General features: G+C 35.9%; 10 protein-coding genes across 16 annotated transcripts; 5 read left to right on the forward strand and 5 right to left on the reverse strand.

Annotated features, from left to right (window-relative positions):
- Positions 1-14,192: 14,192 nt before the first annotated feature.
- On the forward strand, positions 14,193-17,103 carry LOC132179811 (uncharacterized). The gene is made up of 4 exons (XM_059592593.1): positions 14,193-14,295; positions 14,435-14,877; positions 15,570-16,173; positions 16,554-17,103. Exons 1-4 carry the CDS (start codon positions 14,212-14,214, stop codon positions 17,010-17,012), a joined length of 1,590 nt encoding a protein of 529 aa, XP_059448576.1. The 5' UTR covers positions 14,193-14,211; the 3' UTR covers positions 17,013-17,103.
- Positions 17,104-17,538: 435 nt separating this feature from the next.
- LOC132179296 (pentatricopeptide repeat-containing protein At1g07590, mitochondrial) lies at positions 17,539-20,492 on the forward strand. Its single transcript, XM_059592002.1, has 2 exons — positions 17,539-18,213; positions 19,027-20,492. Exons 1-2 carry the CDS (start codon positions 17,539-17,541, stop codon positions 20,275-20,277), a joined length of 1,926 nt encoding a protein of 641 aa, XP_059447985.1. The 3' UTR covers positions 20,278-20,492.
- Positions 20,493-21,328: 836 nt separating this feature from the next.
- LOC132178511 (outer envelope pore protein 16, chloroplastic) lies at positions 21,329-23,372 on the reverse strand. Its single transcript, XM_059590942.1, has 6 exons — positions 23,045-23,372; positions 22,866-22,917; positions 22,682-22,713; positions 22,379-22,412; positions 22,186-22,253; positions 21,329-21,630 (listed from the first exon to the last, which is right to left on the reverse strand). Exons 1-6 carry the CDS (start codon positions 23,156-23,158, stop codon positions 21,490-21,492), a joined length of 441 nt encoding a protein of 146 aa, XP_059446925.1. The 5' UTR covers positions 23,159-23,372; the 3' UTR covers positions 21,329-21,489.
- A 659-nt stretch (positions 23,373-24,031) lies between these two features.
- LOC132180038 (CAX-interacting protein 4-like) lies at positions 24,032-28,485 on the reverse strand. 3 transcript variants are annotated; one of them, XR_009440009.1, is made up of 4 exons: positions 28,256-28,387; positions 26,797-27,795; positions 25,479-25,564; positions 24,032-25,085 (listed from the first exon to the last, which is right to left on the reverse strand). XR_009440009.1 is itself a non-coding variant. In XM_059592885.1 (3 exons), exon 2 carries the CDS (start codon positions 27,771-27,773, stop codon positions 26,814-26,816), a length of 960 nt encoding a protein of 319 aa, XP_059448868.1. In that variant the 5' UTR covers positions 27,774-27,795; positions 28,399-28,485; the 3' UTR covers positions 25,231-25,564; positions 26,797-26,813. The 3 variants fall into 3 exon arrangements, 2 of the variants coding, with proteins under 2 accessions (XP_059448868.1, XP_059448867.1); XM_059592885.1 differs by lacking the exons at positions 24,032-25,085; positions 28,256-28,387 and adding an exon at positions 28,399-28,485 and having other exon boundaries at positions 25,231-25,564; XM_059592884.1 differs by lacking the exon at positions 24,032-25,085 and having other exon boundaries at positions 25,231-25,564.
- Positions 28,486-31,176: 2,691 nt separating this feature from the next.
- On the forward strand, positions 31,177-36,551 carry LOC132179901 (methyl-CpG-binding domain-containing protein 5-like). 3 transcript variants are annotated; one of them, XM_059592694.1, is made up of 4 exons: positions 31,177-31,741; positions 35,047-35,202; positions 35,293-35,559; positions 35,933-36,551. In XM_059592694.1, exons 1-3 carry the CDS (start codon positions 31,367-31,369, stop codon positions 35,521-35,523), a joined length of 762 nt encoding a protein of 253 aa, XP_059448677.1. In that variant the 5' UTR covers positions 31,177-31,366; the 3' UTR covers positions 35,524-35,559; positions 35,933-36,551. The 3 variants fall into 3 exon arrangements, 1 of the variants encoding a protein (XP_059448677.1); XR_009439983.1 differs by having other exon boundaries at positions 31,178-31,741; positions 35,293-35,585; XR_009439984.1 differs by having other exon boundaries at positions 31,181-31,741; positions 35,047-35,187; positions 35,293-35,585.
- A 2,493-nt stretch (positions 36,552-39,044) lies between these two features.
- On the forward strand, positions 39,045-42,786 carry LOC132179076 (probable LRR receptor-like serine/threonine-protein kinase At1g14390). Of its 2 annotated transcripts, none has more exons than XM_059591704.1 (7): positions 39,045-40,682; positions 41,178-41,311; positions 41,425-41,668; positions 41,747-41,940; positions 42,037-42,083; positions 42,165-42,276; positions 42,380-42,786. In XM_059591704.1, the coding sequence occupies exons 1-7, from the start codon at positions 39,431-39,433 to the stop codon at positions 42,611-42,613; spliced, it is 2,217 nt and encodes a 738-aa protein (XP_059447687.1). In that variant the 5' UTR covers positions 39,045-39,430; the 3' UTR covers positions 42,614-42,786. The 2 variants fall into 2 exon arrangements, with proteins under 2 accessions (XP_059447687.1, XP_059447688.1); XM_059591705.1 differs by having other exon boundaries at positions 42,168-42,276.
- Positions 42,787-42,967: 181 nt separating this feature from the next.
- On the reverse strand, positions 42,968-47,022 carry LOC132179079 (ubiquitin-conjugating enzyme E2 2-like). Its single transcript, XM_059591710.1, has 6 exons — positions 46,760-47,022; positions 46,050-46,183; positions 45,875-45,900; positions 44,904-44,993; positions 44,225-44,313; positions 42,968-43,322 (listed from the first exon to the last, which is right to left on the reverse strand). The coding sequence occupies exons 2-6, from the start codon at positions 46,172-46,174 to the stop codon at positions 43,194-43,196; spliced, it is 459 nt and encodes a 152-aa protein (XP_059447693.1). The 5' UTR covers positions 46,175-46,183; positions 46,760-47,022; the 3' UTR covers positions 42,968-43,193.
- A 2,660-nt stretch (positions 47,023-49,682) lies between these two features.
- Positions 49,683-51,722, forward strand: LOC132179077 (pentatricopeptide repeat-containing protein At2g02750-like). Its single transcript, XM_059591707.1, has one exon. The coding sequence runs from the start codon at positions 49,842-49,844 to the stop codon at positions 51,720-51,722; it is 1,881 nt and encodes a 626-aa protein (XP_059447690.1). The 5' UTR covers positions 49,683-49,841.
- On the reverse strand, positions 51,681-54,648 carry LOC132179078 (SNF1-related protein kinase regulatory subunit gamma-1-like). 2 transcript variants are annotated; one of them, XM_059591709.1, is made up of 6 exons: positions 54,422-54,648; positions 53,886-54,056; positions 53,343-53,788; positions 52,738-53,004; positions 52,485-52,657; positions 51,681-52,107 (listed from the first exon to the last, which is right to left on the reverse strand). In XM_059591709.1, exons 2-6 carry the CDS (start codon positions 54,052-54,054, stop codon positions 51,834-51,836), a joined length of 1,329 nt encoding a protein of 442 aa, XP_059447692.1. In that variant the 5' UTR covers positions 54,055-54,056; positions 54,422-54,648; the 3' UTR covers positions 51,681-51,833. The 2 variants fall into 2 exon arrangements, with proteins under 2 accessions (XP_059447692.1, XP_059447691.1); XM_059591708.1 differs by having other exon boundaries at positions 53,886-54,074; positions 54,422-54,647.
- A 1,542-nt stretch (positions 54,649-56,190) lies between these two features.
- LOC132178433 (WRKY transcription factor 72A-like) lies at positions 56,191-58,934 on the reverse strand. The gene is made up of 3 exons (XM_059590872.1): positions 58,386-58,934; positions 58,158-58,271; positions 56,191-57,156 (listed from the first exon to the last, which is right to left on the reverse strand). Exons 1-3 carry the CDS (start codon positions 58,905-58,907, stop codon positions 56,191-56,193), a joined length of 1,602 nt encoding a protein of 533 aa, XP_059446855.1. The 5' UTR covers positions 58,908-58,934.
- Positions 58,935-67,987: the final 9,053 nt, after the last annotated feature.

Raw genomic sequence — 67,987 nt, forward strand, 5'->3', positions numbered from 1 at the left:
GGTTGGCCGGCTAGCTAACAATAACTAGTGAAGGCGATTGCCCCTCACGGGATGAGGGGTGGCTGTCCCTCTACTGTACATGAGCGGAAACATCCCCTCATATATAGAGGGGTTGACGCAGGGTGGTTTCAACTAGACATGTTTTAATAAAAGAAAGTCATATATCGAGTTTTTAACATCGGATGTAGGCATGCTTGGTGGCTTAGGAAAGCTAATTCAAAGGTTTACAAAATCATGTTTCATGAAGCTTTGCTAATTTCAATGTTTCTAGGTCAAAAACGGGTTGTAAAGATGAGACTGAAAAACTAGACAGAAGCCAATGTCCTAAGTTGCAGTTCAAACTTCACTTGAAACACCAGGAAAAAAGAGGGCATCCTAATTAAGTTGCTGTTCGAATTGCACTTGGAGTGCTAGGAAAGACAGGATGCAGTATTGGGCATCCCAAGTTGCAATTTGAACCGCACTAAAGGTGATTTTTACTAGTTCGAATTGCAAATTGGCTCAGTTAATTTGTAGTACTGCAACAAATTTTTGTAACAACTTATTTCAATATTCTATCCTAGGTTTAGGGTTTTGTTTACTATAAATACATATTATGGGTACTTGCCTAAGAACATAACTTTGATGTTATTTTGAATGATTCTCGATGGGAAACAATTTAGGATCAAGTGGTTTTCTTTCTATCTAATTACATTGAATCCTTGATAGAATCTTAGTTTTGAGAAAATCTAGAGTTATGATTCTATTGTTGTTTGTCTTTGCAATCTCACTACTTCACGATGCATCAAGGATTTTGTTAGAGAATAGCTAATCAATAAGGTATTGGGATCAAATATTTCTAATTTTCTTTAGGGTTGTCTTTCTTTTTGTAGTTGATTTAATAAGGCTTCCCCCTTCTTGCTTATCATAGATCACATGTAATACGGTATTATAAATGCTAGAATATAATTTAAATGATTAAATATATTATTTTCTATAAGCTTAAGTTTTTATAACAACTAGTGATTTAATATTGAAAAACTTAAAAACGACTTCAAAAGACACCTATTCAAATGTCTAGGTGTTTCACAAAGATTATGTGGAATAAGATCTAACCTAACAGTTAATATTCAACCAAACACAATATGTAATGAACATTCAAGAACACAGATATTTGGTTACGAAGAGGAAACCATTTAAAAAACTCTATAAATGTAAAACCTTTCTGGGGCAGCCAAACTCAGGAAATCAATCCACTATAAGAAGAATAAGGAATACAAGAAGAATTACAAAACATTTGCAATTGACTCTTCCTTGCATATGATAAGTGACCCACTTGACTTCTACCGCAGTAGCCCTTTCCAGAACATCTGGCACAATTCTTCTATGAGATTTTCTTTCACCGAAACTCCGATTGGCTTCACGTATTTAATCTTTACTCATAAAAACTAAAACAATATCTCTCTCTAAGCTCTCTGTATTTGCTCTCAAAATACGTACATATAATAGGCAAAACAATTTGCTTAAATAGAAAATAAAACACCATTCAGTAGTCATGTCCGGACAGGAATAAGTGGGTGTCCAGACACAGCTAGGGTTACATATGCGTAACCACGTGGTGTCCGGACATCCAAGTCTTGTGTCCGGACAGGCCATATAAAATGGACTTGCTGGAAATTGGGTCCCGACCCAGCTTCTGACGGTCCGGACCTGACTCTCAATTGCAGCTTTCTGGAACTTGGGTCCCGACCCAGCTTCTGGCGGTCCGGACATGCACATCAAAATCAGCTTGCTGGATTTTGTGTCCGAACCCGACTTCTGGCGGTCCGAACAGGGCCTTCTAGAATCAGCTTTCTGGACATGCTGAGATGCTTCATTTTCAACAACTTACATGTAAACCGAATGTGCCAAAACATAACCTAACAAATATAATACTAGAACTAAAGGCCATAAATTTAAACCATGGCTCCATAATTCACCCCTCATTTTAGAATGTTTGAAATCTACAATCCGCCAAGAAATCTAACAAGGTTTAGAATACAATTTAAATAATTAAATCTACAATTTCCTAAATTTAACATACACGTGTATTGAACTTTCCAACAAGAGAAAAAAATAAATATTTAAATGCCACCAAGATAGGAAAAAAAAAAAAACGGTACGTGTGCAGTAGTAATTGCAAGTAGAATTTATTGAATTAGAAGAAAGCATCATAAGCTAACACTTACGTTTAAACCAATTGTATTTACTTTGATTCACGCAAATGCAGAAGAATCTTTCAGAAATACTTGCAACAAAAACCTGACAAGTTGTTAACCTTTGAAAAGTCCATGTTCAAAACATATATCGTCAACAGCCTCAAAGATTATCTCCTTAATAGTCTTTTCCCGAAGACGAGGATCGATTTGATTTGTAATGGAGGTAACATGTCTGAAATCTTTGAGTACGCTGCAATATTGTCTCTTGATGATCGATAAGTCGTCCTCCGCTGGGACTTGAATTTGCGTTTAGCAGACTTATAGATTTTCGGCTTTCCAAAGCCCTAATTAATATTCCAATTTGATTTCGGTTTTAGGTGAAAAGAAAATTGACTAATTCATATTTCTTATTTCCCTTCATTATTTTTTATTTTTTGTTACTAATTTATCTCCAATCACATATTAACACTTGATTTTTTATTGTTTTTATAACATTTCTCCTTTTTCATTCATTTCATAAAAAGATAAGCATGTCACTTTAACAAAACAATATCATAAATACAATGAGAAATTTCTTTCATACAAACCTGATATATGCTTTGTTTAACAACTTTTTTTGCTAGATCCCTCATCACGGGTCATACAAGTTAAGAGAAGATAACGGAATTAGACTCAATCATATCTAAGTACATGAGGAATAAGTTCATATCCAATTCTCTGAATGTCACTGCATGTCCCAATTAGTTTCCAGATCAGTAACATGTTTCAGCAAATCACATTCATGTTCATTTTCCGATCCATCATAACTTTTCCAACTAGACAATGATTTTCATTTCTTTTTCATCTCCGTTGCAAAGCGCATTCACAATCGCAATCACTTTCACTTCCTCTACCATCAATGAAAAATCCTTTCACATGTCTGGATGATAATTCCTCCGCCATCTAATAATTATTTGCTCCAAAAAAGAACCAAAGAAAAAAAATGACAAACATATTAGAGATTTAAGACCGTTACTCTAAGGGTTTTGTGTAAATAAAACCTTATAAACTGTCTAAAGGTAATTGAAACCCCAAATAGCAGAAAAAATTTTGCCCTATAGATTGCTGCAAAAAGCAAATATAGAGAAAAGACAAATAGTAACCGCCATAATAACCTATACTTCACTAGACTCACCACTGTTTTTCAGAAGAAGAAAAGAGTTGATTATCCTTATTTTCTCTTTCTGGTGGCTAGAGAGAACAAACCCTAGCTCCTCAGAAACTAATAACACTTGATTATGTAGGCAACAATGGGCGTAAAATAAATTAATATTTGATTCATCTTTTGGGCCTACATATTTCTTGATACACACATTTTCTTTTACGCCCATTAATTAAGAAACTCTATTTGATCAAATCTTTGGAACCCACATGTGTGGTGTCATTCTCCTACATATTTCTTGTCTACATATTCAATGATCTATTTGTCCATCTCTTGCACTAAGATAGACAAGAGATGTACAAAAGATAAAAATCAACCATTTCTTTGTCAAAACATTTATCATATATAATTGAAAAAAGAATAAAGAAAAAGAAAAAGAAAAAAGAAAGAAGGAGATCGAGGGAGAAAGAGACATATCACTTACCATTATATACTGACTTCAATATAACAAAAGAAAAATGAAAATTAAGAAAGAAAAGAAAAAGATAAAAGAAAGGCATAGCCTCATTAATTAATTAGAGCATTGCATTTGTAAAATGAATGTAAAACCGCTACTAGCTAATTAAGGCTACCAATACGATTAGATCTGGAAAGATGTTCATCAAAGAGGCTGATCAACCTAAAATAATTCATAGCAATATCAAGTGACACCCGGGGTTCCCCCAAACGCTTCAGTGGGGCGGAAGATCTTTTTGTTTAAACAGATCATTCCCCAGTGAAGTGTTTCGGGGAACACCAGGGGGCACCCGATGAGCACTCAATATACTTTGCTTTAGTTGCCTGCTTGAGACAATGTGGCTACTAAACCCTTCTATTTATAGTCACTTCCTTTCTTCGCATCGAGCTGCATATAAATCACATATATTAATGTTTCTGTTCAAAAAGAGACGAAGCCTGAGAGGTGTAGCCAGTGAACCTAGACGCAACTATTGACTAGATGCACATGGTAGAGAGAATATTACCTAGACTGTGGACTTCGAGAGGCCACATGCAATTCTGTGTTTTTCAGTATCCTCTCTGTCCAGCCAATCCCTTTCAGCTTTTCTAGTACACACAAAGGCAACTCCTTTTTGGAATCTAGTTAGCACCCACTCAAAATTCTTTTGCGACAAAGATACTACTAGAAAGTTTGGTCAAGTGGAGAACAGAAGCTTGGCGAAGCTCTAGATGTCTACTCACCTCATCATTATTCTCTGCCCTTCATCTTACTTAAAATTCCTACCAGGTTCAGTTTCGTTGGATATTTTTCATCTCTAACAACCAATAGCTAGCCACCTTCAAGTATCTTCCGCCAAAAAACAAAAAAAAAAAAACTCAATAAATTGGAAAGTTGCGGTGCATTCCCTTACCAAGCTAGAAACCAAACACAAAGAAGGAAGAGAGTCAGCTGTCTCCTAGAGTTCCCTTGAACACTTCACTAGGGATCTTGTTGGAGCCGTTATGAAAGAGGCCAAATGGCCAGTGCTATCCTACTGAAGTGTTTGGGGGAACTCTGGGTGCCATCTGACAAAATATTAGCATTAAAACGAAGTTGGGTTGTTTATCTTATTGGTACTTGTGTTTTTGGATGAAGTAAGAACTTTTTGGTACTTGTGTTTCTTTTGTCACATATATTCTACCTGCTTCTCCTTTTGGTTCCCCATACCAAACTTTCAGTACTTGCTTTCACGCACAAACACAAGCGTTGCTTCAGCCCCCCCCCTCACCCCCCTTCCTCGGAAAAGGATCCTCTCCATTTCAAAATTTTTTCATTTTTTCTATTTAGTGCATCTTGAAGAGTAGTGTTGTCCAAAAATTTTAATGATGGTAGTGCAATAAATGCACTACCATCATTAAACCCGTGCAATTATACGTCTTGTTTTTCTTTTATTCTTTTTTTAATTTTGCCATTACTATATTGGCCTTTTAAAAGGAGAACTTGACAAACTTAATTATCTTAGGTTTTACTCTAGAAATATTGGGTTTTTTTTTTTTTTGCAGGCAATATTTGTGGTGTTTAATTATCTTAAGTGTTGGTTTAAACCATATATATACAGTTCCAAGGAAGGCTGAGTACCCAAGAGAAATTTGTGGCTCATGACATTACCCATGAAGTCTTGAAGATAGCTATGTACGGTGTACGTGATCTTTGCAGGGCAGAGGATCGGACAACCTTTATCGATCATCTATTTTTCTCTTATGATCTTATCCTTTCTCGTACGAATTATGGCATATTCTTTATGACGAATGTAAATTTTCATTTTCGTGGGTCCAAAAAAGTTGGAAGGATATGCAATGTACTATGTTAAAATATTAATTCATTATTTTTTATCAATTTAATCTTTTTGAATAAAGAGTGATTTAACGGTATTAAACCCAAGATCCTCCGCATCTGTGTATATACTTCATTTTGATCTGGAGAGTACATTTATATACATATGAACATTCTAAATCACGACAATATATATATAGGACTTGTCCCGTGGCATATATGCAACTCACTCGGGTGGTCGGGATCATCGGCTACACAGCCTACACCTTCAATGGCCACCATTTTTCTCTCTCCTCTACAATCACGATTTGGGTCAGATTAATTAAAGCTATTGCATTGGATCCAAATCCCTATATGAAGTATATAAATACAGACTGAGAAATGTGAACATATTAAACAGAAGAAGGACATAATAGCAAAGTGTGAAAGAAGAGAAAAAAAGGAAAAAATATATAAAAGTTAAGAGTGAGAAGCACTCTTAACGGATTCTCTAGACCCTAAATGCTAAACTTGATCAACCAACGACGTATTCTTGGTGTTGGAAAAACACTTCTATCTATCTATTTTTGCAAATGCTGCAATTATATCATGTTCTCACAAAACTGTTGAACACCTTTTGTCCTGACTACCATTGATGACCACGACTAATTAATAAATAGCCTCTTCTTGATTCATAAAGCATAATCGCGTGAGCAAACTTGTCTCTGAAAAGTAGATGAGCCTAATTGTATGGGCATAAGAAGGATACAAAGAATTGAAATGGTAAAAGAAAGAAAACATTACAAAATCTTTTAGCTGTTTCTTCAAATTTTGCATTTTAGATATGAGTTTTCAATTTAGTCAATTATTTGATACCAGAGTTTACAACGATTTTGAATCTAAAATTTCTAGCCATTTTTTTCTTAAATAAATAATAAAAATAATGTGAAAACGCTATTATATCATTCTTATTAAAAACTTTACATTTTATTTTTTCTATAAACAAAAGAACCAAATGAATGTTTTTTTTCTTTTTTTCTTTTTCTTTTTTCTTTTTTTCTAATTGAATAAGGAAAGTACTACAAGGTGGGTCCTTGCCATTTTTGATCTTAATGGAAGAGAAAATAGGAGAGCCAGTGGAAATGCTACCAAACACAAGGTAGGTAGCGACTCATTTTGCTAAAGCGTGTGCGTAATAATTGGCACATTTAGAAACTTTCATAACATTCCAACTAGGAAAAGACGAGAGATCTAGTCTAATGTCATAAACAAAAGAAGAAAACTGCCTAAAAGAAAAAAGGAGGGGCTAATTCACTACTAGGATAACCAAAAGAGCATCCCCTTCAAGAAGAAAATGCCCAACACCTATAGAGGCTGCCAACCAAGTAGAGAGGAGAGTTGCAGCAGCTTCACCCATAAGAACATCAGTGGAGGAAAGCCTTTGATTAGTATCAGCTATAATAACTTCACCAGAAGAGTCATTGATTACCGTGGCTGCCGCAACAAAATTATCATGAATGGCAACATCAAAGTTCCCTTTAAAACTCCCAGAGCCAAGGGGAAGCCAAAGAGAGGGAAGGACAGAAGCCTTCCAAGCCAAGCAGTGATGTTCCAAAGTGACTTTGAGTTGTTAAATGTGACATCCCACATCGCCTGGGTATGAAGATGGGAATGTGCTTAAATGTATATTTCATCCTTAATGACAACAACACATTTTAAAGTCGTGATGGTTATGATCCCATCAGAACTCCGCAGTTAAGCGTGCTTCTGCTGAAGTAGTACCAGGATGGGTGACCTCCTGGGAAGTTTGGTTTGAGGGAGCCAAAAGTGGACAATATTATTTGTCATTGAGGTGCAGTGTTACATTGGATGGCCTTCACTGGATTAGGCTGAGAGGCTTCGTGAATCAGCTTGTTGTGAGTCAGCCAAATGGAGTCCATAACAAGGGCGGTAAAAAGTTGAAATTTCCTAGAATTTGCATTAGATATGTCAAGCTTAGTAGAAGGATGAATCATGGCCATAATCCAATCAGAAATAGGACCAGACGAGAAAAGGTTTATGTTGAGGGACCAAGGAGAAGAACTCCACATAGCCTTAGCCAATAGACATTCCAAAAAGATGTGGGACAAGGTCCCGAGAGGACCTCCACAAAAAGGACAGCCCCAAGCATGCATTGACAACCTCATAGACCACTAATATGCCAATGTTAGTTCTAGAAGGCAGAATATCCCACCAAAGGGATGCATGGTTGGTCATGAGCTACACCGGCAACTAAGGCGGTGGCCGGTGGCTGCCTAGATTTTTTATTTATTAATTAAAAAGGTTATAATAATCTTTACATGTCATATTTGTTATTTATTTGAGAAAAAAATAGCCAAAGATCCTAGATTTAAAATCTTTATAATATTAAATTAACCAAATTGAAAACTTAATTCTAAAAGGCAAAACTCGAAAAAGTACAATAAGATTCTAAAATATTTTCCATAAAAAACTACAACGGTGATTAGATCAAGATGCAAATAACAAATTAACATAGATTATGACATTCATAGCATCAATTAATCAATTAAGAGAATTGTAACATCAACTCGATCCTACTACTTTGAAATGCAGTAGTTAATTGAAATCATGTCAACAATGGGCGCCCCGTAACCCTCCAAGGAGAGTTGTGGCCACTGGCCACCACTCTTCTCTGAGGAAAAGAGTGGCCGCCCCTTACAAAAATGGGCAGCAATCCATTTTGTGAGTAACTGCTTCTCTCATAGGAATTGTACGTAAGTAGAAGTTGCCCCTTCAAGGAAAGGAATTGCCTGTCATAAAGTGGGGTGACAACCCCTACTTAATTGAGAGGAGGCCGCCCCTCAAAGAGAGGTACAACCACACCCTATGAGGGGATGGATGTTACTCCTCACACATAATAAGGATGGCCTCTCACCTAGATGGATTGGCAGCCCTGATGATGACAGCCCCTCATGATCTTTGAGTTTCGGCATTAAAATTAATTTAATTGTCTATGGTAGCATACGGACTAAATTTAATTTTTTCAAAAAAAAAAAAACAACGGGATGACCTTTTACTTGGGGGAAGTGGTAGGGAGGTCTTTAGCTTTAGGGGACGACGTCACTGGATGTTATGGCAATTCATAGTTTAACAGTTTAACCAGGTAGGGTAATTATTACTAACTTCTATTTACAGTAAGGCCTATCTTGGTCTTCTACCAAAGAATCTATACTTGAGCTAGAAAGGAGAGAAATCTGAAAACATAAAGCTGTACGTAATAGTGAACCTAGACGACATAATGGGATAGTTGGCTAGATTTTTGAAAGGTAGAGAATAATATCAAATTAAAGGTGTGTGGCCCTATGGACCAGCGATCGATAAGGTGCAGGCCCATACATATATTTTCTGACCATGCATATCGGTGTATATCATGCGTATTTCGCGGTTGAATATATGTAATGTTAATGTACGCATTACGGTATCTATACGTACGTGCGAATTCCCGCATGAACGCTTTTGTACCCAAATGTTGTAAACGTACGACGTACAGAACAATAGAGAAGCACAAGTTTGGGTAAGCCGTAATAAGCTTTTGGCCACTCATCATCACAATGTTAATATTCTCTACCCCTTCATCTAACCCATTATTCTGACCAGGTTCAGATTTATTTGTCAGCATCATGTGCGTAGATTTTTCTTATCTGATCTAGTGGTCCATTACTGAACATGTGAAGGAAGATAGACAGCGCCTAGCTAGGGAACCTTTTCTATAAATAGTAGGTTTTCTGTACATTGGATTGCCAAGAAGGCAAGAAACCAAAACAACAAAAACGGAATTGGTCAGCTGTCCCCTAGATCGAGTTCCCTCGACCACTTCTATGAAATTGTAAATAACCCTCAATTAAGTGAGGGCAATTTTACCCCACTGAAGTGTTTGGGGGAACTCTGGTTGTCATCTGACGTTGATTAATTGGCAATTATGAAGAGGGTTGCTGTTTACCTGTATATATATAGTAAGGAATCTTGAATCTCTGAGGTATGTAAGCTTCGATCTTTCTCTGCATTTCATGTCTAACAATTCCTTCCTTAATTAGCCTTAGAAGTTATTTTGCATGCATTGAAATTCGTTAAAATGTTAAAAAGCCTACAGCTGACAATTTTTCTTTGTTATTTGGGAACTGATTAAGTGCATGTTTAATTAGAAAAATAGTTATTTTAAAGATTTTTAGGTCTTCGTTTGTCCTTTATAATTAAGTCTCGCTAATTGATATGACTGAATACAAATTATAAAGTTGATCCTAATGCTATCAGTTCACCTAAAATAAAGGCTTGTAAATTAAAGGAGCGCTAAAACTAAAAAGGTCCCAAAATCCTATAGCTTAAAAAACCTAAAGCAAAGTAAAAAAAAAAAATTAAACCTACAGCCTAGGGGTGCAAAGGCGGGCGGTTTTTAACCGCCCGCTAACCGCTAACCGCTATAACCGCCAACCGCCTAACCGCATTAACCGCTAACCGCCTAACCGCCATAACCGCCTAGCGGTTAGCGGTTAGCGGTTATTGGGTTTACTAACCGTAACCGCTAACCGCTAACCGCCTTTTTATATAATATATTTTTATAATTATACATATAACATAATCACTTGATCATTAAATCACAATTTTTTTAAAAAATAATTAAATCACAATTTGAGTATTAATATATTATCACTATAATTTATATGATTATATCATATAATCACTTGATCATTAAATCACAATTTTTTTTAAAAAATAATTAAATCACAATTTGAGTATTAATATATTATCACTATAATTTATATGATTATATCACATGAGATTGATTATTAAATCATTTGATTATATAATAACAAATTATACATATATAATATGACATAACTCATAAGTATACTAATTCATACTAATACAACAATTAAATATCTAGAGACTTATTTCCAATGTATGTTATAAACCTATAAGTCTATATAAGTCTACATATGTATATGAATAATATAAATGTATAATATCAATAGTTAATCATATGATTCAATGACAATTCAAATACTTTATTCAAGACTTCAAGTGAATCATATTATTAATGTACAATGATGATATGATTCGTATAATATCAAATTAAGTAATTGACATTGGATTAAACAATGACCAATGTGTTACTTATAAACATAATTTAAGTATTAATGTATTATCATTATAATTTTAGTAATTTATATATTATCACTATAATTGATATGATTATATCACATGATGACTTGATCATTAAATCATATGATTATATAATAATAAATAATACATATATAATATGACATAACTCATAAGTCATAAGTCTACAAGTTAATCATATGATTCATGTACAATGATAATCACAATTGATTCAATTGAATTAAACAATATGTTACTTATAATTACAAGTCTACAATTTAATTAAAGCATTATTAGATACTTTAGGAATTTAGGATTTAGGAGTTTGAACATTACCATTTACCATTAGATATTAAGTTCAATTCAAAGAAAAAAGATTATAAGTAAATATGATAAGAATTTAAATAATTAATCATATGAATCATATGATATAATTTAATGAGACTATATGATTATATAATATCAAATTAAGTAATTGACATTAGATTCAACAATGTGTTACTTATAATCACAATTGAAGTATTAATGTATTTTTTGAACATTTTTTAGAAAAAGAAATTTAACCATTTTTTGAAAGAAAAAAAAAAAAGAAAATTAACAATTTTGAACAATTTTGATATATATATATATATATATATAATTGCTTATAGTTATATTATATGCATATTGAATAATATAAATGTATAAGATAAATATTTAACTATATGATCCAATTACAATTCCAATACTTAATCAATTATTCATGTACAATGACAATGACAATGTGATTCATATAATATCAAATTAAGTAATTGACATTGGATTAAACAATGTGTTACTTATAACTACAATTGAAGTATTTTTGTTTGTTTGTAAGTTTATAAGATCAACACTTAATCATATGATCCAATGACAATTCAAATATTTATAGCAATTGGGCCCAAGAAGATATTAAAAATACAAGAAAAAAAAATGAGGGTAAAAAAAAGCCCAAAAAAAAAGCCCAAAAAGCCCAAAAAAAAAAGCCCAATTTTAAAAAAGCGGTTAGCGGGCGGTTATCTATTTCACTAACCGCTAACCGGCCACTAACCGCTAACCGTTAACCGCTAGGCGGTTAGCGGTTGCGGTTAGTGAAATTTACTAACCGCTAGGGCGGTTACGGTTAGCGATTATTGCCACTAACCGCTAACCGTAACCGCCTTTGCACCCCTACTAGTACAGCCTAAACTCCATTCCCAAAACAAAAGGTTGAATTAACAAATCAATAATAACCCTGCATTAAAAGATTATATTCTGATTATTTCTGGTTCCTGTACGTGTGCCTAGCTATGAGCATAAAATTAATCTTAGTTATCTAAAAGGGAAGAGTTTTTGGCAAAAATTCCTCAAGCTTGCTCATGGAGCTTGAGGAAATTTTTGAAATTAAGGGATATAGCCAGGACATTCATTCAGTTCCAGGTTGGAAATGGGAAACACATTTTAATGTGACTTGATCTTTAATTGGCACCCGGATGGAATATTCCTTGTTGACAAATATGGGCCTAGAGCAATATATGATGCCGGAAGTTGGATTAATGCAAAACTTTCTAGTTTCATTTGTGATCAAAACTGGAGTACTGGCCCCTTGCTAGGTCAGATTCTCTTGTTTATGATTCAAAGTCAGCTGCCTTTGGTTCATATTGGAGGCCATGATCAACCCACTTGAAGTATTTCTAAAAACAGGTACGATTCATATTCTCTAGTTATAATTCAAAGTCAGACCATGTTTTGAGACATGGGAGTACTATATTAGAGATAAAAAGTCCTATACCAGTGTTGAAACCCTAACTCTAAACCCTATTCACCATAATTAGATAAACATAAATATTTTGCTTAAAATTGAACTTCACAACAAATATCAATTCTTAAAGCTGAAAAAGAAGAAGAAGAAAAAAAAAAAAAAAACCCTAATTTTTTAATTAGTTTCTTTTTCAATTCCCTGTATTTATGTGTCAGTTCAGCCCATCTTCAGCGGTTTTTAGGAAAGCAAATAGAGACAATGAACCCAATATGCATGAACTGGAGAACTCTAGACCATATGCACTTCAAGGGATAGTGTGGAGCAGACATGTGAAATACGACACCATTGAATGACGATCCTTCTGGAAGACTTTTGAGCAAATTTCTCAATTATATGTAACTGCTCTTATTGATAATATATTACAAGCAGAGTGAGTCGAAGCTCTCAGTTACTTTCTGTTCAACAATTCCCGCTCTAAAGTTGATAAAGTTAACTTTGCAAACATCACACGCTATATTTGTAGTAGCAACCCAAATTTCCAAATATAGCAAAGCTAAAATAGGGAAAATATCAGAATTAATCGGTGCCAAAATAACTAGCACACTCAATGCACTACCATAACATGTAAAAGGCTGCACTAGGTTAAGAAAGGTGGAATGGAAGGTCACAATAATGGACTATATAATATACATGCATGGCTGTGGCTTGTACCACACAAAAATCAAGTCATATCTCAATAAATCTCCAATTTGGCTTGAATTCCGTGAAGAAAATTGTAATAAATTAGGGGGACATAAAAATTGAAACATTAAAGAGATCAGGACATTGAAGAAAAACATAGTAATTATTAGAAGAGATGAAATGTAATTTTTCCAAAATCTTAATAAAATAGCTCGCAATAATTAATCTGTTGGCATTTCCCAACCCAGGGAAGAAAAAAAAAACGGAACACTTAATTTACTCCCATGAACTTACGCGACTTTTGCAAACACTCTCAATATGTAAAGTTTCTCACTTTGGTGTATCGAACTTTGATTTACTTCCACTTTCTCCCTTCTGTTAGGATTTTCTGTTAAATCCTAATGGATGAGTGTGAAATTACTAAAATACCATTTTTTATTAAAGAATAATATTTTTTAAAAATTATAAATAAAGGCAAATTTGAAATTTTAAAAAAATTTAGGAGTATAAAGGTCGTTTACTCATTCTACATTTTAATTTAACTGCAATATTTAACAGTAAGAAGTATTTGAAATGAAACGAAAGTTCATTACACTCAAATAAAAAACTTGAATATTTAAGAGTATTTGCAAAAAGTGTTAAGTATGGGGTTAAGTGAAGTTTTTTTTAAAAAAAAAGATTTGGTCCTCAAAGAAGCGTAACGTACCGCAAGGCGCACGCTTCCCCCATAAGAAAAGTCCGCGGTCAGCGCGTTTAATGCTGTTTGATACGAAAGCCTACAAACATGTGTCAGTGAGAGTTGGCAACAAGCGTTTTTAAGAAGTAGTGCCAACATGGCTGGCGCATTTAGTGTGGTTCTAACATGTAGAAGGCTACGCGGCTGTGGCTTTTCCCGCAGAAAATCTAATCAGTATATCTCAAAGAGTTTGCTGAACTATATAAACAAGTCTAGCGAGCGAGTCACATTACTTGTCATCCTTGATAGATTAACACCATTTCACTTGTCATGGCACATAATTCTCATGGCACCATCAGCAGCCTTGTCATGGCACTTTGTTTGTTTACACTAGTGAATAACACGGCTGCACTTGTAAGCAATCGTTACTCTTTTTGCAACCAAAAAAAGAAAAAACAAATTGTTTACAATCTTTTCTTTCTTTCACATTTTCCCATGATTTCTATTTTGATCATATATATATATATGTGTGTGTGTGTGTGTGTGATTTCAGTGGCTCAGTCACGGGAGAGATATCAGTAACCGAAGGTACGAGCCTGCCGAAGTGGTAATCAGCCCAACGACGGTGTCAAAAATGCGGCTGAGATGGAAATTCTTTGCTGGTAAAGATATAACTGCGACGCCGGCAGTAGCCAACGGAGTGGTCTATTTCCCATCATGGAATGGATATTTGTATGCTGTGAATGCTTTCAATGGTGCATTAATATGGAGGCAGAATCTTGGTGACTTAACCGGACTAAATGGCACTGGGATCGTTGTGAACGTCACCGTCTCAAGATCCACCCCAACAGTGTACGGAAACCTCTTGCTTGTTGGAATTTATGGGCCAGCTGTTGTAATTTCTGTGGATCGATCACATGGCAGGCTCGTTTGGTTAACTCAACTTGACCCACGTCCTCGAGTATTGATCACCATGTCTGGAACAGCATACATGGGGTTAGTCAAGCAATATTCCAATTTCTACCTTCATATTTATTATACGTATAATAGCAAGCCAGTCTTGGATATAAATAATTTGGGAAATTTCACTTACACTTAGCCTCCAAATTATAAAGAAGCTCTTAGAATCTCAATTATCATTCCCTTTTAATGTTTCTCTCCAATTAGGACTTTTTGTGACAACGCCAAAATCTTCAAAGTCCCCCGTTTTAAATTTCTTATTAAATTTTTTAAAAAAATAAACTACAACCCTCGGCCGGCCAACCATGGGTCTGGTGACCAGACTCACCACCCCTTTTTTAAAAAATAAAAAAAAATAAATAAAAATCTTGAGAAAAAAATTTTGTATTTTTATAAATTATACAGCGTTATAAAAGATATTAGAAACTTGATAATTAGGAACTTTAACGTAAAACTATAAATTAGTTGAACTGAGAATTTTAAAAGGGGTTGATAATTAGGAACTTGATATTGAGAAGTTTGATAATTCGATATTACGATTGTAAAACTTTTGATAACTCTAAGAAAAGTAAGTGAAGTTTTGCCAAGTAATTTTTACTCAAACATTATATTGGTCTTGTGGACTGAACTGAATATTTTACAAGTGCATTCCTGATTTGATTCTTTTTCAATTAAAAGGGAGCTAGAAGCTATAACGTAGTTTATACCCCATTAATTCATTTGTATAGGGCATTATATGTTGGGGTGTCATCACTAGAAGAAGCATTACCGGCCGGCCAATGTTGCACATTCCGGGGCAGCTTGGCCAAGCTTGATGTTCTAACGGGTAGAATCCTTTGGCGGACCTATATGCTTCCTGATAATGGTGGAAAATTAGGAGGCTACTCGGGAGCTGCTATATGGGGAAGCAGCCCTTCCATTGACATTAACAGGAGACATGTTTATGTGGCAACGGGGAACCTCTACACAGCTCCGTCTGAGGTGCAAAAGTGTCAAGAAAAGCAAAACAATGAGACAACAAAACCTATTCATCCCGACCAGTGCATTGGGCCAGATATCAACTTCAATTCGATTTTGGCTTTGGATATGGATTCTGGGAGGATCAAATGGTCGAGGCAATTGGGAGGCTATGACGTGTTCTATTTTGCATGTTTAATACCTAATAACCCTGATTGTCCGACAGGGCCTAACATGGATGCAGACTTTGGCGAGGCTCCCCTGCTGGTTACAACATTTGCCAAGGGAACCAAACGTGATGTCATGGTGGCCGTACAAAAAAGTGGGTTTGCTTGGGCTTTAGACCGCGATAATGGCAGCATAGTTTGGTTTAAAGTAAGGGTCTCATTTTTTTTTTTTTTTTAATCAAAGCAGGAGAGGGGAAAAAAATGGGAATTAAGGGTCTCATTAAAGTTGAATTAATAAGCTTTTATATACGAGTAATACTATTTAGTAGACTGTTATATAATTATCATATAACTGAATTATGTGATAATAGAAATAATCCATATAACTGGGATGTTGTGACAATGAAAATCAGCTATTAATATGACATTTTCTCAAGTTATATGATAATTGTAGATCAATATACTAAATAGCACTATTCAAAAGAAACTTAAATAATCGATGGCTAATTTTCATGTCATGTTTTACTGATAATTGTTTAATTAGCAATTTACTATATTGCTCTTTACTAAAATTGAAGAATTGTGTAGTTGGCAGGACCGGGTGGAGAAGAGGGAGGAGGGATATGGGGTGCAGCCTCATATGGAAGAAGGGTGTACACAAACATTGCCAATGGCAACCAAGAGAGCTTCACACTGAAACCATCTAGCCTGAATACAACAGCCGGGGCATGGGTGGCTCTTGATGCTAATTCTGGGGAAATTGTGTGGTCCACAGCAAACCCCAGTAATGAAACTTCCCAGGGACCTGTCACGGTAGCCAATGGTGTGGTTTTTGCTGGGTCCGTAGCTTCCAACGGTCTAATATATGCCATTGATGCCAGAACAGGGAATATCCTCTGGTCATATAATACCGGTGCTACTGTGTACGGCGGTACAGCAGTGAGTTATGGATGCATTTACATAGGGAGCGGATATACAGTTGGGCTCGCAAAGTTCCACCCCACCTGGACTCCCGGAACTTCACTTTATGCCTTATGTATTAGATAAGAGCTGTGTACTCATCAGTCATCCTCATTGTCAACAAATAACATTTCATGTGTTGAGATATATACATGGACCTACTTCAAATAAAATTACAGCAGCATTTTATCCTCAAAATAAGTTTCAAAAAGAAAAAAATTTCTTCAAATTTGTTGATTCAATCGATCAGAATATCATATTTGTTCATTAAGAATGCCAAGAATTGGGAAGGATGCAGATAATTCTCTCCAAGATTGTATTTTTATAATTGATGAACTTTGCCTAAACTTCACATGTTACAGAAAACGTTGGGAAAAATGTCCTTAATTTTGAAAAGCCCGTGTACTGTGGGCCAAGTTTGTATTATGTGTAATGGGCTTTTAAGGGGGCCATACGGGCTAGGTGTCGCTCTAACCAAATTTTTTAAAGAAGATATTCTCCAATGGCCCAATTAAGATTAATCAGTTTATCAAAACATGGGCTGGGCTCATGTGGGCTGAGTAGTGAGTACTAAGGCGCCTTCACTCTTCCATTGCTGTTTCTTAAACGAAGCATGCTAACGGTAACCATTCTCATACATCGCAGGCTCACTCAGGCAATACGTCAAACACTTTCAATTCCCTCCTCACCCGTCAATCAAATCCCTTCCAGTTTCTACTTTCTTTGCACCCAAACACCTGAAATTTTTCCCGATAAAATTTTAGACTCAAAAGAAGAAAACCCCAGTTGCTTATCTTCTAGGATTGAGAAGCCGCCAAAGGGGGAGTCTGCTGGCTGTGCCTTTCAGAGCTGGAAATTTTCCGAGAAAATGTTAGAGTCAAAAGAAGAAGAAAACCCCACCAGTTGCTTATCTTATATGATTGAGAAGCTGCCAAAGGATGAGTCTGCTGGGTCTGCCTTTCATAGCTGGAAATTTCCCGAGAAAATGTTAGAGTCAAAAGAAGAAAAAAACCCCAGTTGCTCATCTTATATGATTGAGAAGCTGCCAAAGGGTGAGTCTGATGGGTCTGCCTTTCAGAGCTGGAAATTTCCCGAGAAAATGTCAGAGTCAAAAGAAGAAGAAAACCCCAGTTGCTTATCTTATATGATTGAGAAGCTGCCAAAGGGTGAGTCTGTTGGGTCTGCCTTCCAGAGCTGGATGGGTCATGGGTTTCCTATTCACAGAGGCGAGATTTTCCACGCCATTAACCGTCTCAGGAAGCTCAAGAGGAACAAACGAGCGCTTGAGGTCTCTCTCTCTCTCTCTCTCTCTGGGTTGTGTGTGTGTGAAGTTAGAGAGATGGATTTCAGTCATAAACCAAACTTTGGATTAATTTATTTTCTTTTTAAATGTGTAAATTTTGAAAAGCGACGTATATGCTTGTTTAAATGTTTAAGGTGTTTGTTCTAGTTGCGTATATAGGCGAATTTGGAGGCACTATCCCCATCAAAAGCTCTGCTGGTTTTTTAATTTGTATAATTCTTGTTTGGTTGCTGAGAAAATTTTGAGGAAGGGGCGAAAATAAAATAATGAATTTTATGATTTATGTTGTTATGTTTCCTGAATAAATGAAAGGATCACCTCAACATGGCCAGATAGTTTAGTTAGAGGAGGTTTTGTTTTCTTAGCTTTCAAATGGCGTGAATTATTGGAATAGTGATTTTGATTTCTACTGTTTTCTCATATTTTCCTTATAAATCTAAAATGATAAGCATGTAAATATACAGATGGAAATTCTAATGCTAATGCAATATAAATAATTTAAAAAAGCACATTACTATTGAGGATTGTTCAGAAAGCAAATATGAAACAAATTCAGTAGACAGTTGTGATTAGTTATTGGCTCCGGGTCATCTTCCAAATTATTTTACCAAAGATATTGTAATCACATCTACTGATAGAACCATCGTATTTTCACTGGCACTTCTACTATTTCTTTCAAATAGAACGCATCATCTGCATTCCCCTTGCATACTTACTCCCCTTCTCAACAGAATCTGTAATCCCAAAAAGCATAACCACTGAGAGATTTAACACTGAGCTATTTGTTTGTTTTGACAGGTAATGGAATGGGTGATCAGGGAAAAGCCCTATAGGCCTAAGGAACTAGACTACTCTTATCTATTGGAATTTACAACTAAAATTCATGGGATATCGCAGGGTGAAAGACTCTTCTGTTGTGTCCCTTCCGAGTTCCAGAATGATCTGCTCTATAACAACCTTGTGATATCATGCTTGGATAAAGGTTCAATAAGGCTTTCACTTGCGTACATGAAGAAAATGAGGGAATTGGGTCATCCCATCTCACACTTGGTCTTCAACCGCCTCATAATCCTCCATTCCTCCCCGAGTCGTAAGAAAATGATCCCCAAAATTCTCACTCAGATGAAGGCTGATAAGGTGGTTCCACATGTCTCAACCTACAACATTCTTATGAAAATGGAAGCTAACGAACACAATATTGAAGGGCTGATGAAGGTATACAGTGACATGAAACGAGCAACGGTTGAGCCAAATGAAATATCTTATTGCATAATAGCTACTGCACATGCAGTGGCAAGGTTGTACACAGTGGCCGAAGTTTACATTGAAGCTGTGGAGAAGTCTGTTACAGGGAATAACTGGTCAACACTAGATGTACTACTTATATTGTATGGGTATTTAGGGAAAAGAAAGGAGCTGGAGAGAATATGGGGCATTGTGCAAGAACTCCCCCATGTTAGGTCTAAAAGTTACATACTGGCAATTGAAGCATTTGGTAGAATTGGACAGCTGAGTCAAGCTGAAGAGATTTGGTTAGAAATGAAGTCGTTAAAAGTGTTAAAATCAAGTGAGCAGTTCAACTGTATAATATCTGTATATTGCAAACATGGATTGATTGATAAAGCATCTGAGCTTTTCATGGAAATGGAGATGAATGGGTGCGAACCAAATGCCATAACTTACCGACATCTTGCTTTGGGTTGCTTGAAAGCAGAATTGATGGGGGAAGCCTTGAAGACTCTAGATTTGGGGATGGATCTAATAACGACCAAGAGGGTCCAGAATTCAACCCCATGGCTGGAGACCACTCTTTCAATAGTTGAGATTTTTGCAGAGAAGGGTGATGTAGTGAATGTTGAGAAGTTTTTTGAAGAACTTACAAAAGCTAGGTACACTAGGTATACATTTGTATACAATACTTTGCTCAAGGCATATGTGAAGGCCAAGAAATATGATCCAAATTTTTTGAGAAGGATGATTCTTGGAGGGTCTAGGCCAGACGCTGAGACCTATAGCCTGATGAAACTTGCTGAGCAGTTTCAGAGTTGATTGCAATCTGCTATAATACTCATTTTTCTTGATTCTTTGTGCAAAGATTTAGCTCATCAAATTTGTGAGTAGAAGTTAGTAAGAAGAGAGGTATGAGATTTGGGAGGATTTAGCTCTGTTATTCTGGATTACAGCTGGGATTATAGGGTAGATGCTTAAAGAATAATATGCAATTTTACTTTTGTTTCTGCTCCATGACTTGAATTATGAGAGAGAACGAGCACATCTTTCACCGTTTTCTGTTCTTTTATTGTCTATTTGCTTTTGGGTTAACTGTGACTATTTTTAGCAGCACATGATTTGCCCTCCACTACTTGTCCTTTGAATACAGTTGGAAATAAAACTCTTTTAACTAATAAGGTTTTCTTCAGACGCGACACCTAATTCCATGGCACAGAGAGGGAGGATCGTTGCGTTTGCATCTAGCTTCATTTTCAGGCTTCACTCTGTTTTCGTCTTCATTTTAGCTACCCTTTGGAAGAAGTTTGTGACTTTTTCTGGCAATGCTTCTGTTCCAGCACCTTTTTGTGCAAACCGTGTCCGAACCTGTTTGCAAAACATGGGAAGGCACAGAATCGATGATTTCTTTTACTTTTCTTTTGAAAAGGTCCTCTTGAACCCTCGAACCCAAAACAAGATTCTTTGTCTGAACCAGAATTCGCAGACTATGACGTTTCAATGCATCTTTGTCTATTTTGTACAGCTTAGTGGAAACTTTACAACCAAACTTAAAACACGTTATTTCAGCCCACATAAAATGTAAAGAGTAGCATTACTAAAGGATAAAGTTCCCACGTTTCACTTTCTTTTCTCACATATTTACACCAAGTGAGCTACAACCTACAACCCTTGGCAGGGAAGTTTTTTCCGTCATTTTTTTTTTTTTTTTTTGGTTCTTAACTTCTTATGACATATTCTTTCCTCAACAGGGTGGTATATTGTTTCCTGAAGATGGCCTGATGGCCCTAAACACACATAGATGTATAGTAGAAAAGACAGGTTATATTAGGGAAAAAAGAACACCCTTCCATTTATTTGGCTAGGAAAGGAATGCAAAAAACACCAAATAGTTAGAATCGATTGACTACTAGCATTCAGTTGTTTGTATTACAAACTTACAAATTCACAAGAAAAATAACAACAGAAACAAACCAGACAATTATTCCTCCTCAGAATGAGCAGAGAGATAAGGAGAATTTTATAAACATCGATTCAGGTGAGATAGTTGAGGAACTCCGCAGCAGTTGCAATTGCACCGCCTGTAATGGCATCCACCACAACTTTGTCTTTGCTATTGTTGCTGGCTGCAGATACCAGCGCACCTGTCACCGCACCGCCAATCATGGCATTCTTCTGCAATACATCCAAAGAAAAGAAAATATGTGAAGGAAAAATTCTGAGTCTAAAATCAAAACTGCAAAGTGGATCTCTTGATTGAGTAGGGAAATAGCAAAATGTTTCCGGCTTGACAGTTTCGAACAAGCAAAAAAGAAAAAAGAAAAGGGAACTCTCTTTTACAGGTTCTAACATCAAATCTCAATGATTACAAGTTAGGCCATGACTAAGTAAAAGAATACGTAAGACGCGAAAAAAAGGAACTAAATTGATTCAATCAGGGTTCCTCTCGCAAGAAACACATCTTGTTAGTAAAAAAACTATCAACTTATTGTGCAGCCAACACATTCCTAGTGGGGTTATCTGGTTTTATTTCCCTGATCTAATTTCAAAAGGCTTCATAAACAAATTAAATATACGGCAAAAACATTAGAAAACTAATAAACAGAGTAGAAGTCAAATTTCTCAGAATCAGTGGCCATGTTCTGAAACCAGAGAAAAAGAAAAATTGATACTCATGTGTGGACAAGAGGAAATTCAATTAGCACTTTACAGCAATGTCAGCAAACATACCCAGTCTCTGGTGCCACGAATCCTCTCTACTCCATACTCCATTCCCACATAAACTCCAGCCACAGTTCCTGTAAATAGAGGGATTTCTTAGCATGGCTCCTCATTTTGCAAAATGATGTCAACTAAAGCATCTACCAAACAAAATGGCATTATCTCATTGATAACAAACATGAAATATACAACTCGTACTTACCCCAATACGCGCCTTCTTTACACATCTTCTTCAGCTGCAATAACATAACTTTTTCATTAGCAGGGCACATTCATCTGTTGCTTAACAACTTTGAAAGTATTAGCAACACAATTGCTAGGAGTCTACTTCCAAAGACCCCCAAAAACCAACATGCTCAAGCGACACAGAACCTATTGTTCTAACAAGTAACATTGTACCAATCTGTATGTTCTTGCCAATGTCTAAAGTAAAAATGTAGCTACTGAAGGAAACCAGCATGACATCAAGGTTGCAAAATCTGATAATAGTTTCATAGATACTCACCGTGTGCTCAAAATTGTGAGTTGAAATACTCCCTGCAAACAGCATGTTACGTTAGAAAAGAACTTGCTAATTTCATCTCATTTTCGGGCTGAGAAACTGTAGCAGAGTAAAAATTCTATAAGAACAAAAACGAACTGAATTTTAGATTTTTTTTATCATTATTATTATTACATGGGGGACAGACCTTTTTTCGCGGCGTGATATGCATCCTCTGCAGCTACTCTGGTAGCTGCGACCTGAGCCAAAAATCAAGAACAAAGCCATCTAATTTTTGTTGTTATGGTCTTAAAAACATTACCCAGAAAGAGAAGAAGACAAAGAAGAGAGAAAGATAAGAGATAAAGAGGAAATGAAGAATGTTACAGTGCCGATCTTCAAGAAGCCATCGACGGTGAGGTTGAGGAAGGGGTTGCCCATGTCGATCGCCACGTCGACCTTTGGAGTGGTCACAGAACCCGAAAACCTGCTCCGAGGCATATTTTCTTCACTTTCACACAACACTCTGAGTCTGTGTCACTGGAGCTCTCTCTATCTCTATCTCTCTCTGTCTCTCTGTGTCCTCCTATTGTTGATCTTGAGATTCTTGATTCTTGTGCTGGCTAATATCTGATTTATTTTCCCCTTTTAAAATAGTATTTCTTTTTGTTTGATTGCTTTGGCTTGGAAGTGAAATTAATGATTGTAGGTGTAGAAGTTTACCAAATGCCTGAAAAGTTGGGGAAGATCCTTTCATGCGGCGGGGGTTGGGGGCCTGGGTGAAGTGCAAGTGTGACAAACATTGAATTTCGTGTTCTACTATGTTTGGGCCTTCTTTCTGTTGGATTTACTGACAAAGGTGTTTGGACTTTGTACGCTAAATTTGACTGGTCCGTTCACAATCTGCACTGTTCTTTGTCAAAACGGGTCCAAATTTCTAACCATTTGCGCCTGAGCGGGTGGGCTACCGAGTCCATGGGTCTCCTCTTATTGAGTAATTGATTCACGTGCTAATTTTAGTATAAACCGGAAGAATCTTTAAACAATTTCACCCAAGCTGTTTGTCTAATGATAAAACTTATTTCTTATGTAGTCTAGTGGGTTGGAGGTCATGTATTGGTGTCTCACTTGTGAGTCGTGTCATGCCTGTTATCCACATCCATCAATTTCTCCTCACGGCTCTTCATGAATAATATAACAATATAAGCAACAAGAACACATCCCTTCTTCTTTTTTAGTAGAAGAGATCAACAAGAACAATATAAGCCCAACAACAACAAAAATACAGAAACAAAATACTTAATAGATCCCAAAAAAAAAAAAAAAAAAAACATTATTCTTAATAGCAATTAAAAGCAAGTCATTTCCACAGCTTTGAGAAAATGAAAAAGTTGCTAACATAACTGGTTGTAACGACTCATTGTGAGTGCAGCTAAAAGCACTCATATGTATCTTGAATTATAACCAGCAAAGGGCAAAACAAATAGTAATGAAACCCTCTTCAAGAGTTGAAAGGTAAATAACATTAAGGACAGTATTGTTTGTAGCTCGAATTTGGATCTATAATTTTTTGTATGTGCAAAGAAGAACCAGAGGAGCAAGGGCAAATTCGAAGAGACCAAAATGAGCGTGTGTAGTTCACAAGCACTACTAGCAAGGATAGAGGGAAGGCGCGTGGATGATAGAGGTATACAGAGTATAATAAATCTGCCATCTAAAACCCAAACAAAAAGGCAGAAAAACTAAAAGGGGATGAAAAAATGTACAGGAGGATGGAGGGGAGGGGTTGATTAGGATGGGGGTGGAGAGAAGGGAAGAGCATTACACAGGAGGGTGCTTTGGGTTTTCCGGAGACAACAAACACAATCTACCATCGTCCAAACAGGGATTGTCAACCGCAGAAGATTTTAATTTCAACTCAGTAATGATTCAAAAATGACTTTACCAATTACTTTAATCAGTTGATTGGATAGAATGTCGCTAGAAAGCACCTCTCGTATTTTGTATACCATTCTATATAGCTTTGATAGCAATGGTCTTAGTCTGATGGCTAATGATATGTAGTCCAAGATTTAATCTATCATCGACACTGGCCCATCATTAGTTGGAAACCTATTAATGATAATTAGTTCTCAGTCGAGTCAATCAAAATGATTTTTTTTTTTTTTTCGAAAATTATTCATCCCATATGTTACATATGCAATCCTAGGTAACCATCAATATCCCAGCTAGTGGTCAGCTCCTTCCTTTTAGAGATCCAACCCTGCTCAACCATTGTGCTGTAGAAATGTTATGAATGAATCTATTATTCTTTGCCGCTGGCTTTTGCTCACCAAAATCTACTTTTTACCGTATGTCCATGCGAAATAACCACCTCCAACCTTGCAGTATTTTCTTTTCCTGTTCTTTTTTGCTGGGGCCTTTTACCCTGCACCATGTATGATATGCATTCTTGTTAAACTATCAACAGCAAACACTAAAAGCAAGGTAAAGTGTGACACGAGACTAAAATTTATACTAATTTGAACTTTTAAGCTGACCTACTCTTAATTCCCTTTCTCTGCAACATAAAATGCTATTCCACCCAAAAATACTTGCAACTCAATTTTTATATACATAATCAGATCCAATCACAATTACAATACGGTCAAACAACTGCCGATTGGCTTTATAAAGCAGAGTATACAAATGGAATAGGCACTCCAAAACAGTCGCTGAACATATTGAGGCACCTCAAGACACAATGCAGTATACAAATTAAACGCCCAGGGAAAAAAAAATCACACAAATGACCTGCGGAACCACCAAATAATCCATGTACATAAGCAGGTACGAATTTGGTTTGTCCACCATTTGGGTTCCATCACTGGTTTGGAAACTTTATGGGAGATCACCATATCCATTATCCTTCATTTCAGCAAAATTCAAAAAAATTTAGTATAAGCAACTCATCCATATCATTATACAAAAAAGAAATTCAAACAGAAAGCCACCTATGGCATTATATGACCATATCTGACAGCATCGATTAGAAAATAGGAAAAAATTGCTCCCAAACACCAAATAAAAAACAATAAAGCTACCAGCCAACAGTCATCATGATGCATGGTAAACCACAAAAGAAAAATTCACAAGATCATATTGAACAAGCAGCAGGCTGTGAAAATGCTTCTAGATTTCCACTATCAGAAAGTATTTGATTTCTTAGTGTTGATTGCTCATTACCGATAACTCTAAATTCAAAAGAAGCCCACTTAACCTCGGGGTCCATGGGACCACTCTTAACTCATTTTTTAATGAAGCAGAATGGTGTTCTTTCAACAAAGCAGCTAGGCAAGCATGTATCCATTTCCTTTTAGATGATGGCAGTACATAAAGCATTAAATGGAAATGGGAAACAATAGTTTCCAGTAACTGATGAAGAAGCAAAACAAATACAATAATTTTGCCACACTAAGGGTGTGGCCGCTTTGATGTGAACAGAGCAGTGAAGCGGTGGCATAGTGATGTCAGGACAGACACTGGAGGTCATTGCAGGATAAAAATGTTGGCCGCAACTTAGATTCACAAGTTTAAATTCAAAAGTCCAAGAAACACAAATAAACTATAAGACCTGTATCTGCATTTCACCAAATTTCCTTTTCTTTTGCCTGAATGTGGGTGGAAATGGTTTTTATTTCATCCTTCTTTTATCAACTACTTTTGTTAATGAAAGCTTGATTCCTAACCAAGCTCTACATTTCTAGATACAAAACCTTGAATCACATAAATCCTGGCAAATTTCCATGTATAAATTAATACGTTAGGCAGTCAGCACATGAGAAGTATATAAGTCATGACTAATATGACTTACTAAGACAGCGAGTACAACAATAAATTTTGGCAGAAAACAGAAGAACAACAAAAGAAGGAAGAAACTAGTAACACCGAGTCACTGACTAAAGCTCTCAATTAGCAAACAAGTAATAATTTCTTCACCTTGTAATGCAAATGACTGAATTTAAAAGTAACTTTCAATAAGCAAATTGACAGAAGTATAGCAAACGTTACACATTCCCCATGGTTATTCCCCATATAACCATATCATCACATACTGTAAAATTTTAAAAAAGAAACTCAGCAGAGTACTAAGTTAATACCTTTCACTAAATGAATTCTAAACATCGTCATCATGCCTGTGTTTCCTGTTCTTCTTCTCATATCTCTTCTTGCTCCTTCTGACCCTTGAATCATCTGAGGCATCAGAATCAGATGGTGAAGCTGCCCTCCTGCTCTTGCGCTTAAGCTCTCCAGCAGAACCCTCAGATTCATATGAATCAGAATCCGAATCTCGGTGGCTTCTCCTCCTCCTCTTCTCCTTTCTACTTTTCCTGTGCCGTCGACGACGCTCATAATCCTCATCTGAGGACTCATCCCTATCCCTCCGCCTGTCCTTCTTTCTCCTCTTCCTACCACTATCTGAATCATCTGAATCACTGATTCCTCTCTTCCCACTCCTCTTCTTAGATCTTCCTCTCCTCTTCCTCTCCCTAGAAGCCCCATTCGACTCATCTTCATCTAATCCCTTTTTTGTTGACCTTTCCTTACTACTGAGCTTTTTCCCATTTCTCTCTGCAATAATCCTCTCAATCTCTGAATCGACTTCTGACTCCGAACCCTCACTCTCACTCTCACTCTCATCTGAACTCTCAACTGCGCCTTTTCCTTTCCCCTTACCTGCATTCCCCGTCAACTTCTCCAACTCAGCCATTGCAGCAGCCTCAATCACTTCGGGGTCTTTATCCTTACTATCGCCCTTAACACTCAAAAAGTTCCTGCACTGAAACGTGAGGTGTCCAACACGGCCACACTTCTTGCACACCCCGCGAACCTCATTGGCATTTGACCCAGTTATACGGGCAAGTGCAAGGAGGCCTTGGAAGCTTGCATAGGCATTCTCAGCATCTGGTTCAGCGTTAGATGCACTGGGCATTGAAGAGTTCTTAGCATCATCCTTATTGGGTGCATAGGGGTCATACCCAATTGCACTCTGCCATATACCGTGGGTTTGGAGGGCTGCACTACTATGCACCCGATTGTTTGCAGGCATGCGAACCCTACCCGCTGTAGCCGGCATCTTGAAGTTCAGGTATCAAACTCTGCAAGAAAGGAACTTATATTAGCGCTTTTCAAGGAAAAAATATAAAGTAATTTTAATCACCACACCTATAGGCAGATATTGCCGATCATCCCTCATAAACCCCATTAACCCCCACGAACAATATATAAAACTCACCCTCTTAGCCTTACAAACAAACCCAAATAAAATGTTTCAAAAATTTCGAACAGATAAGGAAGTGGGACATTGAAACATACCTTGAATTAAAACCCAAGCAGTAGAGTAGAAACAAGCAGTAGGGAATTAAAAAAAAAAAAAAAAAAAACAAAAACAAAAAATCAATCACCACAACCAAGTGCAGATCATGCCAATCAGACCTCATAAACCCATTAACCCCATGAATAATATAGAAAAACTCATCCCCTTAGCCTTACAAACAAGCCCAAATCAAATCTTTCAAAAATTTCGAACAGATAAGGAAGTGGGACATTGAAATATACCTTGAAATTCTTTCTGAAATAGACGGAACCTCAGGAGGCTAACTTTCAAACCTTGAAACTCAAAAAGTTTGAAAACCCTAACTATCTACAAATCCAAATTAGATTACTACTTACGAAAACTTCAAAGAAAAAGGAATACTTACCAGTTACCGCGCTTTTCTTTCTCTTCGCTTCCCTCTCTTCCCCAATCTGCTTTCTCCTCTCTCTCTCTCTATACGAAACGCACGTCGCATGCACTATATTAACCGCTAGATGTTGGGGGCTATTTATAGCCTGTGACTGGAAGATCGTACGGCTTGCATATGTCCATTTGTTGTCTCCCTTTTTCTTTTTTTCTTTTTTTTAAGGAAATCGAACGGTGGATAGCTAATGTTTTCCGGACTGAAATGATGGACATGAATAGCTAATGTTTTCCGGACTGAAGTGATGGGCATGAAAAATGCTTTCAATGGGCCAAACGGCCTGGCCTGCGCTTAGAATTAGCATTGCCGGCCACGCCAGGCCCGCCCCCTAATAATTTGTGTTTTTAAAATATATCGTAAAAACATAAAGCATTTGACATTACGATTTAAAAAATACTTAAAAAAAAATTTGTAATTTCTATAAGAAGGCTATAGGGTACTTATTTGAAAAGAAAATTGTTAGGGGTCAATAAGTTCTTCATATTTGACTCATATTCCCTTACAATCAGCCATTAAATTTATAGACTTATGTAGATTCCACATAAATCAATTGTAAACCCCATAAATTCAATGATTGATTGTAAAAGAATATTGGTCAAATATAAAAAATTTATTGACCTATAGCATTTCTCATTTGAAAAAACGTCAATTTAAATTAAAATCACTATTTCGCATAATAAATATTTGATAAAAAAAAAACTTTTAAACATGTTTTATCAAACACCTTTGAGATTGTAAAAAGTAGTAATTTAAAAAACACAATTTTTAAAAACACAAATATTAAAATCACACTTATTAAAACTACAATCCTTAACGGTTACGGACCCTTACTTAAAAATCGTATTTTTCATTATTGATTTGGTTCATCAGGCTCTATGCCTAGGATTAAAGAGTTTTGAATTTAGGCTCGGATTATAAATCCATTGTAAGAAAATCCACAATGCATTTTTAATCTTTATATAAAATGGTTAATTAAGACTCCTAAAATACTCACTTAAGCTATTTATGACCCCAAATGTAGAGGGCGGTGAAAGAGAGGGCTCTATGCTCGTCGCTCGAGCAATTTGATCGGGCAGTGGGTCCGGGGTCCCTGTTCGAAGAATGAGTACTTTCACAAATAGAAAAAAGCCTAATGGACTCCCTCATACCCCTTGTCCACATTGTAGCCTTATCAAAATTATTTTTTAATTATTTTGGTAAGATAATTTAATAAAAGTGCCTTAAATCTCTATTTTTTAGACTCACAATTTTAACAAAATAAAAAATATTGAAGTGAATAGTACTCATCAAATATAAAAATGATTATTCATTCACCTATTGATTAAATAACTTATTTCGCTCTCTTCCTTTTTGTTTTTTGTTTTTTTTGTCTTTCTTTAATAATTAAAAAAAAAGAATAAAAAAATCTTTGAAAAAAAATATTTAAATAGAATAGTAAAAGTGGATATTTAAAATAGTGAGACTGTTGCTCTAAAAAATAGAGTTGTTAAAATAGGAAAAAAAAAAAAATTTGATTTTGATTATTGTGGTGAGTAAAATTTGATGAGATTGCTAAAAATATCTAACATAGAACCTAAAAAATTCCTTAAAATTCTCTATTGCAAGACATCTCAATCCTTATAACTCAAGCCATTAGCTTCACGATTTGGCAAAACCATGACTTTTGGGTTTAAACATTAAAACATGGGACATGCAAACAGGCTTGTGATACTTACTCATATATAATCATGCTTCAGGCCACACCGGGAAAACGTCACAACCGGCATGTAAAATAATATATATATATATATATAATAGTTGGTCAAGAATACTACCATGCATAACATTGTAAAATAATTATAGAATAATAAAATTATAGGGTTAATAACTTTTTTGGTACCTGAGTTTTTACTTTTTTATTTTTTTCTCTCATGAGTTTTAAAACATGATAAATCTAGTACCCAAACTATGGGAAAAAGACAAAATTAATACCTCCATTAGTTTCGTCAATCCTACTTAACGGGTTTAGTAGGAAAATCAACAAGGAAAGCTTAGAACCACTATCTGAAATTACCCGAAAGAATTTGGACATGTAATAGTGTCAGAAATAAAAATAAATTTTTGTCAACTCGGCAACACATTATTTCCCTTGTTTTCTCGGCAACCAAACAGTGGCAGCTCGTTTTTTTTTAAAATAAAAAATAAAATTTTTTTTTTAATTATTTTGACTTTTTAGGGTTCCAAGCTTTTCTTATTGATTTTCTTATTAAACCCGTTAATTAGGACTGACGGAACTAACAGATGTATTGATTTTGTCTTTTTCTCATAAGTTGAGTACTAGATTTGTCATGTTTTAAAACTCAGGAGAAAAAAAATAAAAAAGTGAAAACTCAGGTATCGAAAAAGTTATTAACCCAAAATTATATATAGAAAAATAAAAAGAAAGGGAGAAACGCAAAAGTGGAAAAGAAATAAAGATAATTGATCTCGATGATTTCTAATGTATGTTATGCAATTTGTGACCTTTAAAGTGGAGTGGATTGTTCGTGGCACAGGGATATTCAATATTTTCTTACAAATGGTTAATATATGACAGTCATGGTCGGTAGAAGTCATTTATGATGGGTTTTTTCACGTACTAGGTAAATTGGTAATTATCGGACGACAGCAATTTAAGGTGGTCTTAAGGGAATTAATATTATATATAGGATTTAAGAGAGATTATTATGGTATCGTTGTCGTAGGCGATTGACTTTTAAGTACTCTGAAGACTGATAGGCGATAGCAAAATGGCCCAAATCCAACCGCCAAGATCTTCCCAAATCAGCAGGAAATTTCTGTTCGTTAACTTCTTTTATACAAATCCAGCATCAATCAATACAAAGTCTAGTTTCAAACGTCTTTCCTAATTCCACTTTCCGCCCAAACACACTACACACTTCACACTCTCATGTCGACTGCCGAGACGTCGGGTCAGGATCTAAACCCGAACCCCAACACGCCCAAACGAGGCCCTAACAGACCCGACGAAACCCTAGCCGCCGACCTACCATCCGATCCGCTTCTCGAATTCGATTCCTTCATCGACGCCACCGCCACCGGAGGTCACAGGACGCCTGAGCCGCTGCGCAGGCGCCGATCTTCCGACGGCGCGTCGGCTTCCTTAGCCTCGGAGAAATCGAACGGCGCGGAGCAGAACGCGGCGTCTACTGCCGGAGCTCAGCCACGTCGGGCGCCGGCGGCGCCGCCGGATTGGTTGCCGCCCGGTTGGTATATCGAAGACAGAGTTCGGAGCTCCGGTGCCACAGCTGGAACGATAGACAGGGTAAATTAAATTTCATTTTCTCAAATTATCATTGATATTCTAGAACTGTAGAATTCAATAATTCTCACATTAATGGGCAGTGTTTGCTAATGGTTGTTTGGTTGCTGAGAAAACTGAACAAGAAAAGGGAATATTGAAAGAAATGTTGATATTCGATATATGGAAGTTTTTCTTGAACCGGAAATGTTTCACGAATTAATTATTATCTGTATTTCTCAACTCAGCTCAAGTGTCAAAGCTTAAAATTCCACCTATTTTATTGCATATATTATCCTCTGTTAAACCATTTAGCATGAGGTTTGGATCTGCTAAAGATAAGACATTAGAAACAACTTTTGAGAAGATTTCCTCAATATTTAAGTGGGACTTGAAATTGGAATTTTTTTTTTTTTAATTGGTAAGTGTTGAGGATAAGGTTGTATATTAAATCACACAGAATAATGTACAGAAGGGGTTTACTCTGTAAGAGTGGGTCCGAAGGACCTGCCTTGGAGAGGTTCCCGACATCAAAAAATATATAAAATATATAGGTTAATTGTATAGACACTATATGTACATAACCAAGGTAGGACAACACCACATATAATCTAACAGCCCTGCCCTCCTCAAGCTCAAGGTGGAGTGCAAGAAATCAACTTGAGTTTGGACACAAGATCACGAAAACGCCTTGGAGGATGTTACTTTGTAAAGATGTTTGCGAACTGATCACGGGACGTGAGCGAAGCTATAGTGAGCCCTGAAGAAGATGATGACGGACAAAATGACAATCAATATCAAGATGTTTGGTCCGTTCATGAAATACATCATTATGAGCAATCTGAATAGCACTCTTGTTGTCACAGTATACAGAGTAGCAGAAGAAAGAGAGACACCTATATCTTGTAACAACCATCGCAACCAAAGAAGCTCCGAGGTAGTGTTAGCTAAAGCACAATATTCTGCTTTAGTGCTAGATTGGGCAACAAATGTTTGTTGCTTACTTCGCCAAGAGATAAGAGAGGTGCCAAGTAGGAAACAGTAACCAGTGGTAAAGCGACGATCTTTTGGATCACCCGCCCAATCAGCATCGTTGTAAGCACGCAGCTGAAGAGGAGACTGAAAGGAGAAATAGAGCCCATGAAATAATGTCATCTTCAGGTAGCGAAGGATACGGAGGACAGCTGAGAAATGAGTGGAGCGATGAACAGCCATAAATTGACTCACCTGATGGATAGCGTACGAGATATCAAGCTAAGTGACAGTAAAGTAGACAAGACTGCCAACTAAATGCCGATATAAGGTAAAATTACGAAGAGGCTCGCCATCATGAGGAGTGACACGAGTATTAAGCTCAGTCGGTGTTTCGACAATCTTACTGTCTTTGAGATTGGCCCAAGAAAGCAAATCAGAGGTATACTTGGCATGTGTCAAATAATAACCATCAGAAGAAGAGGAAATCTCAAGACCAATAAAATAGCTGAGAGAGCCAAGATCTTTCATTTCAAAGTGCTAACTGAGGAACTGTTTAAGTTCCTAAATACCAGTGGTATCATCTCTAGTGATGATCATGTCATCAACATGTAGTAGAAGAAGTATGGTGCCCCGGTCTATACGGCGAATAAACAAGGCTGAATCATAAGAATTGATGGAGTATCCAAGGCTAGAGACAGTGGAGCTAAACTTAGCAAACCATGCTCGAGGAGCCTGCTTAAGTCCATATAAAGCTCGACGGAGACGACGAACCTTGTTTGTAGGATGAGATAATCCAGGAGGTGGCTGCATATAGACTTCTTTACTTAAATCACCATTAAGGAAGACATTTTTGACATCTATTTGACAAAGTGACCAATGTAGAGACGCTGCAACAGCCAGCAGAGCACGCATAGAAGAGAGACGAGCAATTGGAGCAAAAGTCTCTTCATAATCCACACCGTACTCCTGAGTAAAACCTCTGGCCACAAGTTGAGCCTTGTACCTGTCAATAATACCATTGAAACAAGTCTTGATTTTGTAAATCCACAAAGCAAGAGATTTGCCAAAGAACACTAGCGGCACCGGAAAAAAATAGGATGCGGAAAAAAAAAAATTAATTAATTAATTAAGGTGATTCAGAACCTATGCTCTAATACCATGTTGAAAATAAGGTTGTGTATTGAATCACACAGAATAATGTATAGAAGGGGCCTATATATATAGGTTAATAGTACAGACACTATATGTACATAACTAATGTGGGACAACACCACATATAATCTAACAGTAAGTTACAGACACTTGTAGATGGACAATCTTATTTTCCAAGGGCGAGTCAGGTTAATTTGGTAATGCGTGTACTGTGGATAAAAGGAATGGAGTTGAAGAATCTAGATAAATTGTTCTGAATACTCTTATCTGTGACATGGGTTATGAAGCAGGAATTTGGTACACCACTTAAGAGTATGGTACAGTGGAGGTACCATCGACTAAGTAGCTGTTATGAATGTAGACTCTTTTTGCTCCAAAAGATCATCATGATGTTTTGATAATAACAAATAAGCAAGTTAAAAGATAACTTTTGTGATTTTAGATTTACTATCATGGAAAGAGTCCATGTTCTTGATCTGTTTCCCTGCTTTTATTTATTTATCTTTAAATCTCTCTCTCTCTCTCTCTCTCTCTCTTTTTGGTGAGGGTGGTGGGGTTCCTCAGGAATATGCTAGGAAAATGCAGAAACTCTAGGTATCATTTCATGATCAGATCTTGCTTCAATATCACTCCATTGAAGGGGATATTTAGTAATCTCTCAGAGGTAATGAATCTGTTGTGTGTGCTTGGAACTTGGTAAGTTTATCCTGTTTTGCTTGGCACAGCCACTTTCTTACAAATTTTCAGGATTTTGGAAGTGTCAGTTATTGGATCAAATATGGATACATCTGTCCTTTGAGCTTATTTCAAAGGGCATTCATGTGTGTCAGTGATAATAACTGGTTGTTAGATTGGCGAGAGAAAAGATTCTGATATCCTTTTCTTTTTCATAAGTAAAGTCTAGATTCTGATATCCATTTTAGATGCTTTCAGTTATGTTTTTGGGATTGTTCTTCAAGGCAGCTGAAGTGAGTTTTTTATGTTTTGCATTTCAACTGGAATGATTCATTTGCTGCAAAGTTTAGGGTCTACTCCTAGTTTTGATAAATTAACATTTCTGTTTCAAGTTTCAATTGTCACGACAACTCCAAATTCTGCAATGGTTCCATCTTATAAATGGCTATCAAATGCTATAGAAGATGACAAAAACGTCCCTTTTTATGGTTCCCAGACAAGGCTCAGATTGTCTCTGTATTGTGCAGTATTATTTTGATCCAGTTTCAAGCAGTCGATTCCGGTCAAAGACGGAGGTTCTTTACTTTTTAGAAACAGGAACTAAACGTAAAAAGAAGAAACTAGTGGAGAACTCTGATGCTGATGCAATCGAGAGTCAAAAGCAAAAGGTTGTTTTTCTGAAGGTGTTGGAAATTATTCCCTTTCACTCTTCTAATATCCCCTTCTCATTAACATGCACTCAATTTTTGATTTATTTTTTGCCATGTATGAAGGGCTCTGGGGGCCAGAAACAAAAGAAGTCTCCAGCAAAGGCCAAGAGTTCTGTTTTGAAATTTGATTTTCTTAATGTGCCTGAGAAGGTCAACTGGGTTTTCACAAATTCCTCCCAGGGGTCCTGGGCTCCTTTTATTGGCGACAAAAAGGTGTCTGAATCTATCACACAAGAATGGGCTACTGCGTTCACAGTCCTCACCTCCAGACATGATTCTCAGATGATGTTTTGAAGGGCATTTTCCAAGCTCTCCATTGTATCATTAAGAGTATGATCCCATACTGACCAATACAGGTCTTCTTTTTTCTTCTCTTTTCCTTTCTTTGATCTCTTCAAGTTGGTTCTGATGACTATTTCATTTCACAGCTAAGCTCAATTGAATTGCCATTCGGCATTTCTTGTTCTAGGTCATATGATCTTTTAAATATTTGGGTTTTGTCTTGTTTTCTTGATCTTTAAGATATTTGGGTTTTGTTTTGTTTTCTTTCTCCTTTTAATTAGTATGCAACTTTGGGGTGGACTCTTGTTTAGATCAGTTTCATTGTTGCTGGAACTCAAGATTGAATATTTAGGAGCAACTTCTTTTTTTGAATATGAATCATAATCCATGATGCTAATTGTCTCAAGCTCGCATGTGGCAGGTACGTATTTCAACCATGGAGTTGTGCTTGGCAATTTTGCTAACGGTTGAAGTGTAAGTTATGCTTTTACAAAGAAGTCAAGAGCCCTACTAAAGCATCAACCATGGATTCAAGTTTTGCATAGATTATTAATCTTTACGCTTCGATCTGAGGTTGTGTTTTCTTGCATCTGTGGCTGATTGGAAACTGCTGACTACTAAGGAACTAAATTGATTTGGTTGGGTGGGGATTGGCTGACTTATTTCTTCAACTAGTGTTCTTCTTTATCGATAATTAGAGTGAGAGAAACTTGGATGTAACTGATAGATATGAATTTATTAGACAAAGGTATATTTTGTTAAAGAGAAATGATAAAAATCATTCTTTCAACCATCTCCATATAGTGAATAGATGAATCTACCATTGAATTTGTGTGGGACTCACGTGAGTTTACAAATTCAATGGTTGATCTATTATATTTGCAAAAAGATATGGTTGAAAGAATGATGTGTAACATGCCTCTTTGCTAATACCTACTAAAAAATTTGAGGAGTAATACATTGGTATCATTAGACAAAGGTGGCCAGAAATGGGTGAGACGCTATTTTGAGTAAATGAGATTTCACCAGTTTTGTTTATCTATTTATTTTTTCGTCTGCGAGATCTCATGAGATATCAACAATGTGATATGGTCTTTACTATATACTTTTTTTTGGCTTTCTGAATATCATTTTTAGGTATATTTCACCCAAGCTTTATGTGCAGCTGTAAAATTTTAAGTGAAAAAGAAAAAAAAATGAATGCTTTTGTTGCTTAACTACCTTTATAATTAGTCCAAGAATTAAAGAGCCCGTTTATTATAAGAGTCTAAGAATTAAAAAGGCCATTTATTATAAACCTCTTAATTCTGGACTTTTACAGATTAGTTTTGTCTATCTTTTGGGTCCAAATGATTCCCATTATTTTCTCTCTTGAGCTGCAAAAATAAATATAATATATAATAAATAAATAATAAAAAATAAAAGAAGTAGAAGAGATAATGACTTTGATGTGAGACTGATTGATCCAGCAGGACTACTGGACCAGCAGCAATAACTTAGAACAATAAAATAAAGAACAAGAAAGAAAGATATAAAAAATCTCAACTCAACTTAACGCTCCTGCATTAGATTTGGGAGGGAATTAATTATCAAGCCACAAGGAGGATCCTAATAGAATGAGAAATAAAATGACACATGCATTTTTTTAAATGTATATAAGAATTATATGTATTTTAAACCAATTAATTTAATAAAATGATTTTTTTTTTAAAAAAAAAAAGGTTCCATAGAATACTAATTTTGATATTTGATAATCACACTGACCACATCCTTCTTGTCAAAAAAATCAATGGGCTTCATAATTTAGATCGGTCCATGATCCATTGAAAGGTCCTGCTAACCACACAACATTTATTGAGCTTTAGGTTGAATGAAATTATCATTATACCCTTAACCCAGTATCAAATCTATATACTCAGAAGATATAGAATCCCATTCAAGCTGACCACTTAGTATTTCAAGGCATATCATGTGCATATTTACTAATTATAAAATGCCATTGACTATTATCTTATATTCCCCAATATATTTATAAGAACAAAACAAAAATAGCCTGCTTATCCTGTCTTCTGCCTACACTTGCGACCAGATCAAGTATTTTAGTGTCAAATTATCTGCACATCATAGGGTGATTGGGTAGAAATCAATACAATTCCATGTGTTTTTACATACCGATAAAATGATTTAAGTAAAATTTTTGACTAATTAATTTGTAGTAACTAATTTGTTAACTATATATTCTTAATTATTTTATGGGAAAAATTCACTTTACCTCACTGAAGTTTCAGAAGGTTTTCAATTCGAATCTCAATGTTTAAAAATTGGCAATGTACCTCACTAATGTTTCAAAAAATTTTAATTCAGACCCTCCGTTACTAATTTCTGTCTAATTGGACAAAAATATTCCACGTGCGTCTCATGTGAAATTTTGATGCTCTCTATTTCAAATTTGCCCTCATTAAAACTTATAAAATTACATAATTATTCTCATTAAAACCTATGAAATTGAAGGTAATTACGTATTTTTATGGGTTTTAATGAGAGCAAAATTGGAATAGAGGGCATCAAAATCCAACGGGAGACGCACGTAGGATGATTTTCGTTCAATTAGACGAAAATTAGTAAAGAAGGGTCTAAATTAAATTTTTTTGAAACATTAGGGGGTATATTGCCAATTTTTAAACATTTGAGTTTTAATTGAAAAATTCCTAAAACTTTAGGGGGTAAAGTGAATTTAACTCTTATTTTATCAATTATAAAGGATGATATCAATTTATATGAAAATTATAATAAAAACGGTAGCATTTAATTTTTCATCCAAATTGATGGTGGGACTTGCACCATCGATGCATGCACTTGAATCACTTCATTAAATTTTAGTGCCCTTTTCAAATCTTATTTACAATTTTTCTTCTGTGCAACAAGAGCTTGTTTGCTGTACAGAGACCAAAATGGGTAAATTACAATTAAGAAAAGACAAACATCTGGGCTGGAAAGAGAAGGCCCAAGTAAAATATGGATTAGGTGCAACTAATACGTCACTAAAGTAAGTGTGTAACAGCTTTGCCTCTAATCACACACCTCTCACCGACAAACCTCACTTATCACAAACACCAAGGCTATTTATGGAATTTCAGAAAAACAACTCTTGGACCGTAGTTTTTTGGTTGACATCGACATAGGGCATTCTGCCCTCGTAGTAACATGAACACATAACGAAGAGGCTACTCTTCACACAAGTCACGTGCCTGGCCACCTGGGGCGCGCGACTTTGAGGTATCCGCGGGTCTTCCATAATTAACGTGGTCAGCACCGAGGTTTTGGCATATTTCACTTTGAAAAATTCATAACTACGTTGACTTTTGACTTTCGGACTACAATGGACGAGAATCAATAGGGATGTACGGTGTAGAAAGCCCGATTGCAATCTTACTGTGAAAATCTCAATAGCACATGTGAGTTTCCTAATCCTTGCATGTGCATATGCACTCCACTTGTGCGTTTTCATTTCTTTCTTCGAAATCTCACTCTCTCAGTCTCAGATCTGATTTCTCTCCACCAAAACACTCTCTCTCTCTCTCTCTCTCTCTCTCTCTCTCTCACTGTAGATTCATTGTTTTAAAGTTTCCCACTTTATCAAATCTTGACCCCATACTTTCCCGAGAAAACCTTTTCCTAGAGGCTAGAGCGTATGTACAACTAAGCATGAGCTTTTTGTTTGATACTTTTATATAATCATAGCTTGTATGTCTGAAACTTTGTTAAAGATTCAGCAGCACTGTTCTGCTTTATGAGCTTTTGATATCATGCCCATTTTTATTCACGAAAAATGGTTGTAGTTATAGTATTTGCATGATTAACCCAATCAATATTTTCCCTTTCTATAGAGTTGGAATTTGAGGCTTTAGCTTCCTGAGGAATGGGGAATTTCTGGGTTTCTTTCTGTTTCTTGTTTCCGGCACTCATTCTTGCTATGCATGCTCCAATTTCTACTGCGCAACTGCCTCCAAGCGAAACCCGAATTCTTTTCCAAGTTCAAAAGCTCCTTGAATACCCTGAAGCTCTTCAGGGATGGACAAATTGGACCAGCTTCTGCTACCTCTCTCCCTCACCTTCTCTCAAGATTGTTTGCTCAAACAATAGCGTAACCGAGTTAACTATTGCCGGAAACAGAAGCTCCCCTTCTAACAGACCAAAACCAGCTTCTGGGAAATTCTCTGTTTCTCAGCAAACTCTATCTGAAAGTTTCTCCATTGATTCTCTCTTTACTGTTCTAACAAAGCTTTCAAACTTAAAAGTGTTGTCAGTTGTTTCCTTGGGATTGTGGGGTCCTTTACCAGCCAAGATCAATCGGTTAAAGTCACTTGAAGTGGTAAACATTAGCTCAAATTTTATTTATGGAGAGATTCCTTCATCAATTGCTTCAATGAGCAATCTGAGAAGTCTTGTTTTGACTGATAATTTGTTCAATGGGAGTGTTCCAGATCTTAAAAGTCTAGTACTTCTTCAAGAGCTGAATTTGGGTGACAACCATCTTGGACCTGAGTTTCCCTCACTAAGCAACAACAGTCTTGTAAGTATTATATTGAGCAACAATTCTTTGAGATCTGAGATTCCTTCAAAACTCATCAACTTTGCGAAGCTCCAGCAGTTTGACATCTCCTCAAACAAATTTCTTGGACCAATCCCATCATTCCTTTTCTCTCTGCCTTCAATTCAGTATCTTAATTTGGCCGAAAATCAACTAAGCGGGGCTCTTCCAATGAACATATCATGCAATGATGAGCTTAAGCTTGTAGATGTTTCCCACAACCTCTTGATAGGGAAACTGCCATCCTGCCTGGCGTCAAAGTCTTCAAACCGGTCAATACTCTTCTCATGGAACTGTTTCTCCGGCGGGAACTCAAATTATCAGCATCCATATACTTTTTGCCACAAAGAAGCATTGGCCGTTAAGCCTCCAATCAAAAGCAAGGAGAAGTCCAGAATGAACCTAGGCTTAATCCTCGGTATCATTGCAGCTGTCGTGGCCATTGCTGGGGTTCTTGGGCTGCTGATTTTGGTCATTATCAGACGGACAGAAGGGAGGAGAGGTGAAGACAACAAATTTGACAGACCTTTTGCTGATAAAATGTCCGTTCGTAGCTCCCCAAGATCAAACATTGATGCAAGTAAGGCAGCCTTTCTAGCTTATTTTTCTTCTTTAATGGCTTATCTAAGTGCTTTGAACAACTGTAATTACTTAAAATATGAATGCTATGCTATATGAGTCATATGACTGCCTACAACTTGCTCATGTGGCAAAAGGACTAATTTTGAATGTCAAGTTAAGATAACTGGTAGTTTAATATGGTATCAGAATCAAAGATGCTGGGATCGAACCTTGACTCCGTCATTTCACCCAATTTCAATTAAATATTTCACGCATTGGGCCTTACCTATTAAAAGAAAGTTTGACCCCACACGTGAAGGGGAGTGTTAAAGTAATGATTAAATGATTAAATTTACCTTTTTCCTATTAGCTTAAGCTTTTGGGATAACTGATAATTTGACATGTCATTCGAGTCGTGTATAATAGTCGTTTAGCAATGTACTTAAAAAGCTGGTTTACATTTTTTCTTGTGTTATATCTCATGAAGGTAATGACTGAATTCGATTTTTCATAGGGCGTGTAAACCAGACAATGAGGCAAGCAACACTAGGGCTCCCACCATATCGTGTTTTCACACTGGATGAGATTGAAGATGTGACGGACAACTTTGACCAATCAAATTTGATTGGGGAAGGATCTCAAGGGCAGGTTGGCATTTGATTCAAACTGTTTGTCCGATAAGCATAATATCAAAATGTGATGGAACCCACAAAAGTTCAATTATTCTCTTCAATCTGAAGCACTTTCTCTGTTACTTACAGCTCTATAAAGGTTGGCTGAGAGATGGTTCAGTGGTCCTGGTGAAGTGCCTGAAACTAAAGCAAAAGCTTTTGCCTCAAAGCTTGATGCAGCACATGGAAGTCTTATCGAAGCTGAGGCATCGGCATTTGGTCAGCATCCTTGGACACTGCCTCGTCACTTATCAGGACCACCCTAATACAGCTAGCACTGTCTTTATTGTTCTTGAACATGTTCCAAATGGATCGCTAAGAGATTATCTTAAGGGTAAGCTCAACAGCAACCAACACCCATTTCTCTCTAACAAACAGTAAATTCTCAATGAACTGCCTTTTGATATGGCAGATTTGAGAAAAAAGGAGGCGTTGAAATGGCCACAGAGAATGGCAATCACCATCGGTGTTGCAAGGGGTGTCCAGTTCTTGCACACAGGGATTGCACCCGGCATAGTTGGAAATAATCTGAAGATGGAGAACGTTTTGTTGGATGACAGCCTCAGCGCGAAAATTAGTAGCTATAACATTCCCTTGCCATCCAAGGTTAAAACAGTACTACTGGATAAACATTTTTGCAGATGATAGTTAAATTTCAACCATTTCTTTGTTTGTTAATTTTTTGCGAATTTAACTTTCCAGGTAGGTTCAGAGAGCCCTCTCAGTGGACAAGATAATCATCTGGGAAGGTATTTTCCTCTTCTCCCCTTCCTTGTTTCACTATTCTGCTACAGCACCCGCGTAATCTTACAAGAGCTCTGTTCATGCAGCAGTGAAATTGCAGAAAAGGAAGATATTTACCAGCTGGGTGTTATCCTACTTGAGGTTATAACTGGTCAGCTGACAACATCAGCCAGTGAAGTGAATGAGCTAAAGCTTCAGGTATTCATACAATTATTTGCTGTATTTTGTTTTTGTTATGTACTTTCGAATCGAACAGGAACCTGGAGTTCATTGGCTTCCATATTGCTTGTTCTCTTCACAGCTAGAGTTGGGCTTGGCAGAATCAGCATCACAATTACGGTCTGCCACCGATCCTTCCTTTCAGGGAACTTTTGCATATCAATCATTAAAGACCACAGTGGGAATTACCCTCAACTGCCTCTGCAAAGATCCGAGGAAGCGCCCTTCAATAGAAGACGTTCTTTGGAATTTGCAGTACTCGATTCAAGTTCAAGAAGGATGGACCAGTAGTGGAAACCTAGGTACACAGATGTAGTGCTTTATTAAAACAATTCTTATACTGCTGTTCTTTCTGCTACAATTCAATTGTGGTGAAAAATAGATGTACATAGAACTGCTGCCCTGCAGTTTTTGCCTCATTATTGTGTCTCTATTACCTTTTTCCGATGATTGACCAGGGTTTTGGAATAATTATGGGTATCACCTTCCTCCTCTCTTGTCACAGCGCTAAATCTTATGGTTCAGTAACATAGCAGGAACCATTTGTCAACTATTTTTTTTAAAGAATCGTGCTTTTACTGCCAACCCTTCGTTTCTTTCTTTTATTTATTTATTTATTTCCAACTCATCCATCATCTGTAATAGTTTTGTTTTCCCAAGTTTAAAGAGATGAGATAAAAGGGGGCAGGAATTTTATATGCAAAGTCCACGAAAAACGCAATGCATCAGATCCAAGAAAAGTTCAGGGAAAAGAGGCGAACACATAAGCAAAGCAGACATTATAAGTAATGGCAGTCAAGGAGCTCACAACACAATGGTTGAGTCCAATTGTTATTTAAACAGGGACACAGGCCATGGACATTTCTTTGAAGTTCCGTGGGACCTGACCACAGCAACTAATCAGCAGTCCAACTCTGCTCAACAATCTCGCGTACTCTCCTATTGTATTCACGTTTGTTCTCACTAAACATCCGTGCAGCTTCTGAATTCGCAGGAGAATTTGGGTTTGGGTCACAGAGCAATGACTGCAACCAGAAAAATGATGATCGCTTGAAAATAAGAAGCAGAATAATATTACTGGAAAAAACAGAAAATCTCAAGTATCTACATTCACATATGTCAATTCTTTTTATAAGGTACAGACATGTCATTGCACATTCTATCAATTAAACATACACGAATATGCATGCAAGCATCCATGAGATAAAGAAATATACTAAAGAGCACAATAAAATTTTATTATATTACGAGATGACGAGGTGGATCACCAACTACAGACCATGTAGCACTCACCATATAGGGATCAGGAACAAGTGAAATCAGAAATTCTTGAGCAATAGAAAAGTTAATGCTCCACAAGCCCATTTTGCTTTGCAAATTTATAGATGATCGAAAAAAAGGAGATCTAGGAAGTGGTATAGATGATGCTGATTATGACTCAAAAGTATGCTATGGAGCATCAAGAAATAACCATGTAATTCATGAGTAAACAGTGTCTGGCTAACGGATGGATATATGCTCCGTAAACATGGCCAAAATTTTAAGGCATGCACATAAATAAGGATCAACTTTAAAGTCATTTTAAGGTATGCATATGAATAAGGGCCAACATTAAAGTCAGTGATGTCTCATAGAAGAGAAAATTTGGGTCTGAAAGTGCAGTTAAATGCATCAGCAAGATTATGCACATGAATAAGGACCAACTATTCCTTGCGTGATAGATAATTTCAAAAGTGTGACTCGAAAATAAGCATCACTAAATCAAAGATGATAGTGACAATTTGCAAGCCTGAAAATGTTAAGTTATTCTTAACTGGCATCATAATTTTGTACAAGCACAACTTAAGACCAACTTGATGTACAATGAAAACATTTTCAAAGTTCACAATCCTTGAGTGACTAAAAACAATTATCGACGATTTAATACCTGGATAGAGGTAAGTATAGCTGCTACATCATAAATAGGGCTCCATTGATTTTGTAGAATGTCCAAACATATGCTTCCATCCGCATAAACTGAAAAAAGGGCAAGACAATAGAGTAACTTAGAAACTAAATGGTGAAATTAATGTGAACAAACAAAACCTCACAGTGAACATTTCAAATTTATGTATGAAAGCGAATATCAGAGTGTTCAAGTGAACCAAAAATGAAGAAAGCAAAGAGCTGAATGCAACACTGGACAAGTAAATGAGACTGGTACTAAGTTCACATAAATTTAGAAGCATGATTGATCCAATAAATTAACAATCGAAAGACAGATAAGAAAATGTGCTTCAAGCCAACAAAGACCTTCTTTTCCACTTAGTCCCAATAGCTATTTGCATCGCATAGCCTTACAGAAAGCTGAAGCATAAATATATTCAATATTTAATGAAAGCATGTCACCACACAGGAATTGTTCAACATGAACCCCATAGAACCCCTCTGTATATATTTATGGACCAAAAAACTGACACAATAAAAAGAATAAGCCAAGCCCTGGAGGTATAATGAGAAAATTGTAATCATTGGAAACATTTTATGGATTTTTATACGTTCAGAGTGTACAGCAATAACTTCAGGAATATGAAATTGTTGATGTTAACCACAGTCAATCAACTTACTATTTGGATGGAACATTCGAGAGACAAAGCGCACTGTTGGTGGCTTGTTTGGATAATCCTCTGTAAACTGAAGCGTCAATTTGAACGTGCCTGAAGGACTTAAAGATATCATTATGAACATAGAGTATTGTAGAAAATATTTCTAGCAATAAAGCAACCTAGTATATTGGTAACTGCAGTCATATAAATGAGAAATTTTCCAACGCCTAAAGACGATAAGCATAATACAAATACCAGTTTGCGGTTTTTAGTAGTTAATGTTCATGTTTGTAGTATTGAAAAGGTCAAAAACAAATATCTACTACACTATTTAAGAAACACAAACACACACACAGCGATGTGTTCCATAGTTGACAGCATGAGATACACCAAAGAACATTCATCTATCAGGACTAATTGAAACTTTCAACTTATAATCAGAAGGTTTGTTGAGATATAAGTATACTAGTGTAAATGAGCATTCATTACCTCCCAAAGCCAACCACAAACTAGAACGTGAAAGGTGATGGATGGAAGTAATACAATAAGAGGTAGAAAGTAAATAATTCACTCTGGCATGACTTAAGCTGGTATGCGGTTTACCAGTTTCCATAGAACTATTAGCATAGATTAGTGTAGTAAGCCAAATATAACTAACAGATATCATCATACCATCTACAGGAGACCAATCATTGACATTATTTAATAAAAAAATTAAAAGAAAAATTGTCAAAGAAATAGCTAAACCCAGAACATAGTGGGCTATCAAAATCAATCCTGAACACGATGGGAAATCAAATTATGTGGAAAAGAAGAAAGTCTCATCCAACCAAACAACTAGACAAGGATATAAAAACATGATGGTTCGCTACAAACAAACAATAGAATCATTGAACGCACTCCATGTAGCTTAAGAGTTGCAGAAAAAAAAGGTTTTTCCTATCCTGATCAAAGCATGATATAAAGTCCTATTAAAATCAAATTAACTTTACCTCCATCCCATGGGGTATCATCAGGCCTGCAATTCAACCAAAGGAGGGAATAAGTACAAATGTATCAGATCCATAACTAGCCAGAACATCCAAAACAAAGAGTGCATACTTCACCAAGCAAAAGGAAATAAACTGAAACAAGGTAAACACAATTATGTTTTCATTTGCAACATACCCAAAGATAACGGCATTCCAAAGCATAATGTTGTTGTCTTGAGGAGCACCACTGATGCCTGCAGGAGGATCCTGCTGCAACCTCTTAAAATCCCTCATCAGCCTCTTCCTTGAAGGAGTTGACATCCTTGCCGCCTATAAGATTAAACCCAAGAATACTATTCAGTGATCATCATAACCATCTCAGTACACAAAGCCGCGCGAGTAGAGCGAATGAGCAACCATTTAACAAAATTGCAACAATAACAGTGCGTTGGAGTATTTATCAAACATGTTACACTAAAGTAAAGCTTCAACAAAGCAACAGGTTGATAACATCCATCATATTAATCTCATCTTGGAAAACTAATTTCTTCAAACCTCCAGTGAATTGCAACTGAAACTTAGCTAAGAACATGTCAATAATATTCAACCGGCAAACCAAGCCCCAAATCACGAATAATTATCCAACAATTTAACCATAACAACAACATCAAACATAAAGCCCATAATTAGTTAACCCAGCTCAAAACGCCGATTCTCATCAAACACACACACACAGAGGCACAGAAACCCTAGATCGATAAACGAAATTGCTGATCAATTTACGAGGCAGAAGGTCCAGGCAGCTTCAAGTTCGAAAGCAATTTAGCAATCAAAACAAAGGTTATTTCTAATCAAAGAAAATCAAACAAGTGGATGCATAGTTGTAACTTGTATGGGATTGCTCACTTATGAGTAAAGGGGGCGAGCAGCTGAGGTCCTTCAGAAGAATCTTGCGTCCTCGTAAACTTTCTCGGACAACAAACAGATGGAAATGATGGTATCCGCCTGATCAGCGAGGCTGATAGGTTTTAGGTTAAGATTGTTGTTGTTCTTATATAGAGAGAGAGAGAAAGATGCTATTAGCAGGCCTGGGGTCAGAGAGGGGTCCCTCTCTCTCTCTCTCTGTTGCGACTGGTACTTCTTCCGATTTGTGCCTTCTTGCCAAGTTGCCACTGGCTAGCTACTTCACGCACTGTATGTGTTGTATTCATTTGCTTGTTTTTTTGTTTCTTTTTTGTCATTTTATTTTTTCTTTCGGCCCATAAATTTTATTTTATTTTTCTATTTTTTAAAGTGTTTTGACATTTACTATAAAATTGGACAATCTAAAAATATTTTCAATTGATAAAGGAAAATAAACTTTACAATGCTTAATATATTTTATGCTTCCCTTAAGCATAGTCACGATATACAATTTTTCACCGCTCGCCCACACTCTATGCAAGTAATAGTGAGAGGGTTCTTGTGAAACCCATTTTGGCAAGTGTTCGAATTGTCAGAATGCTTAGCCTATGTAAGTAGGCTCTACAAAAGCTTTTTCACAATTGTTTGCCCAAATTACAAGTAATATGGGCAGTCCATTGCACGTGGGTTTGAATCTCACCCCTTAGGCCTTTTATTCTTTCATGTAATTTTCTTCCTTCACAAATTCATCTTCGTCATCTCTCTCTTCCTTGCATCTTCTCATATTATATGAAAATATATTAATTATTTGGCAATTTTCTATACGAGCAAAATGCTAAAATATGTTTTTCAAACAAAAAAAAAAAAATTAAAAAATTAAAAAACAATTTCCTATAACAAAATGGCCTTTTATTTTCGAGATAAAATAATTTCATGGTACAATAAGTTCATATTTGTTTGTTGTTTTATGTTATGAATACAAATACATTAACAAATAACTCAAAACAAAAAATATGTTGCGGAATGATCCCATATTGCCTGCGGACAAGATCTTTGGCATGTTTATAAGGAACAGGCAACCCTCTCTTATTGAACCGGTTTTATTAAATGAGTTTAGCCCATGAATTTTTTTCCAAATACTCCTCAAAATACAAAAATAAATATTATATTTATGTCATGTCATAACATATTTTTCAAACTAAAAAATAAAGAATGCTCCCCAATTGTTTTCCTAAAGATGTTATTTTATACCTTTCCAAAAAAAATATCACTTTGATGCTCTTTATAAGGAGATTACTTCAATGATAATCTTCTGAAAAATAAGTTTGAAAAACTGTTTACAAGGAAATCTTTTATTGTTTTTTTATGTTTTTGTGAATTTTAAAGCAAAAAAAAAAAAGAACCAAGTCGGTGATTGAGAATTTTCTATAAATTTCAAAATGATTCCTTGATTTGAAAACTGCAATGGGAAATGAATTGGAAACTTCTGATATATGTGTGAAATGGTGAGCAAAATGATTCCGCAATCACCTTTCTGTTTATTCTTATTCTAGAAAGATCACGCGGCATGGGACCATAATGGATAAATTTGGAACATTGGATTTGTCTTAAACTTAAATTTTCATATGATATGATAAATTACTAATTGACAATCATTTAATGAATATTTTAACACGTACAAAATTTAATTGAAATTTGGATAAATGACAGAGTTAAAGTTCGAATTCAGTATCTTTGGCTCTGATACCAAGTTAAATCAGCAATTGTCCAAAATACTTAAGCTGATAACAAGAGGTGAATTTAATAATTTAATCAACATTTTACCATGATAAACTTTCAAAACAACAAAGAAGAAGAAGAAGGTGAAATGTAAATGTTAAATTTTATTTAATATAAATTTCAAAACAAGAAGAATTAAGATAGAGAAATGGTAGGGGTACTTATTCTTTTACTAACAGATGCTTACTAAACTGATGTGTAGCTTATTCATTGGATAAAAACAAAACAATTAATTAAGAGAAATGTAACGAATACCAATAAATGAGCTATATATCAATTTAATAAGCATAATGTATGACAGAATACAAGTATTTATAATATGGTTTTATTCAATCTCATAAGTAGATATCATTTTAAAAAGAAAATAATATAAATTCCTCGCGGGACTTGTATGCCTTTTGGTCAATCTTATTGGTAGCAAACAAAAATGCTAAAGCATAAAGGATGCGAAGATAAGAAAATAGTGGATCGCTTTGTGCATGGAAAATATTCTTGGCATAAAGATCACATTCACAAGAGAACAGGATGGCTGCAATTAGAATCTACTAGTACCATTCTGCACTAAAAAACTCACTTAGCCTATTATATGCCTTTTACATATTTTATTATAAAAATGTAATTAAAACTACTATATCTTGTAGGGTTTGACTATAATTCCACAAGTTGCACCCTTTTGGTTTAGGGATTTTTCAATAATTTGTTGTTTAAATTGTCAACAATTGTGAGAGAGTATGTTGAACTCATTTGTCTGAGCAGGTGTTTAGACGGCCCAAAATTATTTTGGCAAATGAATCCCACACGAGCTCTTATATATATATAGATGAACTTTTTAGACACAACTAATCACAAGATTAGACTATATTATTACATGGGTAAACCCCGATCATTTGGGTTGTTTTTCCCCTCAAGCACTAAGTTAATCAGGAGACTCGAACCTCAACCGACAATATAAATAACATATCTATTTGTAAGTTGAAAGGATTTCAAAAAACATTGAGCTTTATAATCATGTGGCTGCAAATTATTAGTCATGATGACTGCACACAACCAAGAATTGAGTTAACCTTATCATTGCCTTATATAAATATGTACTCATGATAAGGTGACTAGAGAAAGTGGATATGCCATTGATAATGAGAATCTGGGGTTTCTTTCTTAACCTTTAGCAAAGCTTTTTGATTCCCTCTCTGTGCATGTGGACCATCTGTAATTGGGCCGATATTTAGGCCCAAACGTTTGGACGTTGGTCAACCGGATTGAAGCCCGACCCAAGATCCGGAACATATTAGTTTAAACAGCTAGTGGTATGCCGCCCATTTTTAGAAAGAGTCCCATGAAACGCGAAATCGCAAGGCTGGTCACGGATGGGTTCTACAAAGAAGCCCTTTCCTTGTATTCTCAATACCACTCAGCCTCACTCCCTCCTCACAAGTTCACCTTCCCTCCTCTCCTCAAAGCCTGTGCCAAGCAAAAATCGGTTCCTCAAGGGCAAATGATCCATGCCCATCTCATCAAAACCGGTTTTAGTTCGGACGTTTATGCCGCCACTTCTCTCACTGGTATGTACATGAAGCTGCGTCTCTTGCATGATGCACTCAAGGTGTTCGATGAAATGCCTGAAAGAAATTTGGCTTCGTTGAATACCGTTGTGTCGGGGTTTTCAAAAAATGGGTATAGTAGAGAAGCATTACGGGTGTTCAAACAGGTGGGGTTTGGAATGTTCCGGCCGAATTCGGGGACTATAGCTAGTTTGTTGTCGGGATGTGAAAGCATAGAACACGGCATGGAACTGCATTGCTGGGCGATAAAGTTGGGTGTTGAGACAGATGTTTATGTTGCAACTTCGACTGTGACTACGTATTCAAATTATGAAGACTTGGTTTCAGCCTCAAAGGTGTTTTATGGGACACCTAATAAGAGTGTAGTAAGCTATAATGCCTTTTTGTCAGGGCTTATGCAGAATGGGATTCCACGGACGGTTTTGGACGTGTTTAAGGACATGAGGGAATGTTCAGCTGAAGAACCGAATTCGGTTACTTTTGTTTTGGTCCTCTCTGCGTGTGCTAGTCTTCTGTATCTCCGATTTGGTAGGCAGGTTCATGGGCTCATAATGAAAACTAACATAGAATTTGATGCTATGCTGGCAACTGCACTGGTAGACTTGTATTCCAAGTGTGGCTGTTGGCAGGTGGCATTTGATGCTTTCAAAGAGCTTGATGGAAGCAGAAACTTGATAACATGGAATTCCATGATTGCCGGCATGATGTTAAATGCTCAGAGTGAGAATGCTGTTGAGCTATTTGAACAGTTAGAATCTGAACGACTGGTACCTGATTCAGCAACGTGGAATTCAGTGATTAGTGGGTTTTCACAACTAGGGAAGACGATTGAAGCTATTAAATACTTCAAGAGAATGGTGTCTGCAGGCATAGTCCCAAGTTTAAAATCTATCACAAGTCTTCTACCAGCTTGTTCAGATTTGTCTGCTCTGCAATGTGGAAAAGAAATCCATGGACATTTAATAAGAGCCGATATCAGTACCGACGAGTTCATCGCCACTGCACTTATTGACATGTACATGAAATGTGGGCATTATCTGTTGGCTCGAAGAATTTTTGATCAGTTTGATAGAAAACCTGACGACCCTGCATTTTGGAATGCGATGATATCTGGTTGCGGAAGAAATGGAGAATACGAATCCGCGTTTAAGATATTTGATCAAATGCTAGAAGAAAAGGTACAACCAAATACGGCAACTTTTATTAGCGTGTTATCTGTTTGCAGTCACACCGGTCAGGTTGACAAAGGATGGCAACTTTTTAGAATGATGAGTAGAGATTATGGCTTGAAACCAAAACCAGAGCACATTGGCTGCATGGTTGACCTTTTGGGTCGATCTGGTCGGTTGGAGGAAGCTCGAGAATTAATACAAGATTTACCACAGCCTTCTGCATCTGTTTTTGCTTCGTTGCTTGGTGCTTGTAGGCATCATTTAGATTATGAAGTGGGGGAAGAAATGGCTATGAAGCTCTCAGAATTAGAGCCTGAAAATCCAACTCATTTTGTCATCCTGTCCAATATATATGCTGCATTTGGAAAGTGGAAGGACGTGGAAAGGATTAGGGGGATAATGAATGATAAAGGGTTGAGAAAGCTCCCTGGCTTTAGCTTAATAGGAGTAAAATGAAAAATACGCATACAGTACAGACAGACCAACTGTAAATTATTCTCAGTTCCAAACCAGAGTGTTAAATTTCTCCACTTCATACACTTAAAATGGATTTCTACACCAGCAGCATCACGGTTTCAACATTTCCTTCACTGCAAACCCAAGGTTGTTATCAAAATGACTAGGGGGTTCATAAATGAAGCAAGAAATCACATCTCTGAGAGTAATGACGCCAACAACTTCAACATCTTCAGCCACCACATAAATCCTGTGAACTAACTTGGAAGCAAGACTGTGGATCACACTACCAAGAGTTGAATCGAGTTTGCATGTAAGGGGTGGGATGGCCTTTCCGATTTCTTGGGGGGCAATGGTGTGCAAGAAATCCATCACAGTCAGCTTCCTGGGAAAGGTAAATAGACATAAGTTGACAATTAAGACTAACATGAAACTTGTTAAAATAGACAGTGCTGGAGGCACATGAAGAACAAGGACGAATTTGCGAACTTCATAAAGATGGTAAGTCCAACTTGTAAGTTGTTAGGGCAATTTATCCACATCACAACCTCTGCACACTTCCTAAAGTTATAAAATCTTACCCATTATCTCATGGTTTCAAATTCACTTTATTCACATCATTGCCCTCTAACCATTTCATATAATATTTTAAGAAACTTCATTAATTAGGAAATAACAGTGGGGACATTATTTGTTAAATTTTCAAATTGCAGAGGAAACCTGGTGCACTAGCAGAGTCAAAAGTTTTTCTTTTTACCCTACCTGAAATTGGAGAAAAGCTCAGGTTCCAGGAGCAAGTATCTGATGTCTCTTATGCTTACATTCCCGACTATCTTCTTCTTTGGGCCCCCTACAACTGGAAGACCACCGATTTGGTTCTCTCTCATTCGCTTGAAAGCCTCTAGAATCAACTCATTGCCCTGGATGCTGACAACCTGACCAAGAAGACAACATTTTGAAGCTCCAAATTCAGTAGTCAGCTAGAAGAATACTCGAGTAATAACACAAATCTTACCTCATCAGGGGTCATGAAAGGAAGTCCCAAATCAGAAATAGACTTGGAGGCAATACAGTCAAACCAGTCCCTTCCTCTACAACCTTCAAGACCCTGAACAACTGCAGATTGAGTAATGAAGTTCTTGATGTCGGGCTTGCCTGGTTCAATTACAGGTACGCTCCGCAGCCGATATTTTGAGAGTAGCAGCATCACACTCAACATAGAACTATCTGTTGAAACTGGAAGAAAAGGAGCCCAGCGGAAGGAGTTGAGTATTGACCTTACCTGAAAAAGAAAAAAAAAAAAAAAAATTGTTATGAAACATCATTTCTAATTTTCAGATGGCTTGAAAATGGACAAGGACTACCATTGATTTCCATTTTATGTCTCACTTGTTTCCTGAGCAGTTTTGCTATAAAATACGCAGAAATATGCTTGATCATTTTACGAATTTTTTGAGTGTTGCTTTTAGTAAAAGTTTAAAAATAAGCTTTTGCCCAAAAAACTCTATTTCTGAAACACAATTCCAAACAAGTTTTAAAGATGAAAAGGCATAATATATAAGGTACCAGAGGCAACCTGGCCTCTACAAATAATCCTCTTGGAAGAAGAGTATAGCTTACTGTGGTTGACTTGAAGGGTTCATCTTGCAGTATAACTTTGTAAAAATCTTCACCCAATTTGTCAGCAGCTGTGGGAGCATCTTTTCCCATTCCTTTATCTGCAGCCACACCACCAGCCACAGCAGCACCAACTGCAGCAGCTGTTAGCCCTGCAACTGCAGCAGGACCTGTCGCACCTAGTGCTAATGCTCCAAGAGCGCCAACTGCTCCCGCACCAACTCCAGCGGCTGTTGCTGTACTAGCTGATAGAGCAACCGCAGCAAGTTCTGCACTCTCCAGCACCCACAGAACAATAGCAGAGTAATCTATAATTCCTAGGTACCGATCTCTCCACTCTGAACTATTATTTCCTGCATCTGGGTTTCTCACCGGGGCGGACAAAATGTTGCATTCAGATAAAATCTTTACAGCATCGGCAATGGAAGTGTCCGCTAAAATTTCAATCACTGCAAGAAGTGATGATGCAACTTTAGTTCACAGATATGCTTCATTTCATTACATGCAAAGTAGGTACAGCTAAAACTACAGAAGCAATAATATCACCTTTGCCACCGGGAACACTTGGGAATGATGAAACTGGAATGTTTGCAAATGCAGCTGTTAAAATCTCTTGCAACGATTGAGGTAATTTCTTTCTTGACTGGATTCTCTCAAAATAAGCATCATAGCTTGACAGTTGAGAACTTTCTTTGACCAATTGTTCTTCTGCCATACCTACAGCGAAGGCACTAACTAGAGTTTGCCAATATTCTTTTAGTAACAACATTATATGATTAGCGTAATGAAAAATATTTAATCCATTTCATCGATGGCAATTAATGTCTTTTATTTTCTTTTCTCAAAACAAAAACATTATCAAACAACACAAACACAAAACAGTTTTCATTTCTATGTCACATCAAAACAATTTTTTTTTTTTTTTTCAAAAAAAAACGATCGGAGCTTTTTCAAAGTTGATGTACAGAACACATTTCCTTTAATTGGAAATAAACTCGTAATTAAAAAAGAAAATAAGTAATTTAACATAAAAATGAGAGCTATAATGAAAATGTTCAAGGATTGATTGAGCATGCACATACCTGTTAAGGAGTTTGTGTTGTGTTGAGAGATTAGACTGAGTTCTGCAGATGGAAAGCTCTCCGTTCATTTCCTGAAGAGTGAAAATCAGTTTTGTCGGCTCTACATGCGTGGGCTATAAGCCTATAGCTTTGCCATGTGTACGGTCGGGTTGGAGACGTGGCAGATCTGCAGGGGACCACGTGGTAGTTGGTAAAGGTTACGGAGGGAGTATTTCTTCCTACAATAATCCTATCTTGACACGAATTACGGGCAGTGATTGGCAGCACGTGGCGTGCGTGGCACGCCCACGTACGCCCGTGCAATTTTTTTTTTTTTTTTTTTTTTTTAATTTTTTATTTTGTGGCACCCTGCGTGCTGTTTTCATTTAGCCCACGAATTACAGGTTTATGAGTTCTCTTCTTGCATGTGTTGCGCCTGTTGCCCACAGGAAATTGGGGTAGATCTAATCCTTGTAAATTCATCGTCTTTAGCAATTAGCTGCTCGAATGGACTTACTTATATCTATTCGAATAAATGTTTTTTTGTCACTTTCTTAAGAGTAGTTAAGTAGGTGATTGGGTCTTATTTATTCTCTTTTAAATGTGTCGTTTAGATTATTACTACTTCTAAAAACACATCACGTCCGATGAATTAAATCGACCAATTTCACAAATGGGCCTGGGCCTCTTAAAGCACAGGTCCAGGTAGCTGTGGCACTCGGCCTGCCCGGCTTGTTAATAATGAAAAAAAAAAAGAAAGAAAAAAAAAAGTAATATATACATATATTTTTAAATATATATATATATATATAATGCAAGGGTGTTATTATCATTTTGTTCAATTGCTAATTTGCTGTGCTGTGATGTGTTTTTCGTTTGGCTGAGTGTAAGGGACTAATAGTTTAGAGGGTTAATTGCAACTTTGTAAAGTTTGAGAAACATTACAATTATGGTGTAAATTTAAAAGAAGAGATAACCATTTTAGTGGGAATGTTATTTCAAGTATTATATATATATATATATATATATATATATATATATTTTCTCTAACCACACTGAAAAAGAGTGTTAAGAGTATATACGTACTCTAACATCAAGACTATTTTATTCATGTCCCTAAGGGGTAGTTCAATTGGCTGGAGACCATGGTTCATGAAGTGGATGTCATAATCTTCCTCCCCTCTCCTCCTCCATCTTGTGTGGATATAGTGGGAAAAAAAAAAAAAAAAGTTTTTTTTTTTTTTTAATAGAATAGCTTTTCCACGTACCAAAATACCATATATATGTTTAAGATGAATAACTACACTAAGATGGGACTTATTTATAGTAGAGTGGGGTCGGTTAGAATAGGAAAATGCAACCAGAATATATAAAATCATACAATTAAAACAAATTAATAGTGTATAATATAAAATTATACAAGGAAAGAAATAAACATATATAAGATACGGCGCATAGAGGGTAAAAGATTGGCCTGATAGCGTCGGATTATGAGATTAGCTCCATAAGACGAGTACCTCTCAAATATTCTAACAACAATCGTAATTTTGGCAAATGACCTGTTTGAATCCATTAGAAAATAAAAACTGGAAGGCCAACTGTTCTCTCAGCACTCTGAAAATTGATATGAACAAAGCTTTGAACCGATCATATGATCATCGAATGAGTGGACAAATGAGTCAGACATAAAATGTTATAATCCGTACACAGATTTCATTACACAGAACACTTGGGGAAACCTTAACAACAATAATCCTAGCTACCTCGTCTCGCTAATTAACCTTAAACCCTCACAACTGGAAATGGTCCCTATTGTCAGCGAGAGCCGTGGAAGCGCCTTTAGATGCAGAAAGTTGCAATGAAGGTGGGAACAATGGCAAGCCGCCTTGTTGTGGAGAGGTTATTAAAGACGGCGATTTGTTCAAGTAGCTTGACCCACACCCTATTACATTCTGCACGCTTGAAGGGTATATATGATTCACCGTACGAGAGTCACCCCACTTCAACTTCAGGCTTGAGCTTTGATGATGATGATCACCCGCGCCCTGATTAATGTTTTCTCTGGCATCACCGACATATGACGTGAGTGCTGCGGCTAAAACTGAATGAAATTTTGGGTTTGATGTGATTGCCTTGGTTGCAGCCACTATGTTTTCTTGGAGAGGAACAGCGGCATTCTGATGATTGTGCATGTAATTTTGGTACAAATGTTCTTGAAATGGTTGTTTTCCAGCTGTGTTTGAGTACTCGATATGGTTGTCATTGTAGGCCGGTTTCCCATAATTGCTGTAGCCGCGATAGCCACCATTCCAGTGACTTTGTAGGGTGTTGGGGTCTAAAGAAGAGGAAGATGATGAGGAGAAATTGAGGCGCGTTGAAGAGTATCTTGGTGTAGAAGAAAACCTTCCAAAAGAAGAGGAGGAGGTGGATGGTGCAGTGGTGAGGTCGAGAGTGACTGTTGGGTGTGAGTTTGAAGTTGAGAATGAGGAATTTGGAATGTAGAATTGATGTGGTCTTGAGTTTTGGGAGGCGCTGAAGTTGAATCTGTGTAGGTTGGTGGCGGTGGAGCTGGAGATGGGGGCTGTGGCTGACGTCCCGAGACCTCCCTGGGAGCTTGATGAAGAGCGGGATTGAAGCATGGAAGCAGCAGCTGAGGTGGTGGAAGCCATGGCGGTGGCTGAAATTGGAAGCGGGTGGTTGTGTGTTCCTTCATAGGTGGTGATCAAGATGGACATGTCATCAACACATCTTTGCACCTGAAATTTGAGAAAACAGCTAATATGGATCAGTTTACATTAATTTTCGCTACAATAGAATACTTCTACAGTGATTTGTATGGCTCTACAAGCACTTGTTCCTAAAAGATGTCGGATTCAAATTGTATCTTAATATATAATTATAACTCAACACATGAAATATTTAATTAAAATTGTTGATTTGATCATTTAAATAAATATTATTCTATATTTAACTGAAATTGGATGAATTGTGAAGTTGGGATTTAAATTTAGTTTAATTAAATAGGTCGGATTAGGGTTAACCTATATAGTCTTATATTTCAATACAACCCGAACATAACATGTGACATAAGGATTGTCAATTTTTGACACGACTCACGAATCCGACATGAATCTAACACAAAATAATGGGATAAGGTTGAGAAGTTTGATATTTTTAATTGGGGAAACTTCACTTACCCCCCTATACTTTCGCGCTTTTTGCAGACACCCTCCTATTGTTCAAAACCTCTCACTTTGGTGTATCAAACTTTCGTTTCCTTTCAAATACCCCCCTACCGTTAACTTTTGACCTTTCTACCCCTAATTTTTTTTTAAAAAAAAATTATTTTTTAATAAAAAATAAGGGCACGATTGTAATTTTCTACCCTTTCCGTTAGGATTTAACAGAAAATCCTAACGGAAGGGGCAAAGTGAATGGAAACGAAAGTTGGATACACCAAAGTGAGAGGTTTTGAACAATGGGGGGTGTCTGCAAAAAGCGCGAAAGTATAGGGGGTAAGTGAAATTCCCCCTTTTTAATTAAATGAATCAAGGTACAATTAATTTATATAACTATATATTCATACTTCAAAGTGACCCGAACTTGACACACTGCCATTTTTCGAGATGATGGCACAAGTTGAAGTCTTTGATAAGTATTATGTTCATAGTTCTATATATGATAAGCTCCAAGGAATTAATTATGCTATATATATAACGACATATCAGATTTCAACAAAGGGAGGCAGAAGATCTACCTGTTTCCTCACAGGACATGATGATGAGACTGTGCAACGGTAGTATCCCCGAGGGCATGGATTTCCTTTTGCTATTTTCTGTCCATATTTTCTCCATTGACATCCATCGTTCATCTAAAAAATCATGAAAGTCTCAGCAAATGTTAACTATATATAACACCTTAATTATGAAGTGATCAAATGGTTCTCAGATATTGTAATTGAAATTTAATTGATAATGATACTAACCGTTGGGGTATCGCATCTAGCTCTAACAGAAACCCTAGCTTTCTTCAAAGGATTCTGCTGTAAAACTTCATCATCTGTGCTTCTCGCCGTCTTCAAAACTTTACTTGGAGGCCAAATCTCAGTGGGCTCATCTTCTTTCAGTACTTCTTCAAAGCTATTAATATTGGAGCTTGCAATAATCCTCCTATCTTCGTTTGAGCCCGGCTCAAATCTGCAGTCCAACCGCAATGAAAGTTGTCCATTCATTCTTTCATCATCCTCTTGGCCGCCATTACTCAAATTGCTATTCTTTTTGTCATGCTTTTTAGCCTGATCACTTGACGTCATCCCAAGGCTAAGGGAGACAAGTTCAGGTTCTTCTTTTGCCTGATGGCCGTCGGATCCGGAAGTCGTGTCTGTAGTACTTTTGGCTTCTTCTTGTTGAAGAATATCAAAGAAATGCATTTTTAGGGACTGGTAATCCTTTGCAATTCGTGCTAATAACATCTTTAATCTTTCATTTTCTTCTTTAACCTCATCCATTTCAGCTTCAGCTAATTTTAACTGATCCTCCTGCTGTGGCAACAGAAAATAAAGTTATCTTATAATATATATTTGACATGGTCAGAAGCTTATACGATGTTATATATATATCCTAAAGTTTCCTTATGCATGCATAACATTAATGGATGAAAATCGAAGGTTCTTACCTGATAATTCTGTCGTGTGGAAAGCAAGTCTTCTGTATTTATTTCCATTGCTAAGGGCACCTGCTAATTTTGGAGAAACTAGGGTTAGAGCATATGTAGTAGGCTTTGAGATATATATACAACTTGTCCTTTTTCTAGAGAGGAACGAAGGGATGTAGGAAGAAAGAGGGAAGAAGAAGGGCAAAATGAAAGATTAATCACTGAAAAATAATGAAATTATTGGAACTAAATAATTGATGACAAAAAATGATAGAAAATATTCAATTATTACATGCAATTGACAATGAATCTATCTTGACTTTGTCGACCGGTCTGTAAGATTCATCGTCTTAGGTCTTAGGTTGCGCTAAGTCAGATCTACCCACGTGATAAAGATTAAATCATATGGATTTAGTACCTTTGGTCCGCAATATATATGCCTTTTGGAATTAGGTATAATTTTCAAAAGTAAGGTGCATAAAGTTAGTAAAAATCATCATTTCGGTTGAACAAACCAACATCTCTCTCTCTATATATTTATATGTATATATGTATATACATGTCTCACAGAAAGATGAATAAATATTATCATTCAATTCGGAAAAAACAAGACCATCGACAAGAGCCAAAAAAATTGAAAACTTTCAAGAATTTGTTTATCTGGTCCTTCAAATATCACGGATGTATTTTGTTAATAACATCATTTATAGATCGGCCAATTAAAAAAAAAAAAAAAAAAAAAAAAAGTTCTATATATAAAAGAGAGACGTAATCGAAATTCGAATTGCATGGTACTAATTAATAATTAAGAAATTCTCAGAGAAAAACAAAATGATCATGTTTCATGTAGAAAACCATCGATCGTACGTGTGTACGTGAAAGAAATTCACCTTGTTGATCTCCACAGCACTCCCTTCGTCGCCGTTAGATTCCATTTTTCTGTCTTCTCCGACTGTATTAAAAGACATTTCCGATGTATATTGTTCTTCACTGCTTTTGAAACAATTCTAGCTTTTTGTCAGTTCCGTAGGAGTTGAGCTTCTCATATATATATATATATATATATATATATAAGGGCTGTAGACCTGAAGACATTTGACTTTCTCTTTTAAAAAATTCAAACCCCAGTGCTCATCCTTGCATGTTACTCCGAGAGAATTGTCAAACAGTGTAAAAACACACCAAGAAGCAACAAATTAAAAGCTTATTTTTTATTTTACTAGTTGGCTTCTCAACAATATTTATTTAATTAAGAGCAAAAAATAATATTCAAATTCAACGTTTATAAGGGTGAGAGAGATCCATAAAAGACCTATTTAACCAACCTGTCAGGTTGAAGATTCATACGTCTGAAATATCAAACGGAAATGGGAATCCATTCTGGTCAAAGTTTAGCCGCGCGCTAATCAACATTAATATCTGGTGCCGTCGAATTTAAAATTGATGTATTTAATGATGTCATATAAATTTTTATAAAAATTATATTAATATTAACATTATGTATACTATAAAATACATTGATTTTAAATCATGATTGTGAAATAAATACTATTTAATTTAAGTATTAATAATTCTAGTCCATCGTTCTTATCTCGTTAATCTTTAGTGTATTCCGTCATGGGACAAGGATCGGATGAGTCCAGATATATAAAAAGAAAATATTGAAATACAATTTTGTTATTACGTATACACTTTTACATTTCCAAGTATGGAGAGCTAAGTCAGCAGATTTAAACAAAAATTCGCTTTCTTATATCACGACTTGACCAAATGGTCCTTAAATAATTAATAATGGCGGTTCAACACCGGTTATCTAATCGAAGTATTGTTGTTTTTCTTATCACCGCTTGACCAAATCCTCTGTGGATAATTAAAGAGGAGATCGTAGGACTGGTAATGTAATCGGATACGAAATTAGAATATTAGGTTTAGTATAATTGGATTCGGGTCAAGGTTTAACCGGTTAGAGATGAAGGTTCAAATTCATGTTAACCCACTTAACTCCCAACATTCATAATTCATATAATTAAATTACATTTTTACTCTTAAAAACCGTAAATATATAAAGTTGGGTTATGTTTATTAACAATGATCATAGACCTATTGATTCTTTGGCTTTTCTAGCAATATGAACGTATTTAATTAAGTAATTGTTGTTGAAAACTCAAGATTTGTTTTTCTCCTAAAATGAATAGGATATTGAGATTTTTTTAATCCAAAAACGAATGTGATTAGTTTCTAAGATCACTTTTGGTTTTAGGCATTTTGCTCATTGGTCCAAAAAAGCCCGATCCGATGTATTTTTTTAATAGAACAAGGCCCTTTGTAACACGATATAAAGCATTATCAAATTGATCTTATCATGAAACTAGCTGAGAATGTATATATGTAATTAATATAATTTATACTTATAAGATATGAAATTGCGTTAATCACATTATTTCAAGTATGTTGTGTTAGCAAAAAGTATGTCAACTCAACCTTTTTTATATTAAACAGATAAATTTGACATGATTAATTAAATAGATCATATTCGTATTAGCTCATATATATAATCATCTACCAATGATTCTAGACAAACCTGAATTGACACCTTGGGGAAGGGAGGATGATAACAAATCATACATACGATTTTTTTGGATCAAGCATTGTATAAAAGAAAAAAAAAAGTATATATATATATATAGCAACGTAGGAATATATTCCCATGTGAGAGGGACAATACAAAGGATGAAAGGACAACCGAAAGGCAGAAAAGGGACAAAACAATAAAAAGAAAATCTCCTAACCAGCTGGAAAGGCAACTCAACTACCCAGTACGAAATACGTTCTCTTAAAAACCCCTCCAAGACCTCTGGAATGATCTGTATTATTGAGATCACACAAAACCTTGAAATATATATTGACTTTCACTCTTGCCTATATATATATATATATAGGAGTAATAGGACCTCGTGTCAAATATTACAGGCGTTCTTCACCCTACCTGCCATTAAATACTGTGGAGTTTTTCTCTTGCCATTGATTGCCATGGCAAGTGTTAATTTGAAGATCACGTACAGTAGAGATCAGAGACTTCCTTTAGTAGCTCTGAACCTGCCAAACCTGCATGCATATAGAAGAATCCAAATATGCTTAGAAAATGGACAAGAGAAGAATTAACGATCAAGTTTTTTAGCGTCTTGTCTACACATGACACAGCAAGTTCACCGAGAGGCTACCACATCTTATCTTAGGTGTCACATATTCTTTGATTTGGACTCTTTTACCTGTATGCCTAATAACGAAATGAGAAGCCAATTTATATATACATTATTTTTCATTTTTTTAAATAAGGTAGGTAAAAGATATACCATAGGATACTAAATCTTATATATATATTAGTCAACGTCAGGCATGACCATCTTTTGCATTAATCATGGAGAGATTATAGTCACTACGATGTGGCTTTGATGTTTGTATGCAATCTTTGGTCAATCATGGTTGGTTTTTGAAGGGGTTACAACTATTGTTACTTTTTTTTATTTTTTTTACATGTCCGCACAAGAGACGTGGTCTCCAGTCGATTGAGCTACCCTTTAGGACACAACTATTATTACTAAAAAGAAAATAATGATTATATATATATATATATATATATATATATTAATTAGCATCTTATGATCCTAATACAAGAATGACAGGCTCACAATACAAATTTTTTTAGCCTTTAAATTTATTAAAAATAATATTTTAAGTATTTATTTTTCTTACTTTGGCTCCTCCAAAAAAAAATGTCAATACAATCTGGCCCTGCGAGTTAAATTTCTAGTTCGATGGGTGCATGTCACTTACTCTTTGGCCAACTTGTCTAACACCTAACGCCACAAATAGAGCCAATTGACCACGTCACAATCAAACACCATTAACCGTTAGAGAAATCTTTGATAACACAAAGAAAAGTAAAAGGAACCATGGCCTACGTACGACTCCGGCCGCCTACCACCCTTGGAGAAAACGAAAATCGTTTGACGTTTATGTATCGGAGAAAACGATAATTTCCTGAACAAATGATTCCCAAATAGTTCAAATAGAGCGCACTTTGCGTCAATTGGTCTTTTCTTTTCTTTTATTTTGTTTTTGTAATTATTTATTAATTGCATCTTATGGTCTTATTAAAACGAGAAAAAAACATTTATTTGAAAAGCTTTCGAAAGATTTATTCCAAACAAGTCTATTCTTCTACTATCAAAAGGGGAATCCATTGACTTTACAATCCATTGATGGCCACCGGGGTTGGTTTCATTCTTTGATGTTAAAAGGCGAAAATTCAATATAAGTCATATTATACGAACGCACCGTTTGAAATTAGAAAAAAAGAAAGAAAAGAAAAGTACTCAAGCAGCTCATGCTTAGCATAAATATTCCTGGTTCAACAACAGCGATTATTCCAACTTTTAAAGAGACATATTTGCAGGGAACTGTTTTCAAATTTGCAATTGATGTATCCACGTCTTTATAGGACCTTCAACTTGCATTAACCTTTTCTTTGACTTTTATTTTTATTTATATATTACATGACTGCATGTTTTAGATGAATTAATTGCTATTTGATTATAATATACCCAGTACTATTTAGTGTTTGTTTATATCAAAGCGATTAAGTCTAAAAAAATTACATTTTAAAATGGAAAAATTAAGGAAAGAATTTGACATTTTATTTTTTTTATTTTTTTTCATTTTCTTTATTCGTGTTACTAGTGAAAGAGAAAGTGATAGAAAATAAATAACAATTAATAATCAGAAGCGCTAAGAGCTGAGAGTTTTATTGACTCTTGAAATATTAGAAGCAGATTTCAGCTTTTTAAGTAACCTTCTCTGTCACTTACGTGGACACGATGCCATCCCAAATAGTGCGTCAAAGTTCAACTTAAGAATTTGTTTTCCATATAATCTATTGCTTGTCTTCGATCTCTCTCTCTCTCTCCCTCTCTCTCTCTATATCTATATATATATAAAATTTCTCATGTCATTTTCCCTACGTAAGCTATAGCTTAGGTATTAATTTGTAATGGAAGCTGACAAAAGAAGTCTCACTTTCAGCTGCATATTTAAAAGACAAGATATTGTATTTCTAATGTATAAATTAATAATAAACTGTACAATAAAATTATCTATTTATACTTTTATAAGGCCAGTTGAAAAAAAAAAAAAAAATCACACACACACACACTAAATATATAATCAAGAAATAGTACCTAATTAAAATATAGACAATAGCTAATATGATAGTGAATAAAAATTATTACCATAGTATACTGATCGATCATATTCTGACACAAATATATATGGTAATATTGTAACAACACATGCAGTAATATAATGTTATTTTATATTATCTTATCCTTCTTTTTTCCTTTTTCATTGCCGTGGCATTATCAATCTACCATTGAATAACAGATTGAGCACCCTCTAAAGAATGACTTGGGTGATATTTGGGAAAATGTCTTAAAGAAAAACGTGTTAGTTCTTTAAAAAATGATTGGGGCATGTACTTTTATATATATATATATATATATATGGAATAATGTCATGGAACCAAAACTATTAATTTAGGTACGAAATAAATCATTGCATATATATATACTAGGTAACAGTCTAACGTACAGACAAAGAACAACGTACTTGATGGCCTGTCTGTTTTTTTTTTTTTTTTTGACACTTCGACCCTCAATCTCTCATATTCACCTTTCAGAATGTAAGAAATAAATAAAAATTCAAGGTGCAGCGAAAGGAAATCAATTGATAATCAGTTGGTGAAAAGAAGTCGAATTCTGATGTAATTAAGGGGTTTATTTAAAAAGTGGCCGGCAATCAATATTGCAGATCAAGAAATGCGATTTTGAAGAGCTGAGAGGTAGGTGTTATTAATTTAGAGGAAGTGTATTATCATTACGTAATTAAATATTGGGTTATTGATAAGCCATAGGTTTACTGTCACTTAATTAGGTTTGAAAATAATGATTTTCTAATAATAATAATAATAATAATAATAAAATGACTGCATGCAGCTTTCACAGTTAAGGACAAAGTGAGAATCCACAGCAAATTGATGAAAGGTTCTCAGCAGTTTTGTTTGTTTGTTGCCACGTACAATTAAAGAATTTTATGTGTATATTATAATTAATAAACTCTTGTGTTAATGTGAGGGATCGATCCCCATCACTTATTTTATACTTAGCACATGAACCCTCAACTAAAATAAACAATTAAATTAGCATTAATAATTAAAAACAAGTTGACGACTAGTACTTATTCAATAATTTTATTTTCCAAGAGATATAAATTAATTAATTAAACAAATTAAGGGAGATACTTAATTTAGGTTTAACAATATCCCCATTAATTAGGTCAATGATGAGTATTTTAATTACTATTTTCTTACACAATAAAGCATTATCTAATTAGTCCTATTTTAATATTCAAAATATAATAACATTTTCAGCTCTTGGTTATATATTAATTAAGATGTGTGTCGTGTGATATGCTGTTGACAGCTCAAGGCATGATGGTCCTCTTGCACTCAAGAACCTCAAACCCTTTAAACCTAATTAAACCCCAAGTGGGTTGTTATTATACAAGTTTCAGTCAATGGATGTCGATTAAGTATTTGAAGTAAGATTCTTGCGTGCTACTTTAATTGAGATTAATTGGCCTCATCAAAATTAGTACTATTTTATGTCTACTACAAAATTAAGCAACTTGCTGGAGGTGATTGGATTGTTCATGATATATATTCATCATCATCCACACCCACTTAATTAACTAGGTTTAATTACCTTAATCTTTATATATATGTAGGTGTATGTAGCAACCTTCCATAAGTCAACTTTATGCTATATATATATATAATGAAACCAATCCATCTATTCGCTTTCTACCAATATGATTAAATTGTTTCATTTTTATAATGCTTCTACACTCTATGTGCTTATTTGTTCAAAATAAAAAACATATTATGAAGGTGGCCATGGGAGGTATTATCATGGAACATGCATGGTTTAATCAAAAAACATCGAACATGGTATTATCATGGTGTAACGACCTTTTTTTTTCTTCTAATTGAATAAGGAAAAAGGTTATGGGGGAGCTCCTTACAATAGACTAGGTTAGAAAAAATTCCTTCAACCTATATAATTGGGAGGAAAACTTTGTCGTTATTATATGATGAGAAACATGTTAATTAAACATATAAACACTTGCATAAACCTTTGTTTTATACACATTCCAATGATTTATTTTCACAAATTGGGCATGATTGAAGCAATCAATAATCAATTATTGCATCATTTGTACATGTTAATCTACCACCCCACTTGATTCTAAGAATGCTTCAATAATAATGGGAGTGCATCCGATCTACAAAATCGTGGGCTAAAATGTACATCGTCAATCAATTAGGGATACTAAATCAGTATTTCGTATAATACCATGTTAAACTAATACAAATCACCGTATAATACACAATATTGCTAACGTATAGTTTTATTTTTCCACCATGTCACGCCGTTTTGCCCATCACAGGCTGCACTTTAAAATATGACAAGTCAATGAATAATTAGATCGTGCTTAGGAATACAGCCAATGAAGTAAATGATTAGGCATTGATTGGAGTCTTAAGTTATTGTTTTTTTTTGCTCGGATTAGAATCTTAATTTGAAACTAAAGTCAATTACTTCTCAACCTGTTTTTCTATCAATAATTAATTCCTTCTCGACCATTTTTTTTTTAAAAAAAAATTAAAATTGAAGTAAGATACACTTATAAGAAATTCCTTAGATATACATACCATCGAATTCAATGGAAAAAACATAAAATAAATTATTTATAAATGTATAGTCAAGATTGCACGTAGATAACCGGTTGAAAATCGTTGTCTTATCTTCGATCTAGGTCCCAACCGGACTGCTTTTATCTATGTTGCCTAGCATAAAGGCACTCTCCATGTTGTGCCCTTAGAGTAGATCTCATGAAATTTTGAGAGGAATTCCCTCATGGGATCCTATAAGAGAAATGTTATTTTATATTCTATGGTCATTCTCGTTGCATACTCAAGTTAATGTAGTATATATGCTGCATCCATCCTAAAATTTTTTATTGAAATTTCATCAAAGAAATGTTATTTTGCACTATACGGTCATTCTTTCAGCATATTAAGTTGATATAGCATGCTCAATCTACCCCAATCTAGTGTTGGCATGTTTCAAAGGACCTCATTTACTCCACTAGGGCCGGCATAGGCTTAATTACCTTGAGTGAACCCTACTTACTAACCCTTACTTTTCTAACGTCTTTTGCCCAGGGTGTACAATCAACAAAGCTTATTTAGAGAAAAGCCCACACTTTCTCCGTGGGAAAAATGATCCTCTCCATTTTAAATGAAATGAAGAGGATCAATTTAGTTACTTTAAGAGGATATTTTTGTGAAAAAAAAAAAAAAAAAAAACCCAAAATAGCAAAATTACCCTCTAAAACAACTACCTGGATCCAAGTCGTCCTCATGGTTGTGCCCTCTATCCATCATTTATTTTCACTCGGTCCCGGTAGAGGCTATTACAGGAAGAAAGCGGGCATGCATGGCCTGCCTAAATGGGTTAACCATGATCAAATCAGATGGGCCTTGTAACTTCAAGCCCAATCCTAGCTAGGGACCGGCCCCTTTTAGATTTACATGGGCAATGAGTAGTACTCCTTTTTGCGTTTTCTCTATCAAATCAACTTAGGATTGTCTTTGCCCTTATGGGCCTCTAGTGTTTTACATCGCCAAGTTTGGCGTAGGAAGGCTATCCCACTCTTCCAAGCCTTCCATTTTGTTGAATTAAATGTGATACAGGTAAAATTCAACCCATCATTTCTTTGCATTAATTTAGCAGGATTGTAATTGTTCGGAATTTG

This window comes from Corylus avellana, chromosome ca4 (assembly GCF_901000735.1).
Source record: "Corylus avellana chromosome ca4, CavTom2PMs-1.0".
Classification (NCBI taxonomy): domain Eukaryota; kingdom Viridiplantae; phylum Streptophyta; class Magnoliopsida; order Fagales; family Betulaceae; genus Corylus; species Corylus avellana.

Coding starts and splice junctions, on each gene's coding strand:
- LOC132178511 (XM_059590942.1), bottom strand. CDS start 23,158: ATGCCTCGGAGCAGGTTTTCGGGTTCTGTGACCACTCCAAAGGTCGAC. Junction 22,413..22,681: donor CTCACAATTTTGAGCACACG/GTGAGTATCTAT, acceptor ATGTTATTGCAG/CTGAAGAAGATGTGTAAAGA. Junction 21,631..22,185: donor TTCGTGGCACCAGAGACTGG/GTATGTTTGCTG, acceptor GATGTATTGCAG/AAGAATGCCATGATTGGCGG.
- LOC132179811 (XM_059592593.1), top strand. CDS start 14,212: ATGGCACATAATTCTCATGGCACCATCAGCAGCCTTGTCATGGCACTT. Junction 14,296..14,434: donor TGAATAACACGGCTGCACTT/GTAAGCAATCGT, acceptor GTGTGATTTCAG/TGGCTCAGTCACGGGAGAGA. Junction 14,878..15,569: donor TCTGGAACAGCATACATGGG/GTTAGTCAAGCA, acceptor TCATTTGTATAG/GGCATTATATGTTGGGGTGT.
- LOC132179296 (XM_059592002.1), top strand. CDS start 17,539: ATGCTAACGGTAACCATTCTCATACATCGCAGGCTCACTCAGGCAATA. Junction 18,214..19,026: donor GGAACAAACGAGCGCTTGAG/GTCTCTCTCTCT, acceptor TTGTTTTGACAG/GTAATGGAATGGGTGATCAG.
- LOC132180038 (XM_059592885.1), bottom strand. CDS start 27,773: ATGCCGGCTACAGCGGGTAGGGTTCGCATGCCTGCAAACAATCGGGTG.
- LOC132179076 (XM_059591704.1), top strand. CDS start 39,431: ATGGGGAATTTCTGGGTTTCTTTCTGTTTCTTGTTTCCGGCACTCATT. Junction 41,941..42,036: donor ACATTCCCTTGCCATCCAAG/GTTAAAACAGTA, acceptor TTAACTTTCCAG/GTAGGTTCAGAGAGCCCTCT. Junction 42,277..42,379: donor TGAATGAGCTAAAGCTTCAG/GTATTCATACAA, acceptor TTCTCTTCACAG/CTAGAGTTGGGCTTGGCAGA.
- LOC132179079 (XM_059591710.1), bottom strand. CDS start 46,174: ATGTCAACTCCTTCAAGGAAGAGGCTGATGAGGGATTTTAAGAGGTTG. Junction 45,901..46,049: donor TGGAATGCCGTTATCTTTGG/GTATGTTGCAAA, acceptor GTTGAATTGCAG/GCCTGATGATACCCCATGGG. Junction 44,314..44,903: donor TCGAATGTTCCATCCAAATA/GTAAGTTGATTG, acceptor CCCTTTTTTCAG/TTTATGCGGATGGAAGCATA.
- LOC132179077 (XM_059591707.1), top strand. CDS start 49,842: ATGCCGCCCATTTTTAGAAAGAGTCCCATGAAACGCGAAATCGCAAGG.
- LOC132178433 (XM_059590872.1), bottom strand. CDS start 58,907: ATGGATGAGGTTAAAGAAGAAAATGAAAGATTAAAGATGTTATTAGCA. Junction 58,272..58,385: donor CTAGATGCGATACCCCAACG/GTTAGTATCATT, acceptor ATGATTTTTTAG/ATGAACGATGGATGTCAATG. Junction 57,157..58,157: donor CATGTCCTGTGAGGAAACAG/GTAGATCTTCTG, acceptor CTCAAATTTCAG/GTGCAAAGATGTGTTGATGA.
- LOC132179078 (XM_059591709.1), bottom strand. CDS start 54,054: ATGGCAGAAGAACAATTGGTCAAAGAAAGTTCTCAACTGTCAAGCTAT. Junction 53,789..53,885: donor AAGTGTTCCCGGTGGCAAAG/GTGATATTATTG, acceptor CACTTCTTGCAG/TGATTGAAATTTTAGCGGAC. Junction 52,108..52,484: donor GAGCTTTTCTCCAATTTCAG/GTAGGGTAAAAA, acceptor TACCTTTCCCAG/GAAGCTGACTGTGATGGATT.
- LOC132179901 (XM_059592694.1), top strand. CDS start 31,367: ATGTCGACTGCCGAGACGTCGGGTCAGGATCTAAACCCGAACCCCAAC. Junction 31,742..35,046: donor CAGCTGGAACGATAGACAGG/GTAAATTAAATT, acceptor TGTATTGTGCAG/TATTATTTTGATCCAGTTTC. Junction 35,203..35,292: donor AAAAGGTTGTTTTTCTGAAG/GTGTTGGAAATT, acceptor CCATGTATGAAG/GGCTCTGGGGGCCAGAAACA.